Source organism: Bos javanicus, chromosome X (assembly GCF_032452875.1).
Source record: "Bos javanicus breed banteng chromosome X, ARS-OSU_banteng_1.0, whole genome shotgun sequence".
Classification (NCBI taxonomy): domain Eukaryota; kingdom Metazoa; phylum Chordata; class Mammalia; order Artiodactyla; family Bovidae; genus Bos; species Bos javanicus.
The window spans coordinates 39,378,808-39,450,101 of NC_083897.1; the positions used below are offsets into that span (position 1 = coordinate 39,378,808).

The 71,294-nt window shown below is 43.2% G+C and overlaps 1 protein-coding gene across 1 annotated transcript; it reads right to left on the reverse strand.

Annotated features, from left to right (window-relative positions):
* Positions 1 to 16,589: 16,589 nt before the first annotated feature.
* Positions 16,590 to 47,035, reverse strand: PRDM7 (PR/SET domain 7). The gene is made up of 8 exons (XM_061408358.1): positions 46,810 to 47,035; positions 44,607 to 44,714; positions 31,627 to 31,676; positions 20,476 to 20,632; positions 19,536 to 19,637; positions 19,051 to 19,322; positions 18,061 to 18,128; positions 16,590 to 16,937 (listed from the first exon to the last, which is right to left on the reverse strand). Exons 2-8 carry the CDS (start codon positions 44,686 to 44,688, stop codon positions 16,673 to 16,675), a joined length of 996 nt encoding a protein of 331 aa, XP_061264342.1. The 5' UTR covers positions 44,689 to 44,714; positions 46,810 to 47,035; the 3' UTR covers positions 16,590 to 16,672.
* Between the last annotated feature and the right edge of the window lie 24,259 nt (positions 47,036 to 71,294).

A 71,294-nucleotide genomic window follows, 5' to 3' on the forward strand; every position in this document is an offset into this window, starting at 1 on the left:
AAAACAAAACAAAGCAGGCGTTTTCACTGGGTTTTCTTACTGTCAGACTTTCTCTCTGTGTCTTCAGTATGCTGATGTGTCCTGTGTCTCCAGGGGAAAGACATTGTGGACTGCAGTCCCCAACTTTACTTGTCCTTGGAAATGTCTTTTAGTAGACTATCTCTGGGGACTAGTGTTTCTCAGAACAAGCTTTGTGGACTAATGAGCTCTAATCCTTCATTTGTCGATGCATTTCAGACACCTCTCTAAACAGAAAGGCATGATTTAATCAATAGCTCGTAGTGTACTTGGTCTGTCAGCATCTGTGGGTTACAGAGGCCAGCAGGTGATAGCTAGAAGTCTGGACAGATACTGGGCACTCGCTGGCTCTCTAGAAAAGAACCACTCTGTGGGGAACATTCATGACTTTGCCAGAGGGACACCCTCCTCCAGCCAACACTGAACTGTGTTTTTAAATCAAAGGAAAAGAAGAAAAAAATCCACATGTGTGTGAGACTCCATGTTCACCAGCTTAAGTCCACTGGGGCCTGTGCATTAGTGGGTAGCGTGGAGTTTGTGTCTCTTGCCCAGGTTTGAAACTGAGTGCGGTTAAGGGGCCTTGGTTGTTTATGCAGCCCTGGCTCTACGCCAGAGCTGGCTCTGCGAGTGTGTTAGAGATGAGCTCGCTGTGTCCCCATCACGCATGGCCTGGCCTTCTGGGGAGAACGGGTGCTGTGGGACTGTCAGGTGTCGGGTCAGGCCTTGTCCTGGAGTCAACCTATGGCCCCTGTGTCTGTCGCTTCCTGGTTTTCCTGTCCTGCAGAGATGGTGAGGGGAAGAGACCACCAGTGTTTTCCGGGTTTGAAACCTCATCTCAGAGGCAGGACAACTCTGGGCATAGTAATCAAGCCTTCGTCAGCTGGTCCCGTAGGCCTTCTCTTCCAGTTTAGTGCCCTTGGTGGGTGAGGGCCAGGAGTCCTGTGATTGAAGACCCCAAGGGGTGGGTGTGGGATAACAGTGACCCAGGGCCTCTGCCTCCTGGTTTGGGGGCCCAACCCCCACCCCCAGCTGTTCAGCCCAACCAGGGCCTGTGGGCATTCCAGGCTACTCAGGGAAAGTCTGTGATAAATGGGTTGTTGCTCCTGGTCAGCTCTGACTTGGAGGCTGGAGAGACTGCCGTCTGCCCTGAGTGTGTGTGGAGGTGGCAACTGGGGGAGGATGGGAGGAGGGAATTATTTGATCTGGGATCCTGTCCAGTGAGTGATGAGACATCTCGCTGCATCAACTCGGTTTTGTGTATCTTTACCTTCAGTTGTTAAGTCATGTTGCTGGAAGAGGCAGTGTCGAGACCAGCTCGACAAGCAGGGTTTCCGAAAGCATGATATGGCGAGAGAATGAGAAATGGGACACAAGAATTTAGAGAAAAGTGAAGATCAGGGACCAACATCGCTCCAAGGTGAAGGTGCCAAAACTGAATCCAAGCCAGCTTTATTATACTTTCAGCTGTGAAAGAAATAATAAGCGGGGAGTTAAACTATAACTAATGTGGCCTTCAAGGCCCAAGAACAAAATGATCATTAACCATTGAGTAATTAGGAAACAGTAATCAGTATCCATGCATGATACTGGATGCTTGGGGCTGGTGCACTGGGATGACCCAGAGGGATGGTATGGGGAGGGAGGAGGGAGGGGGATTCAGGATGGGGAACACGTGTACACCTGTGGTGGATTCATGTTGATGTATAGCAAAACCAATACAATATTGTAAAGTAATTAACCTCCAATTAAAATAAATAAATTTATATTAAAAAATAACAAATCAGTAACTAAGACTAATATTCTTATATATAGATTTTCCACCACATAACGTAAAACATGTGACTCTGAGATGCCAGTTGAGAAACAGTCTGGGGTCAGTTTTCTGACCCCAGGATCATATCTTGTTTTCAAGATTATGAACTGTTCCCTCTGGACTTGTTCCAAGAGTCTCATGCCTTATAGCATCCAGTTTGTCAATAATTAGAAATTTCTTTCGCGGCCCTTGCTGGAGCTTGCTTTTCTTTTATTCTTCCTGTCTCCTACATCTCCCCCTTTTTGATTTTGCACGTGATGAGAAATGGTGAGAAATGCCAGTTGCTGTTGTTGGCTTCTTTGTCACTTGATTGTTCTCCAGACTACACAGAAACACAAATACATAATTAATGGCACTCCCATAACCAGAGCAATTCGGTATCCAAATGTCTTGATCTGTTTTAAGGGATTAAAAGAAGAAAGATTATCAGCAACAGTATCAAGAAAATATGATCCAGAAATTACATCAAGATATTTATTAAAAGCTTTTAATACATCTTGTTGTAGATTTTGAATATCTACAGAAATATTACCTTGGTTCAATAGGTGTTGTTTAACTTTATCCCAGTTGAATTGTGTCTTATTGTATTTGAAAGGCGTTACACAAAAGGAAGTATAGTTCCAATCACATCTTAGTCTCACCTGTTTTTGTAAACTGACTAATTGATCTCCTAAAAAAATAACTGATTGTTGAAGGTCGGCCACTTGGGAGGCCAACTTTCCATCAATTTTTTGTTGAGTGGTCCAAAGGACATCAGCATCTTTATGTCATTTTTGTACAAAATGAACTGTTTGTACAGATTTATGAAGAGCCATTCCAGCTATGGCTGCCGTAGTGGTAATAGCAATAATGTCTAAGATGGCAGCAATTAGTAATCCCAGAAAATGTTTAACATGTTTAAGATTTTTCAATATTTCTTCAGTAACATATAACGTAGGGCTTTCTTGCCAAGGTTGTTGTAAATCAACCAGAACCCATATGCCAGTTCTGGTTTTAAGAATGTAAATACTCTGCCAACTTTCATCAAAAGGAATGGTATTATTTAAACATGTATGAAATGAACAGTTAATACATGTTACTAATCCCAAATCAGAATCATATTTTGCTGGTCTGATCATAAAAACAAAAGGAATTCTTACACAAGTCTGAATAGTGTGGGTAGAGTTTTTTGTAAAATTAAAGGTAGCTTTTGGGTTATTTAAAATATATGCAGTATATTGTCCCTTCCAAGCAATTAGTTCTTTTAATGCCATGGGTATTTTCCATAATTCATCATGAATAGGATAATGATCTAGACGAGGCACAGGGGGAGCTAATCCTACCCTGTGCCATATGAGGGGTTGACTACCATAAGTACTAATTGTCTTTTCATTATATACCCATGGGGAAGACTTTTTAGATTCTATACATTTAGGGGTTCCTCAGGAAATGGCAACCCACTCCAGTGTTCTTGCCTGGAGAATCCCAGGGACAGGGAAGCCTGGTGGGCTGCCATCTCTGGGGTCGCACAGAGTCAGACACTACTGAAGCGACTTAGCAGCAGCAGCAGCAGCAGCAGGGTCCCAATTGATAATGGAGCCTTCTGCAATATTTAATAATAAGTGACCTTTTGATCCTTTACATAATTTCCATCTTAACCAATTTTCAATACCATGGCTAATTTCAGGAACACAATCAGGAAGGTCAGGTGGATTCATCATGCTGGAAGTTTCTTCTTTTTCTAAAAAAGTAAGGGCAGTTAACAGAAAGAGGGACATCTTATCCTCATTTGATTCTTTGACAACTGACAGCCACTTTTGATATCCTGTTTTAAGACATATACTTCCAAAACCAATACAAATAGGAGTGGCATCAGAGCCAATAGTATAATTTATTAACTGACTATCTTCTTCTTCCTTTACAATCTATTTTAATGTGTCCTAATTTTCCACATTGGTGACATTTCATATCTGTCTTTTTATTAGCCTTAGACAATGCTTGAGCCAGAAGTTGCATTTTATATGGTTCTGACTCAATATCCCGGCAAACTTTTAAGATATTCTTCTAGAGGGGCACCATGTCCTTTGAGAGGCTGAATCGCCTTTTTACATTCTGAGTTAGCATTGTCATAAGCAAGAACTTGTATCAGCATATCTCTCAAACCAGGTTGTGAGACTGTTTTATTTAAATTTTGATGTAGCCTGGCAATAAAATCTACATAAGGTCCCCCATTTGATTATTTAATTTGGGTAAATGAAATTGAGGCTTGTCTGGGTGGATTTAGTCTCTCCCAGGCTTTTAAACATATCATTCTCACTTGAGTGAGTAATTGATCATCAAATTGTAACTGAGCTTGAATGCCAAAATGTGCCCCACTACCCATTAATTGATCCAGTGTTATATCAACTGGTGGGTTGGCTGTCACATTTCGGTGAGCTTGTTGATTTGCCTCATCTTGCCACCAGGTCCTAAATTGTAAAAATTATGAGGTGGATAGGCAAGTTCTGGCTATCATTTCCCAATCATAAGAAATTAATTGTTCAGCTTGTGAAAGTCCCTGAATTAGTCCCATGGTATAAGGAGAATCAGTTCCATATTGGGTGCATGCCTGTTTTATCTCCTTTATGGTTTTAAATGCTATGGCATTATAATCATAATGTATTCTTCCTTGTGGAAATTGAGGATCTGGTGGGATTTGAGTTACAGCCACAGGGAGAACTAAAGCATCTTCATCCCCCTGCAACTGTGCCATATGAACTCCCTTTTGTAAAGGTGTCATTTTAATAGGCACAGTTATCTGTGGTTTAAAAGCAAATCCACCATCCCAAGGGGTTTCAGGATTGAAAGGAAGGGGCTTGACCAAAGGTGCAGTTGGTCGAGAGAGAAAGATCTGTTCTTGACTTCTATCATTCTTTTAGCTCTTATTTTTCAATTTTATTGATAGTTTCTCTTCCTCATCACCTATGTTATTATATAAATTCATTTCCTCCATTTGTTCTTGTATTTGTTCTACAGAATCCCCTGAATCCGAGGTTTTGGATTGCAGTGGTCCTAAAGCTGTGCTAATAAGATTCCCTACTGACCATACAGACAAAGGAATCTTTTCGCTGCATTGGGCGCAGGCAATGCATAACTTCTTGCCATTCCTCATGCCTCAAAGTCCCTTTATCTGGATCTAGCCAGTAGCAATATTTTTCAATGGCAGAAAACAATTCTTTAAAAGAAGAGTGAGAAATCTCAACCTCCGAACTTTTTTTTTTTTAATTTTATTTTATTTTTAAACTTTACAATATTGTATTGGTTCTGCCATATATTGAACTGAATCTGCCACAGGCATACATGTGTTCCCCATCCTGAACCCTCCTCCCTCTTCCCTCCCCATACCATCCCTCTGGGTCGTCCCAGTGCACCAGCCCCAAGCATCCAGTATCGTGCATTGAACCTGGACTGGCGACTCATTTCATATATGATATTATAACACCATACACAAAAATAAACTCAAAATGGATTAAAGATCTAAACGTAAGACCAGAAACTATAAAACTCAACCTCCGAACTTTTTAACAAAGTTTTTAACACTTGCATATAGTCACTATGCTTAGAAGGATTTTGCCCCGTTGTTAGCCTGATTGACAAATCCGCAGGGGTGTACTTACCAAGTACTTTCCTTGTCCACCGAGCTGGCCTGATTTCCCTGCATTCTCTGCCGCTAGGAGCTAGCCTCAGAGGCTGGATTCACTTTCGGATCCCCGTTGGGGTTGACAAGCAGGATTTCCAAAAGCACGATATGGCGAGAGAATGAGAAACGAGACACAAGAATTCAGAGAAAGGCGAAGGATTAGGGGACCAACACAGCTCCAAGGTGAAGGTGCCAAAACTGAATCCAAGCCAGCTTTATTATACTTTTAGCCATGAATGAAAGAATAAGTGGGGAGTTAAACTATAACAAAATAATCATTAACCATTGAGTAATTAGGAAACAGTAATCAATAACAAATCAGTAACTAAGACTAATATTCTTATCTATAGCTTTTCCACCAGATGCGTAAAACATGTGACTCTGAGACGCCAGTTGAGAAACAGTTTGGGGTCAGTTTTTCAACCCCAGGATCACATCTTGTTTTCAAGATTATGAACTGTTCCCTCTGGACTTGTTCCAAGACTCGTGCCTTATAGCATCCGGTTTGTCAATAATTAGAAATTTCTTTTGTGGTCCTTGCCGGGGCCTGCTTTTCTTTTATTCTTCCTGTCTCCTACAAGGCAGCTGAGCTCAGTGGTTGGGGACCTGAAGGGGCTTTGGATCCAGATAGAGTGGGGACAATTCCTGGTGCTCCCTCCCTAGCTAGGTGTCTAACCCAGGTGACCCCCGTGTGCCTGCCACCTGGCCTGCATGTAGGGAGCTTTCAGCAAAGGTGTGCTGAGCTGGCGAGCCCAGATGAGGGGGCAGCGGAAGGCTGGGCTTGCAGAGTAGGGCCTTGGGGGATGACAGTAGCTGTGGGAAGTGATGCCAGGCTGGCCAGTGACACAGCAGGTATGTCAGCTTTCCCACACATGTGTTCTCTTAGCAGTGGCACAGTTTTTAAAGCATGCACTAGAGTTGGGGTTTGGTCTTGTCCCTGGATCAAGATAGAGGAGTTCTGTGGGGGTGCTTGTTCCAGGGTGTGACCCTGGCTTGGCTGCTTGCCCTCTGGCCTGCTCCACATCTGTCACATGGTCAGCGCTTCCTGAGCCTGGGCTGCTTCCTGAGTGGAAGGATATGTGGCAAGCATGTGTGGTTGGGTCCTGCCTGGCTGGTGGTAGTGGGTACAGCAATGTAGCCTCAGAGCACCTTGCTCCAACATGGTCAGGGCATGGACAGCAGCTCTGTTCTCATTCCCTTCCTTCTTTTAGGATACAAATTCAGCTCCAGGTGGACCAAAGTCATGGGCACAGCCAGATGGAAAGCCAGCAGGCCATGAAGGTGGGAAGTGTGCCTGTGGCATTGAGGTAGGTCGTAGGAGGGATGGGTTCTTTTTCTGGACTGTCTCGGTTCAGTCCAGGCAGTCTTCAGCCTGAAGCTCTGCTCGCTGAGTGAGTCATTGCCTTTGCCCGGCATGAAGGCACTGATTTTGTGGACCACGTCAGCTCTCTGGTCTCGTTGAACATTATCACTAAAGACAGTCCCCAGGTGTGTGGAGGAGACCCCAGCACTGGCCCTGCACACCCTGGTTGACTGAGCTTCTAATGGAACAAGTTCTCACTCAATGAACACCCACCTCCTCCCTTGTGGGGCAAGGTGTCATGTGCAGGGCACTGGCTTGTGGCCTGGATTTGTAAATCAACAGCCCTGGTAGCTGAGCTGCTTGCTTTTGGACGGTGGCACCAGAACAGGCAGAGGTTATGTGGGGTTTATTGCCATGGTACCCTGCTTGCCACAGGGAGACACTCAGATAAGTGCTGTGGTTCAGCCCAGGGATGACTGAGGGCATGTGGGAGGAGGAAGTGTCCAGAGCTGTAGGTCAATGCCGAGCAGCAAGCTGAGGTGGCTCCAAGGCAGGCCGGGGTACAGTGGCTGTGTGGTGTGGCCAGGGTGGGGTGGGGCCAGGGCACCCGGCTGCCTTGGGTCTGTGGGCCCAAGGTCAGCAGGTGTTTTTGTGAGGAACCAAACATCCAGATTTCTCTCTGAATTCTCCTGGTTTTCCAGTGTTTGGGGCATATTTCTAGCACAATGCGTAGACGGCACCAGGCAGTGCCCCGAGCTGGAAGGAGAGAGATGGAGGTGTGAGTGGCTAGACCACAGTTGCCCTTTCTTCCATGACCAGCATGGGCCACCATCTTTACCCTCAGCCCTGTCCTGGCATTGCTTCTGTCTTCTGCATCTCCCTGCTGGCCAAGGCCTTGCCAGACCTCACATGTCATGGTTGAGAGTAGACACCAGCTCCACATGCCAGCTGCCCTGCACACCTGGCTGCTCTGATGCCCTGACCATGGGCCCTTCTGAGTCGGGTTGCCTTGCAGATGAAGGCTCGCCTCTTCCTCCATCTCCAGTGGGGATGTCAGTCAGTCGGTGTGGTGGGGGACATGCAGCTCCAGCCTGGAGGGTGAGGTGGAGGGAACCAGACAAGCAGAGACGGGTGGGTGGGGAGACTGTGACAAGGCCTTTCAGACCTAAACAAGGTCCTTCCAGAAGCTTTATGGAGACTGTTCACTGGGCTGTTCACAGTGGTTCTTTGCCCTCTGTAACCTCTGTTTCTGTGAGGTGAAATTTTCTTAAGGAAATTCAATGTATTTGTTTTTAATTAACAGGAAAGACAGAGGTTATTTAAATTAAAGTTGGCACAGCCCTTATGGAGGGCATCCTGGCACTGCCTGTCAATACCAGCCTGATACCCTCTGACCTGGCAGTTCCACTGTGGGCCAGTTACCCTGAAAGTGAAAACTGTTACAGCTGTGTGACACAAGATGACTCACTGCCATGTTGTAATGGCAAAAGATTGGAAGCAGCCACTTGAAATGTCCAGCAAACAATGGTACTGTAATGAAATGTTTGGCTAGAAGGAGAAAATGCAGTTTTTTACTGATCTGGCAAGCTCTGCAGGACATATTCTTAAGCGAAAAAAGTGTAGAATAGTACATAGAGTATTTTACCATTTGTTCAATAAATTGGGACTAATGAAAATACATTTCTAGAAAATGTATGTGCGTTCAAAAAAAAAAATCTCTGGGGAGGCACATAAGAGGAAGGAAGTGAGGGACGAAATAGAAAGGTACATATTTTGTGAGGACATTTGATGCAGATTTGGGCTTTCCTGGTAACTCAGACAGTAAAAAATTCTGCCTGGAATGCAGGAGACCCCAGGCTGAATCCCTGGGTTGAGAAGATCCCCTAGAGAAGGAAATGGCAACCCACTCCAGTATTCTTCCCTGGAAAATCCCATGGACGGAGGAGCCTGGTGGGCTGTAGCCCATGGGGTCACAAAGAGTCCCACATGACTGAACAACCAACACTTTCACTTTTCCTTGATTTGGAAAGATGGGGCACCTGGGTGGGAGGAGTGCTTCTGTTGATTCTTCTTTCTACCTTTGAGACTTTTGATTTACTTATGGAAATAAAACTTGGTTTAGAAAATAATTCTAAACACAGTAAAATATCCTGTCAACATGTGGTAGCTTGTCTGGGAGGCAGAAGAACCCAGTAGCCCAAGAGGAAATAACAGATGTGTGCTGAATATGACCCCTCCTGATGGGGGTTACAGCCTGCCCCCCCTATATTGTCCTCAAATTTGCATAGTATCCATCCTACATTTAGATCTTTATCTTCTTTGAAGTTTACTTTTGTGTATGGTTTGAGGGATATTCTAATTTCACTCTCATTTTCATTGTTGATGCACGTCCATGCTCTCCTCCATGGTGGCTCTCACCTATTTTAATTTCCAGCAACGGAGGTGGAGGGTTTCCTTTTCTTCATGGCATGTGGTGGATTTAACATTCGTAGAGTGCTTGACAGTCACCATTCTGATTGGTGGTGTGAGGTGAGACTGAACGTGCTTCCCTAATATTTAGCAGTGTTGACATCTTTTCATGTGATTTTTTTTTTTAATGTGTGAGTTAAAGGTACCTGTTAAAATTGGCTTTGTGGTGGTCTACTCAGTTATGAATTCTTTTTTGATGACCCCTCAGGAGACTCCAGGAGATCAATTGTTGTTTATTAGAAACCCTTGAACCTTGTGAATATTGAATGCCCATCAACATGGCTTTCTGTTGATGGGCGGGCCTATGGCTCTCCCTGTTGTTTGACCTGAGACCAAATTATGGTGGAGGTAATGAAGACAATGGCGACCTCCTTCAAAAGATCCCATGCACGCACTGCTGCACTCAGTGCCCCTGACCCTTCAGCAGGCCACCCCCAACCCACACCTCTGTCAGAGGCTCCTGGACACTCACAGGCAAGCCTGGGTCAGTCTCTTTTGGGGACACTGCTCCTTTCTCCTATCTCCTGGTGCACACAAGGTTCTGTTTGTGCCCTCCAAGAGTCTGTTTCCCCAGTCCTGTGGCAGTTCTGTAATCAAATCCCACTGGCCTCCAAAGTCAAATTCCCTGGGGTTCTCACTCCTTTGCCAGATCCCCAGGTTGGGAAATCTGCTGTGGGTCCTAGAACTTTCTTAACAGCGCAAGCATTTTTTTTGGTGTAATGGTTCTGCAGTTTGTGGGTCATCTGCTTGGCATCTCTATGTTGGGTTAATGGTGACCTCCTCCAAGGGTCTTATGCCACACCCAGGACTGCTGCACCTAGAGCCCCTGCCACTGCAGCAGGCCACTGCTGACCTGCACCTCCACAGGAGATGCTCAAACACTCAGAGGCAAGTCTGGTCAGTCTCTGTAGGGTCTTGTGATTACACAAGGTTTTGTTTGAGCACCCTTGAGTTTCTCTGGCAGGTATAGGATTTGATTCTAAACACTATTTCGCCTTTCCTACCATCTTGCTGGAGCTTCTCCTTTGCACTTGGAAATGGGGTAGCTTTTTTTGGTGGGATCCAATATTCTCCTGTCAATGATTGTTCAGTAGTGAGTTATATTTTGGAGTTCTCATAGGAGAAGTTGAGCACATGTCCTTCTATTCTGGCATTTTGTCACTTTGGATTAAAGATTTACTAAGCATGGCCCCCCCTATCAGAACAAGACCCTGTTTTCCCCACAGTCAGTCTCTCCCATGAGGAAGCTTCCATAAGCCTCTTATCGTTATCAGTCAGAGGGATAGTGGTACTGTGGTCTGTGAGCTGACCTTGTTGGATGGACGTGGGGTGGTCTGTGTGCTGACTTGGCATGGATGGAGTTGGAGTGGTCTGTGTGCTGACCTGGCATGGTTTGAGTTGGGGTGTTCTTAGTGGTGACCTGGCATGGATGGAGTTTCAGTGGTCTGTGTACTGACCTGGCATGGATGGACGTTGAGTGGTCTGTGTGAAGATCTGGTATGAATGGAGGTCAGGTGTTGGTGTGCTGACCTGGCATGGATGGAGCTGGTGTGGTCTTAGTGGTGACCTGAGTGGAGTTGGACCAATGCCTTGTGAAGGTTTCCTGGTTGGGAGGATTTTTATTTATGTTCTGGTGGGTGGAGCTAGATCTTGTCTTTCTGAAGGGCAGTGGCTGGGTCCAGTAGTGTGGTTTGGGGTGTCTATGGGTTCAGTATGACTTTGGGCAGCCTGTTTACTGATGTGCAAGTTTGTGCCCCTATTTGGCTGAAGGATAGGTGAAGGGTTTTTGGCACTACAGCTTGCTGGCTTTCAGGTGTGGCTTAGTCTTAGTGTTGAGATGGAGGCCTTTGGGAGGGCACTTGCCTATTAATGTTCTGTGGGACCGGCAGTTTTCTAGTGATTGGAAGACCTAGAGTCATTAGCCTTCAGCCATTTCCTTCTCCAGGGGATCTTCCCCACCAAGTGATTGAAGTCAGGTCCCTTGCATTGCAGGCAGATTCTTTACTGTCTGAGCCCCCAGGGAAGCCCCTAGAGAATGCCTAACACCGATTAAATATTCAACAAATACATGTTAAGAATGAAGAGTATAGTCATGAATAGCAGGGATTGATTATCATGACGATTATTGTTCTTATTTCACAAGTCTTTGCTGTCAGATTATAGCAGGAATGCACATGGTAGGATGTAAGAACACAGTACACTTTCCAACTGTGTGTTCATCTGAAAGTTTCTACGGTTGATGACAGGTCCTCAATTACCTACTAAAGACAGTGACAGGATTTTGCATTGGTTTTTATTCTCTCTCTTTCTTTAACCTTCCTTCACTTTCTCATCTACTCGTTGTTGTTGAGTAGTGGCTAGGTCATGTCAGCCTCTTTGTGAACCTATGGACTGTGGCCCACCAGTCTCCTCTATCCATGAGATTTCCAAACCTCTCCTCCAAAAAAAAGCCAGGTTTGGGGAAAGAGCACATGGGCAGAGACCTCTGAGGACAGAGGGATGGAAAGGCCCACCAGGATGGGATGAGGGTCAGAAAGCTTCAGGTTTATGCGAGATCTGGGCAGGAACCACAGCTCCCAGGCCTGGCCATGGACACTGCCCAGCACCCCTTCTTCCTGCCATCTGTCTGCCCTGCCCCACATTTTCCAGGAGTGCTGGGGTCTAGACTGTGGTACTTGCTGAGCTCTAGACACAGCTATCTGCTTGCTGGTGTGTGGGAGGGGTGGAGTGCTCTTTAAGGCTGCTTGAAAGTGAAAGTGAAGTTTCTCAGTCATGTCTGACTCTTTGCGACCCCATGGACTGTAGCCCACCAGGCTCCTCCATCCATGGGATTCTCCAGGCAAGAATACTGGAGTGGGTTGCCAAGACTGGTTACAACTCTGGAAAGCAGGACTGAAAGGTGGGGGTTAATCTGGCTCCAAGAAGCTGAGGGACCTATATTGGTCCCAGGGCCAGAGGCCAGACCAGAACTGCTAAAGAAGGAGCCCAGAGGATTTCTTGAAAAACCTCTGAAACTGATTACTAGGAAGCAACACTGAAAAGACTACAAACAGAAACCTGATATAAACTGAAGTGTGAAACAAATGTAAGGAATTGTCACTGGTGTTTCATAGAAAGCTGGATTAAATGTGTTCCATAATCAGCACATTTATCATAGAACTTTCAGTTATATTTCCAACACACAGCATCACAACTTCATGGAAGGTATTTTTCATTTTCACAAAAATGAGGGGTGACAATTTGCTGGGAAGGAGGCTTGAGCTGGAATGCTCAGCACCAAGGCACGTGGTGGCTTAGTAGTATTTGTTCCCAAGTCCCTGGACGCCTGGATACCACTGGGGAGGCTGGTCCAAGCTGGAACAAAGCAGAAAGTAAACATTTAAAAAGGGTTCGATGCTGGGCACCATGCCAGGCTCTCTCGAACCCACCCCAGTCAAGCAGTGGGACCTAAGCCTGGTTAGGCTCCAGGGATTGGGTAGCAGCCCCAGTCAGGGAGTCTGGGGGGAATAAAACAAGCACTGGTTTTCTTTCCTTCTCTTTAATACCATGCCTCTGCTATGTTGCAGTATAGTCAATTTGCAGTGCTGTGACTATTGTCAGCATACAGCCGCCTGATTCAGGTATGATGAATCTATGGGAGATCTATACCCTTTGTTAGATTTTTTTCCCCTAGAAGTAAAGCAGATGGCTGAGTATCAGGTCCTCTGGATTATGTATATGAGATTCAGATTTTGTGTATACAGTGAAAGATTATTTGTGTGGATGCTCTCCTAGAGTTACACATGTAGGTTACAGATACAGATTTCTGTGTTTATGTAGAAGGAAGGAAGAAAGGGTCCCTGGAAGTTCACCGTGGGCATCCTGGAGGTTCAACAGAATGGAGGCCTCAGGACCTTGTCCTGGAGCTCAAGATGTAGGCGTGGGCCACCGCCCTTTCGAAGGAGGAGGTACAGTTCAGCGAGGTGCTGGCGGCCTCCAACCTGGACCTCTCAGTCCTGACACTCATGTCCTGCAAGCTGAAGGTAGGCCTTGAGGGCTGCAGGTAGGGCTCCGTCCCTGCAGTGCAGACCCTCATTCAGCCTCCGGGAGGGGCCGTCGTGGTTTCCTGGCCAGAGCACCCAGGCCAGTGTGCTCCGTGGTCTCCTGGCTCCAGTGTCTTCAAGGTCTCTCCAGCCCCTTCCTGGCCTTCCAGCCATCCTAGCCCAAGTCCACTCCCTGTTGCAGCTTGGCCTCTTAGCCAAGGCCACAGCTGCCATCTGCCTGGACACTAAGATGAGCTGGAAGAAGCCACAACAGGAGAGGAAGGTCTGTGGTGGCCTGTGTGGTGGGTGCTGGGAAGGCTTCCCTGGGAGGCACTTCTGGGTGCAGGCTGAGTGTCTGTTCCCTGGTGTTTCCGTGGTGGTGTGTGGCATTCCCCTGGGCTGGGCTGTCCCTGTCATTGGGCGCTGCCGGGACGGGACAGACGAGGCCTTGGTGCCCAGGGGCCAGAAGGCCAGACAACACCTGGCAGACACCCTGCCTGGAGCCGAGCCTCGTCTCTCTGCCCTCTGACCTGGGAGATGTCACAGAAAGAGTGGGCGATGTGGACAGGGGACTCTGTGTGGTCAGGCCTGGCTCTGGGGTCCTGGCCAATGGGGTGACCTGAGGCAGCCAGCCCCAAGGCTAGGTCCCCCTGGGGTCTGGGGATGGATACACACCGGGACCTCGCTCAGAAGCCTTCCCACGGCAGTGCCTCCTATGTGGATGTCCCTGCGGTGGAGTCAGGCCACACTTCCCCGACACCTTCCTCTCCTCAGTCATTCTGGAATCGAAGACCAGCACCATAAAGAATCTGCAGTACAAGCTGGCCCACGTCTTCAAGGTGCTGGGAGACCCCACCTCTCCCTCACCCAGGAGCTCCCTGGTCTTGAAGTCAGGGTGCTGACACAGTCTGAGGCCGTCTGTGTCTGCCCAGGGTCACTGGGCCTGCATGTGGCCTGGAGTGTTTGCTGCTACTGCCCAGTGCACATCCTGCCTGGTGTCCTGGGTGACCCTTGTTCTGGCAGCATGCTGCTAGCCTGTCCTCTGGGGCCATTGTCAGAGGCATGGGGATCTCTCTGGTCTCTTAGGTGAACATCCACGTCCTCCAAGCAGGGGCAGGTGGGACTCTGGCCCTTCTCAACCACTCACAGAGACTTCCTGTGCAGTGCTCTGACCTTGGTATTGTCTGTCCTTTACCAAGCATCCCCAGCACTCCAGCCAAGCCCATAGCTCTGTCAGAGCTTGGTCTGTGGGGACACAGATGCAGTGTGGCCTGCATACAGCAGACACCACCACACAAGTGTGACTCAAACAAGAGCCCTGGGTCTTGGAGCCCCAGGTTAAGGCAGTGCTGTCATGGGCCCTCTCTGGTGACCAAATCCCTCGGGCTTCCCTGCCCATCAGGCCCTCCCTGGTGCTCTGAGAACCCCCATATGTCCTGGCACAAAATTAGGGCCATGAACTGGGCGCATGTGCCTCTCAGGAGAACTTCCATAACTCACATCTGATTGTTGGGAGGGCTGAACCCCAGAGAAGGAGTGGGGCTGGGGCCCAGCCCCTGAGTTCTCCTGGAGCCCGGCCCTCACTCCTCCTTTCCTCTCAGCTCCAAGCACTTGACTGTGTTGGGGACAAGGGGTCCCTCTGAGCTTTCTTCCTGAGTCAGACCAGGCTTTCAGCATGTAACGTGCTCTGCTCTTGAAAGGCTTACCACCACATTGTGAAACGTGCCCTTTCAAAAACAGTGGGGGGACAGAGATCCTGCCTGCATGGGTCCTGCCAGCACTGTTACCCAGATCTCAGCTTTTCTCGGAAGGGGGAATGGAATAGATGATGACAGACATGGCAGAGATGGTGGTCCCCAGGAAGGCAGGGATGGTGAACCTGAGTAACAAATGCCCAAGGGGACCAGGAACTCTGAGTGCACCCCCTCTTCAACCTCCCCAGCCATAAATCAGGGACATTACCTGAGGTCCCACACATGAAGTGGTTGGGTAGCCCCCTGTGAAGTCCTTAGACTTGAACCAAGCTTCTTCTGGACAGTAGGGACGCCACTGGCTACCATCCAGCTAAGCTGGGTAGTGTCTGTCACCTACTCACCTGGACCCACACTCCTGAGGGTGGAGACTCACTGACTTCGATCCATTTGGCTTCAAAGGGTGGCTCTTTCCATGGGGTCTTTCTTTGATGGGTATTGTCTTGAGGACGCCAATCACCAAGGTGTGTCCTGCTTACTTTAATTATCCCCTGGTGAGTCATGTGCTCTAAAAAGCTTTATATGCCTGTTTATACCACTAACCGCTGGGCAAACACTCTCCTTAAGACAGGGACATTAAGAAGATGGGTGACTGCAGCCTTGTGGTCACTCTTACCTGTCACAGACCTCTCAGAGCCTGTCCATTGGGTGAATGCAGAATAATGGTTGCTTTGGTGTGTCATAGACCTCTCAGAGGCCATGTTCAGGGTGAATGCAGGCTCATTTATTTCATTGACTCTTAGTCCATTTAACATGCACTAGGAAGCCCTGGTTAAAAATACATCTCCAGCCAGACTCCTCACACCCTCACTTCCATGCATCTTCAGCCAGGCCACTCTCCCCTCATGTCTGGCAATGAACTGACCTCTGAGGGGACTCCCCACTGCTGTCTCTTCCCAAAAATGAACCGAATCATCATCTTGGCACAAAGAATATACTGCTTGCAGCTGAAAGCCGCATGGTTGTTCTGTGTCATCCAGGAAGACCCCTGGGGCCTGCACATGGACACAGGTGCTGAGGCTTTGGTGTTCTGTCCAGCCTCCTTCCTCTCCCTCTGTGTTTCCTCCCAGGACCACTGGCATCGCCTCTCTTCCCGGCCCAGGGGCTGCAATACTGGCTGCTCCCCTGCGTGAAATCCTTTCCCAGAGGTGTTATCTCTGCAGAGATTCTGCTACACCATCCTGCTCCACACCCCACCCCCTGCTCACTCTAATCTGAGGCACTTTTCCTGCACCAGTTTTGCTTAGAGCACCAGCCCCTGTCTAGTATGAATCCAGTGCTGCCCCAAGGCAGTGGTTCTGTCTGTTTCAGTGCATGGGGCCCTAACTGGCACAGAATATGAACTCACATGACAACAACCTGAAACAGTAACTGAATGCAAATCACTGTACACATGTCACTTAGAAATGTGGAGTAAATGAGGGAGAAACAGGTAAAGGTGAGAGTGCTGGTAGGTGCTAGAAAACTTGCTTTAAGCTTCTAAGACTTTCAGCAGAAGGTGATGGTACAGGTTTTTTGCATGAAGTATTGAAAATTAGAACTAACATTTTAATATAAATATTTTTCATAACAGTCATGAAATGAATCAAATTTTGAGGAATTTTAATTGTGACTTGACTGACTTTACATCAGATTGTACTATGGTTCAGAATCGGACCTGGGAAGCTCCCCAGAATGGGGTGGGGTGCTGGAAGAGGGGTGACCCTCTACTCCCCCGGCTGCAAACATGCTCTTCCCCCTGCTTTCACACTTGATGCCAAGTTTCTCGCCATACTCGTCCCCATACCAGACCAGCAGCTCACAGCCAGGCCTGACCACCTGGCAGGTTCTGTAGAAGATCTGCCCATGATACTGGAAGGCCACCAGGTTCTGCTCCTCATAGTGTCGGGCACAGTTCACATACCTGGGGTTGAGGCCAAGAAAGGGAAAGAAACCACAGGTGATGAGTCCCCTCTACTGTCAGACCATGCCCAGCTCCTTGCCTTCAGGCTGAGGCCACCATGGCTCCCACTGCCCCTCATGGGGACTGTCTGTTCACACCTTTGACCATGGCATGTGAATTCCTATTTCCAGATCCTATTTCTCATCCTCTTCCTAGCTGGAATGCTTTCCTCTCCTTACCTAATTAGCCATTGTACAGAGCCCAGTTCCAGACTTGTTTCCACCTGGACTGTCCGTAAGACTGGTAACCTCCAGCTCCTCTAAACTCTGAATTAAGTTCTCTTTCATTTCACAGGACTTGGTGCTCTTAGGCTAGCATGCATCCCTCAGCACTCACCCCAACCTGCCTTTTCTCCCGAGGCTTTTCTCCAATCTCCCCATGTGTATCCAGGGTCCTATTCACTTGCCAACCCCCTCCCATGGAAACTTGTAGAGTGCTCTGACATAGCTTGAGACACACCACAGTAATAGTTTATTCACTTTCTCTCTGCATTGATGAAAGGAGAGGCCCTCAGAGAGGGGGCATGCTCATGGCCATTCTGCCCCACATTCCTCCCCAGGCCTCAGGGCCCACTTCTCACTGGAACCGAGCCTAGGGAGGTTGTTGCCCACGTGGACTCAAGGTTTCCCATTTTAGGTTATCCTGGCACTGTGCAGTTATTCAAAAATAGAAAAATTAAGGTTACTATTTGTAAAATCAACTGGCTCATGTCTGTCTTCAACATCTTCTCCAAAAGGACATGGGTTGTGTGATCTGCTTCAGTAATGAAGTTCACTGTCTAAACTGGGGCATAAGGTGCTTGGTAAGTGTCAATTAAGTGAATTAAAGTGTCCCTGGTGAATCTAGACTCCTCAAGTTGTTTTCAAGTACCTCAGTTTTGTTGAGCATATAGACTTATATTTTGAGGGCACATGCTATATTTTTTTTCTTTTCTTTCTAACATATTTTGAAATGAAAGAGCATGATATGGAGGGAAAAGAGGAAAGAAGATGTAAAAGCTATTGAGGGAGACGGGTTGAGAAGGAAAGGGGTGTGGGCTTCAGGGAGGAGTGGAGTCTACAAACTGCAGACTCATTGCACTCACCTCATCCAGTTGGCCAAAGACGTGTCCTTTCCATCCACATACTCGTAGCTGTTTCTCCCTTTGGTGATCTGAATGTCAGAAAAGAGATACAAGCTTTCATCTTTATTTATTTTTTTGGTGGAAGTAATAGAATAAATTATTCCCTCTGCTGTCATTCTGCTCTTCAGCCTGCATGGATTCAGCTTCCAGTCAGACCACATAGTAAGCTCCTTAATCATAATTTTAAGTCTGAGTCTATTGGCACATTGAAGGCAAGGGCTCCACAAGGAAGGAGTCACTTCTGTATGCCTGTACTGCTGTCTCTCACCTCTCCTCTGATCTTTAGCTAGAAGTCCTGTGTGCCTGTACCACTGTCTCCCACATTCCACTGATCTTTATATAGAAGTCCTGTGTTCATGTAGTCCAGTAGTCATGTATGGATGTGAGTTGGACTATACAGAAAGATGAGTACTGAAGAATCCATGCTTTTGAACTGTGGTGTTGGAGAAGACTCTTGAGAATCCCTTGGACTGCAAGGAGATCCAACCAGTCCATCCTAAAGGTGATCAGTCCTGGGTGTTCATTGGAAAGACTGATGTTGAAGCTGAAACTCCAATACTTTGGCCACCTAATGCGAAGAGCTGACTCATTTGAAAAGACCCTGATGCTGGGAAAGATTGAGGGCAGGAGGAGAAGGGGACTACAGAGGATGAGATTGTTGGATTACATCACTGACTCAACAGACATGGGTTTGGGTAGATTTTGGCAGTTGGTGATGGACAGGGAGGGCTGGTGTGCTGCGGATCATGGGGTCGCAGAGTCAGACACGACTAGCGGTTGAACTGAACTGAATCTGTGTTCATGCCCAGTGCACACAGTACACAGGGCTGACTGTGTCATTGCCGACCATGTCATCACCATCTGCATCCTTTAATGTAGATATGAAGTACCCCTCCCAACACACACAAGCGATTAGTGGCCAGAGGACATAGAAAGAGGGTTATTTCTCACCAGCCAGGAGTATCCACTGTTGATGGCCTCTTTATCATCTGTGATTTGGCCCTCGTAGGGGCCAAAGTGCAGGCCCAGAGGCAGATGAGACGCCTCGTTCCACACTCCAAGCCCAGCCTCAGGGATGCCTGACAGTTTGATACTTAACCCAGGGGGCAAAGTGAGGACTGAGCGGTTGGCATGCCCCTTTTCCACTGCAGAGTCCTTTACAAAGGTTGGGGGCCCGTGGGCATCACAGCTGTCAATGAAGAAGTTCTGACACTCCTGACAATCTGGAGGTGAGAGCAACAGGGATGAGGGGAGGTATAGTGATGTTGGTGGTCGTAAAGACCTTCAGAAAGAACTGGGGAACTCATGGCATTTGGCCTTGATCCTGTACCCCAAGACATAGAGGAAGGGGATGATAGGAGAACCAAATGGTGAAGTGAAGTTATTGGATCAAGGCCTCATAACCCCTTCATGAATGGGCCAGCGGGGTCACTCACAGAGGTAGTCATCATCCTGGGGCTCGCTGACCTCTTGGTACACATGGCCCTTTCTTTCTCGCAGACTGTACCTCTTCATGTCAGTCTCCTTTCTTCTGAGTTCTAAGATGGAGAACAGAAGCTAAGCAAGGATGGTGGGGTCTGGAGAGTTAGTCACTGTTTTATCAGAAAAAAACAGTGATCTGTGAGATCTCATACTTGTCAGCTATACACTTTGTCAAAACTTTTTCTTTCCATTTATTTTTCAAACTTTTACTTTTGTATTTTATTGTTTTCATGTTACATTATTTATTTATTGGCCACACTGCATGGCCTGTGGGATCTTAGTTCCATGACTAGGAATGGAACCCACACTTCCTGAAGTGGAAGCATGGAGTCTTAACCACTTAACCACTAGAAAGTCCCTTCTCTATACTTTGTTTGTTCTGCCTTTATCTAGTAGTTCAGGATACTGAGATTCCACAGATGCCCAGTTCAGTGTTATCTTCCTGCACTTCCTGTTAGTAGGTTTTACTTCCCAACCTTCTTACTTAGGAAATGGTTCACTGACACATCTATTCAGAAAATAAATGTTAAGGGCACATGACATATAAGGCATTGAGCAGAGGTCTGGGCATAAACACTAATAAAGCATGGTCCCTATTATCACAGCTGGATTTATTGAACCACTTGTATGTGTCAGCAGTATTGCATTTAATGTAATGCTTTCAAACACTGTATGAGTTATGTATCCTTATCTTCACTTTACAGATGAACAATCAGGACCTCAGAAAATGTATAAGATTTTCCTCAGGTCCCAGTGCTAACTTCATGTCTCAGATCAGTCCACCTTAAACCCATGTCTACCCAAAGTCCACACCACACACCTACGCCATACTTTTTACCTTTTCTACAGGAATTAGAGGAACCAATTAGAGCAAATCTCCAAGTTTTCTCTTACCGACTTTTTGTCTGGAGTGCTGTTCAAGGGTCCTTGTTTCTCGGGGAGGGTTCGCTGGTTTCTGAGCCCACTTGGAGCCACTTGTATTCAGCAATTTTGCTGCTCCTTGCAATTTCTTCAAACTGGACACCTTACTTAATGGTCCCCTGGACTTTCCCTTAGATGTGAGTAAAAGAGAATATGTATTTCTTTAGTTCTTTAGGACTGTATGAAGTGTTTTCACATGCATGACTTTAGTTAATACTTTTAAAATTATTGGAAATACCTGATGGAGGGGAAGTCTGAACACTGGAATGTAAAACAAGGACCTAAGTGGGTAATGAATCAAAACTATAATTCATATCTTAAGGTTATTCCCCTTCAATATTCTGCATAAAGGTAAGAGCAAGGCAGGGAGAATAGTTGGAGGTCAGGGAAAGAAGAGGGTAAGGGCTCATAAGGAAATCCGTGGTTTTTCTATTAATTAGTGGATGTTTGATGGTTGAGGAAGGATGAAAAATTACAGAGGGGACAAAACACATCTGGAAAGTATGGTGACAAAGCAGTGAGATTGAGAAGAGAAAAACGACTGGCAGAAGGACATTTAGACAATAAAGAAAATGAGCTGAACGTTGCAGGTTGCTATGTCCTACAATGTTCGAATTAAAGTAGCTGGACTCATCAATTCTGCTTGAAGAAGGCTGTACGACTAGCTGGTTCTCCTCAATTTCCTGATGCATAAATAGGTATACATTCTAATTCTCAATGTTACAGTGGACATGAAATTTAATAATATTCAACAAATCGTTGTGTGAGCTATTTAATACAGTATGAATGTCAGCATACACCCTTGCCATCAATATATTCCCTCAACTGCCTTTATAATTGAAGTCTAGCTCACAAATACTATCTTCAGCATTCCTTGAATTCTTATTCCTAGATGAAAACTTAAATGTGGAGTCACTCATTCACAAAACATTCAGGAGGCCCTCAGGGGCTTTGAGCTGAGCCTGGACTTCTGAGAATTAAGGGGTATGGGCTAGGCTCTCAAAGCTGACAACACAGGGGCAGGCTAAACAAATGATTCCATACAGGATAGTTGCCTAATCAGAGCTCAGAGGAAGGGCTTGTTACTTCCTCCTACAAGAATAAGCATTTGAAATCATGTGCAGATGATGAGTTTCTACTCAAAAGCAAGTAACCTATGTGAAGTCCTTCAGTTACCTTTTTTTTTTTTTTTTGGCCACTGACTTAGCAGTTCATTTATCACTGTTATTTTTTTTTCTTTACAATATTGTATTGGTTTTGACATACATTGACGTGAATCTGCCACGGGTGTAGATATGGTCCCAAACCTGAACACCCCCCTCCCACCTCCCTCCCCATCACATCTCTCTGGGTCATACCAGTGCACCAGTCCCGGCACCGTCTCATGCATCAAACCTGGATTGATGATTCGTTTCACATATGATAATATACATGTTTCAATGCCATTCTCCCACCCTCGCCCTCTCCCACAGAGTCCAAAAGACTGTTCTATACATCTGTGTCTCTTTTGCTGTCTTGCATACAGGGTTATTGTTAACATCTTTCTAAATTCCATATATATGTGTTATTATACTGTATTGGTGTTTTTCGTTCTGGCTTACTTCACTCTGTATAATAGGCTCCACTTTCATCCACCTCATTAGAACTGATTCAAATGTATTCTTTTTAATGGCTGAGTAATACTCCATTGTGTATATGTACCACGGCTTTCTTGTCCATTCATCTGGTGATGGACATCTAGGTTGCTTCCATGTCCTGGCTATAATAAACAGTGCTGCAATGAACATTGGGGTACATGTGTCTCTTTCAATTCTGGTTTCCTCGGTGTGTATGCCCAGCGGTGGGATAGCTGGGTCATATGGCAGTTCTGTTTCTAGTTTTTTAAGGAATCTCCACACTGTTCTCCATAGGGGCTGTACTAGTTTGCATTCCCACCAACAGTGTAAGAGGGTTCCCTTTTCTCCACACCCTCTCTAGCATTTATTGCTTGTAGACTTTTGGATAGCAGCCAATCTGACTGGCAATAATGGTACCACAAGGTGGTCTTAATTTGCATTTCTCTGATAATGAGTGATGTTGAGCATCTTTTCATGTGTTTGTTAGCCATCTGTATGTCTTCTTTGGAGAAATTTTTATTTTGTTCTTTGCCCATTTTTTGATTGAGTCATTTATTTTTCTGGAATTGAGCTGCAGGAGTTGCTTGCATATTTGGGAGATTAATTCTTTGTCAGTTGCTTCATTTGCTATTATTTTCTCCCATCCTGAAGGTTGTCTTTTCACTTTGCTTATAGTTTCCTTTGTTGAGCAGAGTTTTCAATTTTAACTAGGTCCCATTTGTTTATTTTTGCTTTTATTTCCAATATTCTGGGAGGTGGGTCACAGAGGATCCTGCTGTGATGTATGTCGGAGAGTATTTTGCCTATGTTCTCCTCTAGGAGTTTTATAGTTTCTGGTCTTACATTTAGATCTTTAATCCATTTTGAGTTTATTTTTGTGTATGGTGTTAGAAAGTGTTCTAGTTTCATTCTTTTACAAGTGGTTGACCAGTTTTCCCAGCACCACTTGTTAAAGAGATTGTCTTTAATCCATTGTATATTCTTGCCTCCTTTGTCAAAGATAAGGTGTCCATATGTGCATGTATTTATCTCTGGGCTTTCTATTTTGTTCCATTGATCAATATTTCTGTCTTTGTGCCAGTACTTCCTCAAGACTCAAGACTTCCTCCAGGGAGCATCTGTACAGCCCTCTGTCCGTCAGAAACTCAGCCATATACCAGAACCCCAAGGACGGCCCTTCTAGCTCCTTCTCCCATCTGATGGCTCCTCCTCTGGCCTCCAGTTCCCGGCAAAAAAAAAAAAAAAGATGACTGTGGTTTTGTAGTAGAGCCTGAAGTCAGGCAGGTTGATTCCTCCAGTTCCCTTTCTCAATTTTGCTTTGGCTGTTCGAGGTTCTTTGTATTTCCATACAAATTGTGAAATTATTCGTTCTAGCTCTGTGAAAAATACCGTTGGTAGCTTGATAGGGATTGCATTGAACCTATAGATTGCTTTGGGTAGTATACTCATTTTCACTATACTGATCCGTCCAATCCATTAACAAGGTATATTTCTCCATCTACTTGTGTACTCTTTGACTCATTTCACTAGTGTTTTATAGTTTTCTATATATAGGTCTTTAGTTTCTTTAGGTAGATATATTCCTAAGTATTTTATTCTTTTCATTGCAATGGTGAATGGAATTGTTTCCTTACTTTCTGTTTCTATTTTCTCATTGCTAGTGTAAACAAAGGTAAGGGACTTCTGTGTGTTGATTTTATATCCTGCAACTTTACTATAGTCATTGATTAGCTCTATTAATTTTCTGGTGGAGTCTTTAGGGTTTCCTATGTAGAGGATCATGTCATCTGCAAACAGTCAGAGTTTTACTTCTTCTTTTCCAATCTGGATTCCTTTTATTTCCTTTTCTGCTTTGATTGTTGTGGCCAAAACTTCCAAAACTCTTTTGAGTAGTAATGGTGAAAGTGGGCACCCTTGTCTTGTTCCTGACTTTAGGGGAAATGCTTTCAATTTTTCACCATTGAGGATAATGTTTGCTGTGGGTTTGTCATATAAAGCTTTTATTATGTTGAGGTATGTTCCTTCTCTTCCTGATTTCTGGAGGGTTTTTTTTTTAATCATAAATGGATGTTGAATTTTGTCAAAGGCTTTCTCTGCATCTATTGAGATAAACATATGGTTTTTATTTGTCAGTTTGTTAATGTGATATATTACCTTGATTGATTTGTGGGTATTGAAGAATCCTTGCATCCCTGGGATAAAGCCCACTTGGTCATGATGTATGATATTTTTAATGTGTTGTTGGATTCTGTTTGGTAGAATTTTGTTAAGGACTTTTCCATCTATGTTCATCAGTGATATTGGCTTGTAGTTTTCTTTTTTTGTGGCATCTCTGTCTAGTTTGGGTATTAGGGTGGTGGTGAGCTCATAGAGTGAGTTTGAAAGTTTACCATTCTCTGCAATTTTCTGGAAGAGTTTGAGTAGGATAGGTGTTAGCTCTTCTCTAAATATTTTGGTAGAATTCAGCTGTGAAGCCATCTGGTCCTGGGCTTTTGTTTGCTGGAAGATTTCTGATTACTGTTTCAATTTCCATGCTTGTGATGGGTATGTTAAGATTTTCTATTTCTTCCTGGTTCAGTTTTGGGAAGTTCTACTTTTCTAAGCATTTGTCCATTTCTTCCAAGTTGTCCATTTTATTGGCATATAGTTGCCAATAAATATTAGTCTCCTATGATCCTTTGTATTTCTGTGTTGTCTGTTGTGATCTCTCCATTTTCATTTCTAATTTTATGGATTTGATTTTTCTCCCTTTGTTTCTTGATGAGTCTGGCTAACGGTCTGTCAATTTTATTTATCTTCTCAAAGAACCAGCTTTTGGCTTTGTTGATTTTTGCTATGGTCTCTTTTGTTTCTTTTGCATTTATTTCTGCCCTAATTTTTAAGATTTCTTTCCTTCTACTAACCCTGGGGTTCTTCATTTCTTCCTTTTCTAGTTGCTTTAGGTGCAGAGTTAGGTTGTTTATTTGACTTTTTTCTTGTTTCTTGAGGTATGCCCATATTGCTATGAACCTTCCCCTTAGCACTGCTTTTACAGTGTCCCACAGGTTTTGGGTTGTTATGTTTTCACTTTAATTCATTTCTATGCATGTTTTGATTTCTTCTGTGATTTGCTGGTTATTCAGCAGCGTGTTGTTTAGCCTCCATATGTTGGAATTTTTTAATCGTTTTTCTCCTGTAATTGAGATCTAATCTTACTGCGCTGTGGTAAGAAAAGATGGTTGGAATGATTTCAGGCTTTTTAAATTTACTAAGGCTAGATTTATGGCCCAGGATGTGATCCATCTTCGAGAAGATTCCATGTACACTTAAGAAAAAGGTGAAATTCATTGGGAGTGAAATGTCCTATAGATATCAATTAGGTCTAACTGGTCCATTGTCTCATTTAAAGTTTGTGTTTCCTTGTTAATTTTCTGTTTAGTTGATCTATCCATAGGTGTGAGTGGGGTATTAAAAGTCTCCCACTATTATTGTGTTATTGTTAATTCCCCCTTTTATACTTGTTAGCATTTGTCTTACATATTGCAGTGCTCCTATGTTGGGTGCATATATATTTATAATTGTTATATCTTCTTCTTGGATTGATCCTTTGATCATTATGTAGTGTCCTTCTTTGTGTCTCTTCACAGCCTTTGTTTTAAAGTCTGTTTTATCTGATATGAGTATTGCTACTCCTGTTTCTTTTGATCTCTATTTGCCTGGGATATATTATTCCAGCCCTTCACTTTCAGCCTATATGTGTCCCTTGTTTCGAGGTGGGTCTCTCGCTGACAACATATATAGGGGTATTGTTTCTGTATCCATTCAGCCAAAGTCTTTGTCTTTTGGTTGGGGCATTCAACCCATTTACATTGAAGGTAATTATTGATAAGTATGATCCCATTGCCATTTACTTTATTGTTTTGGGTTTGAGTTTATACACCCTTTTTGTGTTTCCTGTTTGGAGAAGATCCTTTAGCATTTGTTGAAGAGCTGGTTTGGTGGTGCTGAATTCTCTCAGCTTTTGCTTGTCTGTAAAGCTTTTGATTTGTCCTTCATATTTGAATGACATCCTTGCTGGGTACAGTAATCTGGGTCGTAGGTTATTTTCTCTCATCACTTTAAGTATGTCCTGCCATTCCCTCCTGGCCTGAAGAGTTTCTGTTGAAAGATCAGCTGTTATCCTTATGGGAATCCCCTTGTGTGTTATTTGTTGTTTTTCCGTTGCTGCTTTTAATATTTGTTCTTTGTGTTTGATCTTTGTTAATTTGATTAATATGTGTCTTGGAGTGTTTTGCCTTGGGTTTATCCTGTTTGGGACTCTCTGGGTTTCTTGGACTCGGGTGACTATTTCCTTCCCCATTTTAGGGAAGTTTTCAACTATTATCTCCTCAAATATTTTCTCATAGTCTTTCTTTTTATCTTCTTCTTCTGGAACTTCTGTGATTCGAATGTTGGGGTGTTTAACATTATCCCAGAGGTCTCTGAGGTTGTCCTCATTTCTTTTAATTGGTTTTTCTTTTTTCCTCTCTGATTAACTTATTTCTACCATTCTATCTTCTACCTCACTTATCCTATCTTCTGCCTCCATTATTCTACTGTTGGTTCTCTCCAGAGTGTTTTTGGTCTCACTTATTGCATTATACATTATATACTGACTCTTTTTTATTTCTCCTAGGTCCTTGTTAAACCTTTCTTGCATCTTCTCAAATCTTTCCTCCAGGCTATTTATCTGCAACTCCATTTTATTTTCAAGATTTTGGATCATTTTCACTATCATTATTTGGAATTCTTTATCAGGTAGATTCCCTATATCTTCCTCTTTTGCTTGGTTTGGTGGGCATTTATCCTGTTCCTTTACCTGCTTGGCATTTCTATGCCTTTTCATCCTGTTTGTATTGTTGTGTTTGGGCTGGCCTTTCCCTATTCTGGCAGTTTGTGGTTCCTCTTTATTGTGGTGGTTCCTTGCTGTTGGTGGGGTTGAATGGTAGGCTTGTCAATGTTTCCTGGCTAGGGAAGCTTTTGTCGGTATTCTGGTGGGTGGAGCTGGATTTCTTCTCTCTGGAGTGCAATGAAGTGTCCAGTAATGAGTTTTGAGCTGTCAGTGGGTTTGTTGTGACTTTGGACAGCCTGTATATTGAAGTTGAGGGCTATGCTCCTGTGTTGCTGGAGAATTTGCATGGTATGTCTTGCTCTGGAACTTCTTAGCCCTTGGGTGGTGCTTGGTTTCAGTGTTGGTATGGAGGCATTTGAGGAGCTCCTATCAATTAATGTTCCCCGAAGTCAGGAGTTCTCTGGTGTTCTTAGGATTTGGACTTAAGCCTCCTGTCTCTGGTTTTCAGTCTTATTCTTACAGTAGCCTCAATTCTCCATCTATACTACACTGATGATAAAACATCTAGGTTAAAGACGAAAAGTTTCTCCACAGTGCAAAACACTGAGAGAGGTACACAGGGTTACATGGAGAAGAGAAGAGGGAAGAGGGAGATACAGGTGAACAGGAGGAGAAGGGGGGGGAATCAAAAGGGGAGAGAGTGAGCTAGCCAGTAATCTCCTTATGTGCTCTCCACAGTCTGGATCCCTCAGAGATGTTCACAGTGTTACAAAGAGAAGAGAAGATGGAGGAAGTATACAGAGGTAGCCAGCAGGATAAAAGGGGGAATCAAAAGGAGAGAGACAGATCTAGCCAGTAATCAGTTTCCAAAGTGTTCTTCACAGCTCAGAATACACAAAGAGATTCACAGAGTTGGGTAGAGAAGAGAAAGGGGAGGGAGGAATTAGAGGCAACCTGGTGGAGAAAAAGGAGAGTCCAAAGAGGGAGAGAGCATTCAAGCCAGTAATCTTGCTCCCAAGTAAAAACAGGTACTGAAAATTGTGTTCTTTAGTTACAAAATTGATAACAAATACCAAAAAGCAAAGATTAAAAATCTAGTGTAGAGGTTAGATTCTCAAAAAAAAATATATATATATATATATATACACCTGAAGTTTGCTTTTAAAATAGTTTTTTTTTTTTTTGCAAAGTAATAGTAGGTTATAAAAATGAAAATTAAAGGAGTAATAGAGGTCTTAAATATTAAAAAAAATTTAAAAATGGATAGTAGTAAAAATATATCTAGGACTTTCTCCACTGTTGTTGTGGACAGTGTGTGGTCAGTTCATTTTCAGATAGTTCCTTGATCTGGCTTGTACTTCACAAGATCTATAGGACCCTTCCTACGTTCAGTTCAGTTCAGTCGCTCAGTCGTGTCTGACTCTTTGCGACCCCATGAATTGCAGCATGCCAGACCTCCCTGTCCATCACCAACTCCCGGAGTTCACTCAGACTTATGTCCATTGAGTCGGTGATGCCATCCAGCCATCTCAACCTCTGTCGTCCCCATTCTCCTCCTGCCCCCAATCCCTCCCAGCATCAGAGGGATTTTTCAATAAGTCAACTTTTCCAATAAGTCAACTCTTCTCACGAGGTGGCCAAAGTACTGGAGTTTCAACTTTAGCATCATTCCTTCCAAAGAACACCCAGGACTGATCTCCTTTAGAATGGACTTGTTGGATCTCCTTGCAGTCTAAGGGACTCTCAAGAGTCTTCTCCAACACCACAGTTCAAAAGCATCAGTTCTTTGGTGCTCAGCTTTCTTCACAGTCCAACTCTCACATCCATACATGACTACTGGAAAAACCATAGCCTTGACTAGATGGACCTTTGTTCGCAAAGCAATGTCTCTGCTTTTGAAGATGTTATCTAGGTTGGTCATAACTTTCCTTCCAAGGAGTAAGTGTCTTTTAATTTCATGGCTGCAGTCACCATCTGCAGTGATTTTGGAGCCCCCCAAAATAAAGTCTGACACTGTTTCCACTGTTTCCCCATCTATTTGCCATGAAGTGATGGGACCAGATGCCATGATTTTAGTTTTCTGAATGCTGAGCTTTAAGCCAACTTTTTCACTCTCCTCTTTCACTTTCATCAAGAGGCTTTTAGTTCCTCTTCACTTTCTGCCATAAGGGTGGTGCTATCTGCATATCTGAGGTTGTTGACATTTCTCCTGGCAATCTTGATTCCAGCTTGTGCTTCTTCCAGCCCAGCGTTTTTCATGATATACTCTGCATATAAGTTAAATAAGCAGGGTGACAATATACAGCCTTGATGTACTTCTTTTCCTATTTGGAACGAGTCTGTTGTTTCATGTCCAGTTCTAACTGTTGCTTCCTGACCTGTATATAGGTTTCTCAAGAGGCAGGTCAGGTGGTCTGGTATTCCCATCTCTTGTAGTTGGTGCTAACTACAGGGTTTTAATCTATTGCACCTGTTACTTCCAAGGAGGTTCCCTATGTTTCAGCTTCTTCTGTTTGCTGGTCTCTTCAGTGTCTAATTTCCGCCCTGACACAAGGGGTTGGTGGTGATCACTTTTTTAGGCTCATTTGTTCAGTCATGCTGTGGGGATGGAGGAACACTGCCAACAAATATCACTGGAGTGTGCTTGCAGTGGCTCGGCCACACTGGGTTTGCCCATGCTCATGGCGTGTGTGCTTTCCCTGTATACACTGCTTAGGCTCTGGGTTGCTTTGCTGGGAACTGTCTGAGGCAGGCCCTAAGTTGTATGCACTTCTCAGGTCTAAACCACTCAGGTTCAGGTTCTTGGGTACTCCACAGAGGCACAGACTTGATTGGGCCTGTGTTTTGTGCTCTTCCCAGGTCTGGGCAGCTCAGGTGAGCAGGTGCTTGGTAGGCGCGGTTGCCCCCAGGTGGGGGCTGCAACTTATTGCCTCCCCCATCCCAGCTGCTTGGTTTTCTGGGTGTACAACGGGCATGCCTTCCAGGTGTGCTGTGCATCTCTTCTGGGGCACTGATCTCTGCCTGCAACCCTCCCGGCAGATGTTGACCGACCAGAATCCCAAGAAGTCTTGGTTAGCAACAAAGCCTGCTTGCAGTTTGGTAGAGGATGCCTCTCTGGGGCCGCTATTGACCTTTTCTGGCTCTGGCTGCCCCCGCCTGCCTGTCTCCAAGGGGGGATGGGCTGGTCCGCAGCCGGCTACCTCTGCTCAGTCCTTTGTTCTGTGAGCGGGCCTGGTTGTGTCTTAGGTTAGGGCTTTTCGTGGGATAGCTATCCCACAGTCTGGGTTGCTATCTCAGGTTAGTTCCCTCAGATTGCCTTTGGGGCATTCAGGCCTGGTCCTTACCCTAAGCAATGCAGCCTATACCTCCCTGTCTGGCCCCCGTTTGGTAGTGGCGGGTGCAAGTGTCTGCACTGCTTCTCGGCTGAGAGTTGTCGTTAGGCACATAATCTGTGGGTTTTAATTATTTATTTATTTTTCCTCCTTATGTTGCCCTCTGAGGTTCCAAGGCTTGCCACTGACTCGCCAGTGAGAGTGTTTCCTGGTGTTTGGAAACTTCTCTCTTTTTAAGACTCCCTTCCCAGGATGGATCTCTGTCCCTACCTCTTTTGTCTCTCTTTTTATCTTTTATATTTTTTCCTACCTCCTTTTGAAGACAATGGGCTGCCTTTCTGGGTGCCTGCATTCAGAAGTTGTTTTGTGGAATTTACTCAGCATTCAAATGTTCTTTCGATGTATTTGTGGGGGAGAAAGTGGTCTCCCTGTCCTATTCCTCCACCATCTTAGGACTGCATCCTACAGTTATTTTCTTATTGTTTTTGAGTCTTAAACCTGAGGTTTGTCATGGCTGCGAGTTGCTTCCTCTTATTAGAGTGGGAGGCTCTGAGGTAGGGATCATGTCGCTTTCTTCATCTTGGACTGTCCATTCTACAAACTGCTCAACATATCCTTAAGCTTCTTCATCTTGGACCATACACTCTACAAACTGTCCAACATGTCCTTAAGCGTCTTCATTTTGGACCGTCCACTCTACAAACTGCCCAACATGTCCTAAGGCTTCCCTTAGTCAGATGTCTTAGCATATCCCTCACTCAGTTCGGTTCAGTCGCTCAGTTGTGTCCGACTCTTTGCGACCCCATGAACCGCAGCACGCCAGGTCTCCCTGTCCATCACCAACTCCCAGAGTCCACCCTCACTAACACAGCACAAAAGAACTGAGTTTTAAAACATCTCTCAGGTGAATGATATAAAGATGTATGAATTAGATGTATGAATAAACTTTATTGACCTATGAATGTTTTAACCAGTTTGTAAGGGGTTTAGAGAAGGTGCTTTGGATTAGATTGCGTTACCATTGATACGTAATCAAACATTTTTTTAAACCTCAGTTCCTTGATCTATAATGATGATAGCTATATACCTACTTATAGGTACTGTAGGATTATTTTAAGGTTTAAGTAAGTTTATTCACATAAAAGGCTTAAAGTCTATAATATTGTGAAAATAATGTAACAAATAGAACAGCCTACTATTGTTGCTGTTCTTACTAACTATAAAGATGGTGATGATATCAGGCATTGTGCTAAAGTTTCAGGACAGGAAGGCAGCAGTCTCCAGGATCTCTGTTTTTTCCTATTCTCACCTGTGACTGGATCCATGAAGAGGATTTTTTTGTCAATAGGATTTAGGAAATACTCACCTTTTGGTGTTTTCTGTGCTCCATTCTGAAGGCCTTCCTAGAAGGTTTACCTAGAAAATGATGAGAAACAGTGTTTTGGTGGGTAAATATTTCCAATCTCTGGGCATTCTAATTAAGGACAAAGAATTCTGAGCCAGAGAGTGACAAGAACAAGGAATAGCAAAGGAGGAATGGAAACTGATTTCTGTATCATCAACTCCTATGCTTCCACTGGGATCATTACATAATTTTCTTAAAATTAAAAAAAGAAACTTCATTTGTGCTTCATCTGAGGTCCATAAAGTATATAATAAATTTACTAGCCTTTCATGACAAAAATATTCAACAAAGTAGAAATAGACAGAAGTGACTGCAATATAATAAAGGTCAATGTGAAAAGTCTGTCTCTAACATCATAGTCACCAGTGAAAAGCTGAAAACTTCTAAGATCAAGGGAAAAAGGCAAGGATGCCCATTCTCAACATTTCTATTCAATATAATATTAGAAGTCCTCGACAGGGCATTAGATTAGAAAAGGAAACCAAAAACTTCCATTTGGAAAGAAAGAAGTAAAATTATGTCTGTTCACAGACGACATGATTTTAAAAAATCTTTAAAATTCTACACACACAAAAAAACCTGCACAGAAAGTTGCACAGTACAGAATCAACATTCAAATACCTTTCCATGCATGAACAATCAACATTCCAGAAAGGGAAATTAAAAAAAAATCCTATTTATATTTTTAAAGCTGTAGTCAAGAGCTAATTTGAATTAAAAAAAATTTTTTATTTATTTATTTGTGCCAGGTCTTTGTTGTGGCATGTAGGATCTTGTTCCCTGCTATGGGACTGACCCCAAGTTCTCTGCATTGGGAGTGTAGAGTCTTAGCAAGTGGACCCCCAGAGAAGTCCCGATAATCTTATTTATAATAGTATCAAAAAGAATGAAATAATTGGGAGTAAACTTAAGGAGATGAAAGAATTATACATTGAAAATTACAAAGTATTGCTGAAAGGAATCTGACACAACTAAATAGAAAGGCATCTCACATTTATGGATTTGGAGACTTAATATTATTAAGCTGTTCATACTACCCAAAGCAATTTAAAGATTCAGTGTCCTATTAAAATCCCAATGGAATTTTTTTCAGATATAGAAAGTCCATCCTACAGTTAATACGGAATCTCAGAGGACCCCAAATAGACAAAATAATCTTAGAAAGAACAGAAAAACTGGAGGTCTCTGATTTCAGAACATATTACAAAGGTACAGGAACCAAAAAGCGTAGTTTCAGCATAAAGTGCGTGCTTAGTCACTCAATTGTGTTGACTCTTTCCGACCTTTTGGACTGTAGCCCACAAGGCTCCTCTGTCTAGGGGATTTCTCAGGCAAGAATACTGGAGGGGATTGCCATTTCCTTCTCCAGGGGATCTTCTTAACTCATGGATTGAACCTGCATCTCCTGTGTCTCCTGCATTGAAGCAGATTCTTCACCTGCTGAGCCACTGAGGAAGCCCACTGGCATAAAGACAGAGGTACCAATCAATGGAACAGAATAGACAGCCACAAGTAAACGCTTGGATACATGGTCTAATGATCTTTATCAAGGGTGTCAAGACAACAGGGAAAGTTTAATCCCTATAACAAATGGCCCTGGAGAAACAAAATATCCATATGCAAAATAATGAAGATCTTACATCACAAAGAAAAATCAACTCAGAATGGATTAAAGATCTAAATATAAGACTTGATAAGGGGGAGGAGCCAAGATGGCGGAGGAGTAGGACGGGGAGAACACTTTCTCCCCCACAAATTCATCAAAAGAGCATTTAAACGTCGAGTAAATTCCACAAAACAACTTCTGAATGCCGGCAGAGGACATCAGGCACCCAGAAAAGCAACCCAACTCTTCGAAAGGAGGTAGGAAAAAATATTAAAAACAAAAAAAAAGAGACAAAAGAGGGAGGGACGGAGTTCCGTCCCGGGAAGGGAATCTTAAAAAGAGAGAAGTTTCCAAACATCAGGAAACCTTCTCACTGCCGAATCTGTGCCGAGCTTTGGAAGCACAGAGGGCAACATAACAGGGAGAAAAAAATAAATAAACAATTTAAAACTCGCAGATTGCGAGCCCTACGGTAACTCCCCCAGCAGAGAAGCAGCGCAGACGCCTGCATCCGCCATTAGCGAATCGGGGCTGGGCAGGGAGGCGCGGCGTGGGCTGCATCGCTGAGAGTAAGAATCTGGCCTGAATACCCTGAGCGCTATCTGAGCGAAATAATTTGGGCTAGCAAACCAGACTGTGGGATACCTACCACGCGAAAAGCCAGCCCTAACCTAAGACCGCCAGGCCCGCGCACGGAACAAAGGACTGAACAGAGATAGCCGGCTGCAGATCTTCCCCCTCCGGTGACAGGCAGCCAGAGCCGGAAGGGGGCAATCGCAGCCCCAGAGAGACATTATCTATAAAATTGTAAGCAGGCTTCTTTGCTAACTAAAACTTCTTGGGGGTCTGGACGGTCAACATCTGCCTGAGAAGGTGCGCCGGTTTTACATCCAGATAACCGAGTGGCGGGGAGGCGATAAGTCGCAGCATTGGCGCTCGCCTGGGAAGAGCAAATTGGCGCTCGGACCTGGGAAGAGTACAAAACGCAGGCCCAACTGAGTCTGCGCCTCTGAGGACTACCCGAGTGCCTGAACCTGAGCGGCTTGGACCTGGGAGGTGCATGCAGCCCAGGGCCAGCCTCGGATTGTTCCCGGCGGAACAACCTAGAGTCCGAGCAGTGTGGACAGGGAGGCTACACGCGCCGTGAGCGGGGGCAGACCCAGGGTGGCTGAGGCACTGCGAGCCCACGCCAGTGTTATTTGTTTGCACCCTCCCTCCCTCCCTCCCCACAGCGCGACTGAACAAGTAAGCCTAAAAAAAAAAAAAAAAAAAAGTGTCCTCCACCGTGCCCTTTGAGTCAGGGCGGAAACCAGATACTGAAGAGACTAGCAAACAGAAGAAGATATAACAGAGGGAAACGCCTTGGAAGCTACAGGCAATAGATCAAAACCCTGTGGTTACTACGGACTACATAGGAAGGGGCCTATAGATCTTGAGAAATATAAATTTGACCAAGGAACTAGCCAAAAATGAACTGAACCCACAACACCCACAAAAAAAGAAACAAAAAAGTCCTAGATATATTTTTATTATTTTTACGATCATTCTTTCTTTTTTTTTTTTTTAAAAAAAAAATTTTTTAAGTCCTCTATTGTTCCTTTAATTTTCACTTTTATAACCTATTACTTTGCAAAAAAAAAAAAAAAAGACCCTATTTTTTTCTTCTTCAGCAAACTTCATATATATATATTTTATAATTTTTTGACCTTGTTTTTTTTGTTGTTGGTTTTTGTTTTTTTCTTCTTTTCTTTAACATTGTATTTTTGAAATTCCAAACTCTACTCTAGATTTTTAATTTTCGCTTTTTGGTATATGTTATCAATTTTGTACCTATAGTTTTTTTTTATATAATTTCTGTGATTTTTTTTTTCTTCTTCTTCTCTGTTTCTTTCTCTTCTTCTTTTATATAACATTGTATATCTGAAATTCCAAACTTTACTCTAAATTTTCAATTTATGCTTTTTGGTATTTGATATCAATTTTGTACCTGTATTTTCTTTATAATTTTTGTGACATTGTTCGTATTTGTTTGTTTGTTTTCTCTCTTTATTTTTCTTCTTCTTTTTTTTTTTTTTTTAACATTGTATTTTTGAAATTCCAAACTCTACTCTAGATTTTTAATTTTTGCTTTCTGGTATTAGTTATCAATTTTGTACCTGTACTTTCTTTATAATTTTCACGACCTTGTTTGTTTTTGTTTGTTCATTTTTTCTCTCTTTCTTTTCCTTCTTCTTTTCTTTAACATCGTATTTTTGAAATTCCAAACTATACTCTAGATTTTTAATTTTCGCTCTCTGGTATTAGTTATCAATTTTGTACCTGTACTTTCTTTATAATTTTTGCAACCTTGTTTGTTTTTGTTTGTTCGTTCTTTCTCTCTTTCTTTTCCTTCTTCTTTTCTTTAACATCGTATTTTTGAAATTCCAAACTCTACTCTAGATTTTTAATTTTTGCTTTTATGTATTTGTTACCAATTTTGTACCTTTAAGGACCCAATCTTCAGGACCCATTTTTCACTAGGGAGTGAGATTACTGGCTTGACTGCTCTCTCTCCCTTTGGACCCTCCTTTTTCTCCACCAGGTCGCCTGTGTCTCCTCCCTAACCTCTCTCTACTCTACCCAACTCTGTGAATTTCTGAGTGTTCCAGACGGTGGAGAACACTTAGGGAACTGATTACTGGCTGGATCTGTCTCCCTCCTTTTCATTCCCCCCTTTTATCCTTCTGGCCACCTTTGTTACCTTCCTCCTTCTTCTCTTCTCTGTATAACCCCGTGAACATCTCTGAGTGGTCCAGTTGTGGAGTGCACATAAGGAAGTGACTACTGGCTAGCCCACTCTCTCCACTATTGATTCACCTCATCTCATTTGGGTCACCTCTAACTCCCTCCTCCCTCTTCTCTTCTCCATGTAACCCTGTGAACCTCTCTGAGTGACCCTCACTGTAGAGAAACTTATCATCTTTAATGTAGATGTTTTATCAATGGTGCTGTATAGAAGGAGAAGTTTTGAAACTACTGTAAAAATAAGACCGATAACCGGAAGCAGGAGACTTAAGTCCAAACCCTGACTCCAGGGAACTCCTGACTCCAAGGAACATTCATTCACAGGAGCTCATCAAATGCCTCCATACCGACACTGAAACCAAGCACCACACAAGAGCCAATAAGTTCCAGGGCAAGACATACCAAGCAAATTCTCCAGCAACAAAGGAACACAGTCCTGAGCTTCAAGATACAGGCTGCCCAAAGTCACCCCAAAACTATAGACATCTCATAACTCATTACTGGACATTTCATTGCACTCCAGAGAGAAGAAATACAGCTCCACCCACCAGAACACCGACACAAGCTTCCCTAACCAGGAAACCTTGACAAGCCACCTGTACAAACCCACACACAGTGAGGAAACGCCATAATAAAGAGAACTCCACAAACTGCCAAAATACAGAAAGGACACCCCAAACTCAGCAATTTAAACAAGATGAAGAGACAGAGGAATACTCAGCAGATAAAGGAACAGGATAAATGCCCACCAAACCAAACAAAAGAGGAAGAGATAGGGAATCTACCTGATAAAGAATTCCGAATAATGATAGTGAAATTGATCCAAAATCTTGAAACTAAAATGGAATCACAGATAAATAGCCTGGAGACAAGGATTGAGAAGATGCAAGAAAGGTTTAACAAGGACCTAGAAGAAATAAAAAAGAGTCAATATATAATGAATAATGCAATAAGTGAAATTAAAAACACTCTGGAGGCAACAAATAGTAGAATAACAGAGGCAGAAGACAGGATTAGTGAATTAGAAGATAGAATGGTAGAAATAAATGAATCAGAGAGGATAAAAGAAAAACGAATTAAAAGAAATGAGGACAATCTCAGAGACCTCCAGGACAATATTAAACGCTACAACATTCGAATCATAGGGGTTCCAGAAGAAGAAGACAAAAAGAAAGACCATGAGAAAATACTTGAGGAGATAATAGTGGAAAACTTCCCTAAAATGGGGAAGGAAATAATCACCCAAGTCCAAGAAACCCAGAGAGTACCAAACAGGATAAACCCAAGGAGAAACACCCCAAGACACATATTAATCAAATTAACAAAGATCAAACACAAAGAGCAAATATTAAAAGCAGCAAGGGAAAAACAACAAATAACACACAAGGGAATTCCCATAAGGATAACAGCTGATCTTTCAATAGAAACTCTTCAAGCCAGGAGGGAATGGCAAGACATACTTAAAATGATGAAAGAAAATAACCTACAGCCCAGATTATTGTACCCAGCAAGGATCTCATTCAAGTATGAAGGAGAAATCAAAAGCTTTTCAGACAAGCAAAAGCTGAGAGAATTCTGCACCACCAAACCAGCTCTCCAACAAATACTAAAGGATATTCTCTAGACAGGAAACACAAAAACGGTGTATAAACTCGAACCCAAAACAATAAAGTAAATGGCAACGGGAACATACTTATCAGTAATTACCTTAAATGTAAATGGGTTGAATGCCCCAACCAAAAGACAAAGACTGGCTGAATGGATACAAAAACAAGACCCCTACATATGTTGTCTACAAGAGACCCACCTCAAAACAGGGGACACATACAGACTGAAAGTGAAGGGCTGGAAAAAGATTTTCCATGCAAATAGGGACCAAAAGAAAGCAGGAGTAGCAATACTCATATCAGATAAAATAGACTTTAAAACAAAGGTGGTGAAAAGAGACAAAGAAGGTCACTACATAATGATCAAAGGATCAATCCAAGAAGAAGATATAACAATTATAAACATATATGCACCCAACACGGGAGCACCACAGTACGTAAGACAAATGCTAACAAGTATGAAAGGAGAAATTAACAATAACACAATAATAGTGGGAGACTTTAATACCCCACTTACACCTATGGATAGATCAACTAAACAGAAAATTAACAAGGAAACACAAACTTTAAACGATACAATAGACCAGTTAGACCTAATTGATATCTATAGGTCATTTCATCCCAAAACAATGAATTTCACCTTTTTCTCAAGCGCACATGGAACCTTCTCCAGGATAGATCACATCCTGGGCCATAAAGCTAGCCTTGGTAAATTCAAAAAAATAGAAATCATTCCAAGCATTTTTTCTGACCACAATGCAGTAAGATTAGATCTCAATTACAGGAGAAAAACGATTAAAAATTCCAACATATGGAGGCTGAACAACACGCTGCTGAATAACCAACAAATCACAGAAGAAATCAAAAAAGAAATCAAAATTTGCATAGAAACGAATGAAAATGAAAACACAACAACCCAAAACCTGTGGGACACGGTAAAAGCAGTCCTAAGGGGAAAGTTCATAGCAATACAGGCACACCTCAAGAAACAAGAAAAAAGTCAAATAAATAACCTAACTCTACACCTAAAGCAACTAGAAAAGGAAGAAATGAAGAACCCCAGGGTTAGTAGAAGGAAAGAAATCTTAAAAATTAGAGCAGAAATAAATGCAAAAGAAACAAAAGAGACCATAGCAAAAATCAACAAAACCAAAAGCTGGTTCTTTGAAAGGATAAATAAAATTGACAAACCATTAGCCAGACTCATCAAGAAACAAAGGGAGAAAAATCAAATCAACAAAATTAGAAACGAAAATGGAGAGATCACAACAGACAACACAGAAATACAAAGGATCATAAGAGACTACTATCAACAATTATATGCCAATAAAATGGACAACGTGGAAGAAATGGACAAATTCTTAGAAAAGTACAACTTTCCAAAACTGGACCAGGAAGAAATAGAAAATCTTAACAGACCCATCACAAGCATGGAAATTGAAACTGTAATCAAAAATCTTCCAGCAAACAAAAGCCCCGGTCCAGACGGCTTCACAGCTGAATTCTACCAAAAATTTAGAGAAGAGCTAACACCTATCCTGCTCAAACTCTTCCAGAAAATTGCAGAGGAAGGTAAACTTCCAAACTCATTCTATGAGGCCACCATCACCCTAATACCAAAACCTGACAAAGATCCCACAAAAAAAGAAAACTACAGGCCAATATCACTGATGAACATAGATGCAAAAATCCTTAACAAAATTCTAGCAATCAGAATCCAACAACACATTAAAAAGATCATACACCATGATCAAGTGGGCTTTATCCCAGGGATGCAAGGATTCTTCAATATCCGCAAATCAATCAATGTAATACACCACATTAACAAATTGAAAAATAAAAACCATATGATTATCTCAATAGATGCAGAGAAAGCCTTTGACAAAATTCAACATCCATTTATGATAAAAACTCTCCAGAAAGCAGGAATAGAAGGAACATACCTCAACATAATAAAAGCTATATATGACAAACCCACTGCAAACATTATCCTCAATGGTGAAAAATTGAAAGCATTTCCTCTAAAGTCAGGAACAAGACAAGGGTGCCCACTTTCACCATTACTATTCAACATAGTTTTGGAAGTTTTGGCCACAGCAATCAGAGCAGAAAAAGAAATAAAAGGAATCCAAATTGGAAAAGAAGAAGTAAAACTCTCACTATTTGCAGATGACATGATCCTCTACATAGAAGACCCTAAAGAGTCCACCAGAAAATTACTAGAAATAATCAATGACTACAGTAAAGTTGCAGGATATAAAATCAACACACAGAAATCCCTTGCATTCCTATACACTAATAATGAGAAAACAGAAAGAGAAATTAAGGAAACAATTCCATTCACCATTGCAACGGAAAGAATAAAATACTTAGGAATATATCTACCTAAAGAAACTAAAGACCTATATATAGAAAACTATAAAACACTGGTGAAAGAAATCAAAGAGGACACTAATAGATGGAGAAATATACCATGTTCATGGATTGGAAGAATCAATATAGTGAAAATGAGTATACTACCCAAAGCAATTTATAGATTCAACGCAATCCCTATCAAGCTACCAACAGTATTCTTCACAGAGCTAGAACAAATAATTTCACAATTTGTATGGAAATACAAAAAACCTCGAATAGCCAAAGCGATCTTGAGAAAGAAGAATGGAACTGGAGGAATCAACCTACCTGACTTCAGGCTCTACTACAAAGCCACAGTTATCAAGACAGTATGGTACTGGCACAAAGACAGAAATATTGATCAATGGAATAAAATAGAAAGCCCAGAGATAAATCCACGCACATATGGACACCTTATCTTCGACAAAGGAGGCAAGAATATACAATGGATTAAAGACAATCTCTTTAACAAGTGGTGCTGGGAAATCTGGTCAACCACTTGTAAAAGAATGAAACTGGACCACTTTCTAACACCATACACAAAAATAAACTCAAAATGGATTAAAGATCTAAACGTAAGACCAGAAACTATAAAACTCCTAGAGGAGAACATAGGCAAAACACTCTCCGACATACATCACAGCAGGATCCTCTATGACCCACCTCCCAGAATATTGGAAATAAAAGCAAAAATAAACAAATGGGACCTAATTAACCTTAAAAGCTTCTGCACATCAAAGGAAACTATTAGCAAGGTGAAAAGACAGCCTTCAGAATGGGAGAAAATAATAGCAAATGAAGCAACCGACAAACAACTAATCTCAAAAATATACAAGCAACTCCTACAGCTCAACTCCAGAAAAATAAACGACCCAATCAAAAAATGGGCCAAAGAACTAAATAGACATTTCTCCAAAAAAGACATACAGATGGCTAACAAACACATGAAAAGATGCTCAACATCACTCATTATCAGAGAAATGCAAATCAAAACCACTATGAGGTACCATTTCACACCAGTCAGAATGGCTGCGATCCAAAAGTCTACAAATAATAAATGCTGGAGAGGGTGTGGAGAAAAGGGAACCCTCTTACACTGTTGGTGGGAATGCAAACTAGTACAGCCACTATGGAGAACAGTGTGGAGATTCCTTAAAAAACTGGAAATAGAACTGCCTTATGACCCAGCAATCCCACTGCTGGGCATACACACTGAGGAAACCAGAAGGGAAAGAGACACGTGTACTCCAATGTTCATCGCAGCACTGTTTATAATAGCCAAGACGTGGAAGCAACCTAGATGTCCATCAGCAGATGAATGGATAAGAAAGCTGTGGTACATATACACAATGGAGTATTACTCAGCCATTAAAAAGAATACATTTGAATCAGTTCTAATGAGGTGGATGAAACTGGAGCCTATTATACAGAGTGAAGTAAGCCAGAAGGAAAAACATAAATACAGTATACTAACGCATATATATGGAATTTAGAAAGATGGTAACAATAACCCGGTGTACGAGACAGCAAAAGAGACACTGATGTATAGAACAGTCTTATGGACTCTGTGGGAGAGGGAGAGGGTGGGAAGATGTGGGAGAATGGCAATGAAACATGTAAAATATCATGTAGGAAACGAGTTGCCAGTTCAGGTTCGATGCATGATGCTGGATGCTTGGGGCTGGTGCACTGGGACGGCCCAGAGGGATGGTATGGGGAGGGAGGAGGGAGGAGGGTTCGGGATGGGGAACACATGTATACCTGTGGCGGATTCATTTTGATATTTGGCAAAACTAATACAATTATGTAAAGTTTAAAAATAAAATAAAATTGGAAAAAAAAAAAAAAGACTTGATAAGACTCTTAGAAGAAAACAAGGGTGAAGCTTCATGACATGAACCAGGAATGATTTCTTAGATATGATACCAAGTGCGCAAGTATTAGTAAAAGGTAAAAATAGACAAATGAGATTATGTTAATCTTAAAACCTCTGTGCAACAAAGGACACAAAGTGAAATGGATGAATAGAGTGAAACAAAGGAACAGAGTGAAAGACAAACTACAGGATGGTAGAAAATATTGTAAAATACGTATCTAATAAGGGGTTCATAAGTATACACCAATATGAAGGCTACTTATAAGCCAGGAAGAGAACCTGATTGACCATGATGGCACCCTGATATCACACTTCCATGCTCCAGCATTGGAAGAAAACAAACTTCTGTGGTTTAAGCCATGCAGTCTGTTTCATTATGGCAGCCTGAGCTGATGAACATGGTGGGAGAAGGCATTGAATAGACATTTCTCCAAAGAACATCCACAAATGCCAATAAACATATGAAAAGATGCTCAATATTACTAATCAATAGGGAAATACAAATTAAACCACAATGGAAATTATCTCATACCTTCTGTGATGGCCAATATGAATAAGAGGACAATAGCAAGTTTGGTAAGTATATGGAGAAATTAGAACACTTATACACTATTGTTGGAAATGTAAAATGTTGCAACCTTTACAGAAAACAGTATGGAGTTTCCTCAGAAAATTAGAACTGCTGTATGATCTAGTAATCCAACTACAGAGTATATTTCCATAAAAAATTGAAAGCGAGATCTTGAATAAATCTTGTGCACATCTATGGTCATTGCAGCATTATTCCCAGTTGGCAAGATGTGGAAGCAATCTAAATGTTCATTGGTGGATAAACAGATAAAGATTATATATATCATATATATTATATACCCATGCACACAATGGGATGTTTTGAAGCCTTAAAAAAAGTATTTTATCATATGTGACCTCAGGGATAAGCCTTGATGATATTATGCTAAGTGAAATGAACCAATTAAAAAAAAGGCAAATATTGCATGATTCCACTTCTGTGAGGTACATAAATTAATCAAATCCATGGAAACAGAAAATACAATTGTGGTTGCCAAGGACTATGAGGAGAAAGAATTGGAGAATTGTTGCTCAGTATTTATAAAGCTTCAGTCATGCAAGATGAAAAAGTTCTACAGATTTGCTGTAGAGCAATGTGTACATAGTCAGCAATAGTGTACCATACACTCAGAAATTAAGAAGGTAAATAAAGATGTGTAGAGGTATGGTGAGAGAAGGCAATGGCACCCCACTCCAGTACTTTTGCCTGAAAAATCCCAAGGATGGAGGAGCGTGGTAGGCTGCAGTTCATATGGTTGCTAAGATTCGGACGTGACTGAGCGACTTCACTTTCACTTTTCATTTTCATGCATTGGAGAAGGAAATGGCAACCCACTCCAGTGTTTTTGCCTGGAGAATCCTAGGGACCTGGGAGCCTGGGGGGCTGCCGTCTATGGGGTTGCACAGAGTCAGACATGACTGAAGCAACTTAGCGGCAGCAGCAGAGGTATGGTGAACCATGGGGTATGTATTCCCTATGAAGAATCTCTCTTCATGTCAAAACCTTTGGTTTTCATTTCTCTTACACTAGTTTTCATAACCTAAGGGAACAGATGGTCTTCCCTGGTGGCAGAGTGGATGAGAATCTGCCTGCCGATGCAGAGGACACAGGTTTAGTCACTGGTCCAGGAAGATTTCATTTTCTGCAGGGCAACTAAGCCTGTGTGTCACAAACGACTGAGCCTGCATGTGCTCTGCCACGAGAAGTCAGTCACTGCAACCAGAGAAAGCCCCTGCACAGCAGCAAAGACCCAGTGCACCCAAAATTAAATAAATAATTTTTAAAAATCTGGGAGAACAGAAATCCATTGATGGAGAATCCTAGAATTATCAAAATTGTTTTCTCCAGTCTAGGCAGATTACCTCTTGTAAACTCTCTGAGCAGCAGAAGAGGAAGTGAGCTGCTCACTTTTATTTTATAGTGAGTGTACTTAATTTTTTATTTACCTGAGGCTGTTTCTGGTCAGTGAAATGTGGGAAAGATAAGGGAGAATATACAGTTATCTCAAACCCTTTCCCAGATTCAAAACAAAGAATTTGTTTCACCTTAGGGTAAGAAGAAGAAGGAAATGGCAACCCACTCCAGTGTTCTTGCCTGGAGAATCCCAGGGACAGAGGAGCCTGGTGGGCTTCAGTCTATGGGGTCGCACAGAGTCGGACACGACTGACGCGACTTAGCAGTAGCAGCAGGGTAAGAAGATCATGTGGTGTTAGTTTTTTACACACAAATAATGTATCTTGACATAATATGTTAATCATTTGCTCTTCTAAGAGATTTACTCCAATAACCGAATTATTATGAGATTACTATTAGAAATCTCTTTGATGAATTTATAGCCTAAGGTATCTTTAATTGCCTTTCATTAAGAATGTTTAGCAAAAATAATTCTTTTTAAAAAGAATCATAAATTTTAAAGAAAAAGCTTTTGAGAATTACACTGGAAAACCTATACATTCATCTTCATTCAGGCTTATGTCAATATTCAGCCACAACCACTTCAGAATGCTGAAAATTATGTTTTCTTTGCTAATGGCTGAGATGCAGTTGAGACCTTAGCCCAGGCTGGTTTTGGGAAGACACCTCTACATTCTCCTGGCCCCTCACCTTGATGCTGTGGTGTCCATTCTTCATCAGAATCCTCAGTATCATCTCCCTGGGGTTTGATGACCTGCCTGCGGTGATGCATGAAAGCTGGTTGAGTGGCTCTTAAACCTGGAAAGAAGCAAAATATATGTTCTAAGAAGGAAGCACAAAGCACAAAAGCAATGGAAAGTATCACAAAGTCAGGGAAATCAGTAGGATGGGCTGGGAGAATGTAGAACAAGGCAAGAGGTGAGCTCTGCACTGCCAGGGTCAATCCCACTTTGGTAAAACAATAAAAATTTCCTCCAGGTTAGTCTCCACACAAAAGGGAACTGTGAGCAGATGAAGCCACCTGAGAGACAGCCAAGGAAACACTGAGGCTGAAGACCTGTTTCATGTTTCCCAGGCTCACAGGCACCCAGCAGTTCCTGTTACCTATAGCAATCAGCACTTCATAGTTCCTTTTCACATTCCTATATCCAGTTTTTTCCCATTCTCCCATCTCTGCCCATTCTTCCTTGGAGAAGTATATGGAAATGTCTTTGAAAGGATCTTTGGCCTAAGGAAAATAATAGATTTCATCAGGGTCTTACTAATATAAGTCAGACCTTAGAGCTGACGTCTCCTCCACCTTTTGTGCAGGGACTAGCCTGAAGCTACTGGATGGTCTCTGTGAGACAGGAACAAAGACTTTCCTTCCCGCCTGTGTGCTACTTAACTGAAAAAACATTGAGCATTTTCCTAACTCTCGCTGGACACAGAGCAGTTGATGATGCTAGTGTCCTGTTTTGTTCTGCTTCACACCACTGTCTCAGACAGGACCAGGCATTCCCATCCTGTGTACACTCACAGAGAAGTTCACTCAGCTGCCCAGTCAAGCAGTCTGTTGTCCTTTAGGGACCGGGGCTGTGTCCTTCCTATAGAGCTGGCTTAGAGCCCAGCTTTGCCAACTCTGCCTCTCACCGTGAGCTTCCACTCTGTTCTCCCAGCGTCTCCCTTAGTTCTCTCCTCTGGAGACCTGTTTTGGCTCATGGCCATGGGAATGCCTCAATGCCAAGGTGCCTATGGAAGGAGAAGATGCTGAGATAGCCCAGACCACTGTCCAGAGCCTGGTCTGTCTTTCTTGGGTGGAGTGTCTAGGGCAGGAAGGTGTAGGGAAAGTCAGAGTGAGGGTGTTGGTGGGGTGGACAGATCCTGTCCAGCTATGACAGGCCACCCTAATGTGAACTAGATATGGTTTGTTTGGTTCCCCTACAATTCAGCCCCTCTGAGGAAAGGCACTGGGAGGGATGTGTCTGTGGGTGACATAGGGAATCTTGAGGAGACCTGGAAGCCCCTAACTGCTGGCCTGGGGTCAGGCTGAAATCAGGGCTCTGTTCCAGTGCAGGAGAGAGAATATTTCTCCAAGAAGGGTTTTGAGGATCTCCCCCTGGGGACTGAAAAATCTGGGCCAACATGGGTTCTATGTATAAGGGAAAAGTTGTTCAGCTTGAGGAGGAGATCTGGGACACAGGGGCTGAAGGAACTGGGATCCTCAGACAGAGGGGACTGGGGATCTTTTAGCTGATGTCAAATGCACAGGGTGAGAGAACTTGGGATCTTTGAGGCTGAGAAAATTGGAGGTTTCTTATTAAGGGGCTTTAAGTTTTTGACAGGCAGGACAGTGGGGGTCTTGAGGACGAAGAGTTTTAAGAGCTCCCAGGCTGAGGTATTCAGGGTCTCTGAGATTAAGGAAATTTGGTCTCTCTGTGGGTGCTATTTTCAGGGTGCCTCAAGCTGACAGGTGGAGAAGGCAATAGCACCCCATTCCAGTACTCTTGCCTGGAAAATCCCATGGACGGAGGAGCTTGGTAGGCTCCAGTCCATGGGGTCGCTAAAGTTGGACACGACTGAGCGACTGCACTTTCACTTTTCACTTGCATGCATTGGAGAAGGAAATGGCAACCCACTCCAGTATTCTTGCCTGGAGAATCCCAGGGACAGAGGAGCCTGGTGGGCTGCCGTCTATGGGGTTGCACAGAGTCAGATACGACTGAAGCAACTTAGCAGCAGCAGCAGCAGGCTGAAGGGAACTGGGGTTACTCTAGGTATTTGAGAGTTGCAGCACTAGGGTATTCAGTGTTTCTACCAGTGAAGGGACTTGGAGTCCCTGAAGCTGATGAATTGCAAGCTCTCAGGTTAGGACCCAGGTTCCTCAAAGCTGATGGGATTTGGGGCCTCTCACCCTGGAATTAGAAGCCGTCACTCTGAGGGTTTACGAAGGTTGCACAGCGTGCGTTCCGTTCAGTCTCCTCGCTGTTCTGCGGCACTTCCGACCCCGGCCCGTATCGCGATAACAGCTTAGCGGTTAATCCTCCCGCGCTGAGGCAAAATGAAGGGGGCGCAGCCGTCTTGTACGGTTCCAGGCACAAGCGACCAATCAGTGCCGCAAGTGAGGCAGTCCAGCCAATAGGCACTGGGAGGGTGCAGAGAGCGAAGGAGGCCCCACCCAAACACTGGGGAAATGGCTTCTCGGGGGCGTGTCAGTCAAGAAGCCTCCAGTGCGCAGGCACATCTTGGCCGATTTCTTTCCTTGTTTTCAGGCATGACCTTTTAGGCCTGGGTCTTCCAGTGGGCGTGTTGTCTTCAGGCTGGATGTTTCCTTCCAGTGCCCTCAACTGTAATCACGACTCCACCAGACTGTAGTCATGCTCCCGGATTTTCTCCTAGGCCTATGTAATACCTGGTCAAATCTAGTTTGGGGAAGCACTCTATGTGGTGCTGCAGCTGCTAAGTCGTTTCAGTCGTGTCCAACTCTGTGCGACCCCGTAGACGGCAGCCCACCAGGCTCCTCCATCCCTGGGATTTTCCAGGCAGGAACACTGTAGCGGGTTGCCATTTCCTTCTCCAATGCATGAAAGTGAAAAGTGAAAGTGAAGTCGCTCAGTCGTGTCTGACTCTTAGCGACCCCATGGACCACAGCCCACCAGGCTCCCCGTCCATGGGATTTTCCAGGCAAGAGTACTGGAGTGGGTCGCCATTGCCTTCTCCCTCTATGTGGTGCTGCTGCTGCTGCTAAGTCGCTTCAGTCGTGTCCGACTCTGTGCGACCCCATAGACGGCAGCCCACCAGGCTCCTCTGTCCCTGGGATTCTCCAGGCAAGAATACTGGAGGGGGTTGCCATTTCCTTCTCCAATGCATGAAAGTGAAAAGTGAAAATGAAGTCGCTCAGTCGTGTCCAATTCTTAGCGACTCCATGGACTGCAGCCTACCAGGCTCCTCCGTCCATGGAATTTTCCAGGCAAGAGTACTGGAGTGGTGCCATTGCTTCTATGTGGTGAGTACTGCATTATTCAGGGGAAAACTGTGTAATTAACTAAATTCTGATGAGACACAAGATAAACAACATATGGTCAAACATTTAAATGCAACACATGGAATAAGAAAGTTAGAAAAACTTGGAGGATTTTTAATCTCAAAGTAGAAGTAGCATTTATGAGTAGTCTGTATATTTAATGTAGGTATCAAAAGCCTTCAAAAATCAGGTATAAATAAAAACTCAAAGCCTTGCAAGTGTTTTCTGTAAAACGAGGCATTGAAGTGGAGGACAATGGATCCACAGAGATGAGTTTGCTTGACCCCTACTGGCATCTCAAGATAAAATAAGGACACTGTTTCTGGCCCTTGCCTAGATTGCTCACAGAACAAAAAGGTGATTTCCATGTATTGGAAGCAAGAGGACTGACTGTAGAATTAGTATCAAGTGGTGGTTGGGAGTCTGGATGGAGAAATGTTACCAGAAAAGTGAATTCATCTCATGGTGGTGTTGAGCCAGAAGATACAACCCAGCCAAAGCTCATGGGAAGGAAAAGTGTATTACTTGCAGGACTATGGAGAACACCATGCAGCTTTCTGGAGCACTGTCTGTCTAAAGCGCAAAGGTGGGGAAGCTTTAATCTATGGGAACAGGCATGTTGAGGCTTCCATGGTGGCTCAGACCGTAAACAATCTGCCCACAGCAGAAGACCCAGGTTCAATCCCTAGGTGGGGAAGATCCCCACAGGAGGGCATGGCAAAGCACTCCAGTATTCTTGCCTGGAGAGTCCCATGGACAGAGGAGCCTGGTGGTCCATGGTGTTGCAAAGAGTCAGACACGAGTGAGTGACTAACAGTTTACCTTTACAGGCATGTTTATTAAGGGTCTTGGGCTGTGCGAGACTCCAAGCTTCAGTTGATTGAAGTCCTGAGAGTCAGAACCAGTCACCATCAGCATCCCTTATGTTCCAGCTGGTCTGGTGTAGATATAGATATCTATTCTTCTTAATATTCTTTTCCCTTATCAGTTCAGTTCTGTCGCTCAGTCGTGTGTGACTTTTTGTGATCCCAAGGACCGCAGTACGCCAGGCTCCCGATCCATCACTAACTACCAGAGCTTGCTCAACTTGTGTCCATAGAGATGGTAATCCAATCCAATCCATCATCTTATGTCATCCCCTTCTCCTCCCACCTTCAATCTCTCCCAGCATCGGGGTCTTTGCCAATGAGTCAGTTCTTTGCATCAGGTGGCCAAAGTATTGGAGCTTCAGCTTCAATATCAGTCCTTCTAATGAATCTTCAGGACTGATTTCCTTTAGGATGGACTGGTTGGATCTCCTTGCAGTCCAAGGGACTCTCAAGAGTCTTCTCCAACACCAAAGTTCAAAGGGATCAATTCTTGGGCACTCAGCTTTCTTTGTAGTCCAACTCTCACTTCCATACATGACTACTGGAAAAACCATAGCTTTGACTAGATGGAACTTTGTCGGCAAGGTAATGTCTCTGCTTTTGAATATGCTCTCTAGGTTGCTTAGAGCTTTTTTTCCAAGGAGCAAGCGTCTTTGAATGTTATGGCTGCAGTCACATTTCCAGGGATTTTGGAGCCCAAGAAAATAAAGTCTCTCACTGTTTCCATTGTTTCCCTATTTGCCATGAAGTGATGGAAACAAATGCCGTAATCTTTGTTTTCTGAATGTTGAGTTTTAAGTCAGCCTTTTGACTCTCCTCTTTCACTTTAGTCAAGAGGCTCTTTCATTCTGCTTCACTTTCTGTCATAAGGATGGTGTCATCTGCATATCTGAGTTTATTGATATTTCTCTTGGCAATCTTGATTCCAGCTTGTGCTTCATGCAGTCCAGCATTTTGCATGATGTACTCCACACCTAATTAAACATGGTGACAATATACAACCTTGACATATGCTTTTCCTAATTTAGAACCAGTCCGTTGTTCCATGTCTGGTTCTAACTGTTGCTTCTTGACCTTCATACAGATTTTGCAGGAGGCAGGTAAGGTGGTCTGGTATTCCCATCTTTTGGGAATTTTCCAACAGTTTGTTGTGATCCACACAGTCAAAGGCTTTGGCCTAGTCAATAAATCAGAAGTAGATGTTTTTCTGGACTCTCTTACTTTTTCTATGATCCAGTGGATGTTGGAAATGTGATCTAAGGTCCTTTCCCTTTGCTAAATCCAGCTTGAACATCTAGAAGTTCTTGGTTCACGTATGTTGAAACCTCACTTGGAGAATTTTGAGCATTAGTTTGCTAACATGTTAGATGAGGACAATTGTGCAATAGTTTGAACATTCTTTGGCAGTTCCTTTCTTTGGGAATGAAATGAAAACTGACCTTTTCCAGTCCTGTGGCCACTGCTGAGGTTTCAAAATTTGCTGGCATATTAAGGGCAGCACTTAACAGCATTATTTTTTAGGACTTGAAATAGCTCAGTTGGAATTCCATCACCTCCACTAGCTTTGTTCATAGTGATGCTTCCTAAGGACCATTTGATATCGCTTTCCTGAATGTCTGGCTCTAGATGACTAATAACACCATCGTGGTTCTCTGGGTCATTAAGGTCTCTTTTGTATAGTTCTTCTGTGTAATCCTGCCACCTCTTCTTAATATCTACTGCTTCAGAAATGGCCCATAGCATTTATTTCCTTTTCTGTGCCCATCTTTGCATGAAATGTTCCCTTGGTATCTCTAATTTTCTTAAATAGATCTCTATTCTTTCCCGTTCTGTTGTTTTCCTCTTTCTTTTTACATTGTTCACCTAAGACGTTTTCTTATATCTCCTTGCTATTGTATGAAACTCTACATTCAGATGGGTGTGTCTTTTTCCTTTTCTCCTTTGCCTTTAGCTTCTCTTCTTTTCTCAACTATTTGTGAGGCCTCCTCAGACAACACCTTTGCCTTTCTGCATTTCATTTTGGTGGATGATTTTGACCATGGCCTCCTGTACAATGTTAGGAACCTCCGTCCATAGTTCTTCAGACACTCTGTTGACCAGATCTAATCCCTTGAATCTATTTGTCCCTTCCACTGTATAATCATAAGGGATTTGATTTAGGTCATACCTGAGTGGCCTAGGGGGTTTTCCCTACTTTCATCAATTGAAGTCTGAATTTTGCAATAAGGATGTCATGATATGAGCCACAGTCAGCTCCCGGTCTTGTTTTTGCTGACTCTACAGAGCTTCTCCATCTTTGACTGCAAAGAACATAATCAGTCTGATTTTGATATTGACCATCTTGTGATGTCCACGTGTAGGGTCTTCTCTTGGGTTGTTGGAAGATGGAGTTTGCTATGACCAGTGCGTTTTCTTTGCACAACTCTTTTAACCTTTGCTCTGCTTAATCTTCAGAGAAGGCAGTGACACCCCACTCCAGTACTCTTGCCTGGAAAATCCCATGGACGGAGGAGCCTGGTAGGCTGAAGTCCATGGGGTCGCTAAGAGTCAGGCACGACTGAGTGACTTCACTTTCACTTTTCACTTTCATGCATTGGAGAAGGAAATGGCAACCCACTCCAGTGTTCTTGCCTGGAGAATCCCAGGGACAGAGGAGCCTGGTGGGCTGCCATCTATGGGGTCGCACAGAGTCAGACATGACTGAAATGACTTAGCAGCAGCAGCAGCTTAATTTTGTACTCCAAGGTGAAATGTGCCTGTTACTCCAGGTATCTCTTGGCTTCCTACTTAAAAAAATAATTTATTTATTTTAATTACAGGATGATGACTTTACAATATTGTGGTGGTTTTTCCCATACATTGACATGAGTCAGCCACTGGTGTACATGTGTCCCCCTGTCCCAAACCACCCTCCCACTTCCCTCCCCATCCCATCCCTCTGGGTTGTCCCAGTACACCAGCTTTGAGTGCCCTGTTTCATGCATCGAACTTGGACTGGTTGTCTATTTCATATATGATAATATACATGTTTCAATGCTATTCTGTCCTATCATCCCACCCTCCCCTGCTCCCACAGAGTCCAAAAGTCTGTTCTTTACATCTGTGTCTCTTTTGCTCTTGTGTTTAGGGTCAGTGTTACCATCTTTCTAAATTCCATATATATGCGTTAATATTCTGTATTGGTGTTTTTCTTTCTGACTTACTTCACTCTGAATAACAGGCTCCAGTTTCTTCCACCTCATTTGAACTGGCTCAAATGTGTTCTTTTAAATAGCTGAGTGATATTCCATTGTGTATATATACTACAACTTTTGTAACCATTCATCTGTCTATGGACATCTAGGTTGATTTCATACCCTAGCTACTGTAAGGATTGCTGCAATGAACACTGTGGTATGGGCGTCTCTTTCAATTCTGGTTTCCTTGGTGTGTTTGCCCAGCAGTTGGATTGCTTGGTTCTATGGCAGTTCTATTTCGAGTTTTTTAAGAAGTGTCCATGCTATTCTCCATAATGGCTGTACTAATTTGCATTCCCAGCAACAGTGTAAGAAGGTTCCCTTTTCTCCATACCATCTCCAGCATTTATTGTTTGTAGACTTTCAGATGAGAGCCATTCTGACTGGGGTGAGATGGTCCCTCAAAGTAGTTTTGATTTGCATGTCTCTGATAGTGAGTGATGTTGAGCATCTTTTCATGTGTTTATTAGCCATCTGTATGTCTTCTTTGGAGAAATGTCTGTTTAGTTCTTTGGCCCATTTTTTGATTGGGTCATTTATTTTTCGGGTATTGAGCTGCATGTGCTGTTTGTATGTTTTGGAGATTGATTCTTTGTCAGTTGTTTCGGTTGCTATTATTTTTCTCCCATTCTGAAGGCTGTCTTTTCACCTTGCTCATAGTTTCCTTCGTTGTGCAAAAACATTTACATTTAATTAGGTCCTGTGTGTTTATTTTTGCTTTTATTTCCATTACTCTGAGAAGTGGGCAATAGAGGATCTTGCTGTGATTTATGTCAGAGAGTATTCTGCCTATGTTTTCTTCTGGGAGTTTTACAGTTTCTGGTCTTACATGTAGATCTTTAATCCATTTTGAGTTTACTTTTGTGTGTGGTCTTAGAAAGTGTTCTGATTTCATTCTTTTACAGGCAGTTGACCAGTTTTCTCAGCACCACTTGTTAAAGAGATTGTCTTTTCTCCATTGTATATTTTTGCCTACTTTGTCACAGGTAAGGTGTCCATAGGTGCAGGGATTCTTCTCTGAGCTCTCTATTTTGTTTTGTTGATCTATATTTCTATCCTTGTGCCAGTGCCATACTGTCTTGATGACTGTAGCTTTGTAGTATAGTCTGGTTGACTTCCTACTTTTGCATTGCAGTCCCCTATAATGAAAAGCACATCTTTTTTTGGTATTAGTTTTAGAAGGTCTTGTAGGTCCTCATAGAACCATTCAACTTCAGCTTCTTTGGAATTAGTGGTTGGGGCATAGACTTGGATTACTGTGGTGTCAAATGGTTTGCCTTGGAGACGAACAGAAATCATTCTGTCCTTCTTGAGATTGCACGCAAGTACTGCATTTTTTACTCTTGTTGACTATGAGGGCTACTGCATGTCTTCTAAGGGATTCTTGCCCACAGTAGTAGATGCAATGATCATCTGAGTTAAATTTGCCCATTCCAGTCCATTTTAGTTCACTGATTCTTAAAATGTCAGTGTTCACTCTTGCCATTTCCTATTTGACCACATCCAATTTACCACGATCATAGAACTAACATTATAGGTTGCTATGGAATATTGTTCTTTTTGGCATCAGATTTTACTTCCATCACCAGTCACATCCACAACTGGGCACTGTTTTCACTTTTGCTCTGTCTCTTCATTCTTTCCCGAGTTATTTCTCCACTCTTCTCCAGTAGCATATTGGGCACCTACAGACCTGGGGAGTTCATCTCTCAGTGTCACATCTTTTTGCCTTTTCATACCATTAATGGGGTTCTCAAGGCAAGAATACTGAAGTGGTTTCCATTCCCTTCTCCAGTGGACCACATTTTGTCAGAACACTCCACCATGACCCGTTCATCTTCGGTGGCCATACACCGCATGGCTCATAGTTTCATTGAGTTAGATAAGGCTGTAGTCCATGGGATCAGTTTGGTTAGTTTTCTATGACTGTGATTTTCATTCTGTCTGCCCCCTTATGAATAAGGATCAGAGAGTTATGGAAGCTTCCTGATGGGAGACAATGACTGTAGGGGAAACTGAGCCTTGATCTGATTGGTGGGGCCATCCTCAGTAATCTTTAATCCAATTTTCTATAGATGCAGGAGACTGTGTTCCCTCCCTATTGTTTGGCCTGAGGCCAAAATGTTGACCCACGCTTCCACCAGACACTCCTGGATTCTCACAGCAGATTCTAACTCAGTCTCATGTGGGGACACTCCTCCTTTCTCCTGGCTCCTGCTGCACACAAGGTTTTTTTGTGCCCTCCAAGAGTCTGTTTCCCCAGTCCTGTGCAAGTTCTGTAATCTAATCCTTCTGGCTTCCAAAGTTTAATTCTGTGGAGGTTCTCAGTCCCTTTGCTAGATCCCCAGTTTGGGAAATCTGTTGTGGGTCCTAGAACTTTCTTAACAGTGTGAGAATTTCTTTGATATAATTGTTCTGCAGTTTGTGTGTTGTCTGCTCAGCAGCTCTGTGGTCGAGCTAATGGCAACATCCTCCAAGAGAGCTTATGCCACATGCTAAGTGCCCCAGGTCTGCTGCAGCCAGAGCCCCTTTCCATGTGGCAGGTCACTGCAGACCCGTGCTTCCGCAGAAGATACTCAAACATTCAAAGGAAGGTCTGGTAAGTCTCTGTGGTGCCTCAACATTATCCTGTTGATGGTTGTTTAGCAGTGAGTTGCAATTTTGGAGTTCTCGCAGGAGAAGATGAGTACACATCCTTTTACCCTGACATCTTTCCCCTTATAGGTTATTACAAAGTGTTCTGTGTAGATGCCTGTGCTATACAGTAGGTCATTGTTGAGTATTTATTTTACTTTCATTTTTTAAAGTGTTGATTTATCTTGTTTATTTCATTTATCTATTTTTGGCTGCACTGTCGTTGTTGCTGTGCCCAGGTTTTCTCTATTTTCAGAGAGTGGGGGCTACTCTTACTTGTGGTGTGAGGGCTTCTCATTGTGGTGTCTTCTCTCTTTGTGGAGCACAGGCTCCAGAGTATGCAGGCTTCTGTAGTTGCAACACATGGGCTCAGCAGTTGTGGCTCCGAGGCTTCGAGCACAGGCTCAGAACCCCTCACACTGCACAAAAGAGAAGCCCACAGTCTCCTCAACTAGAGGAAAGTCTGTGCAGCAACAAAGACCCAGTACAGGCAAAAATAGACAATAAATAAATAAACAGAATTATGAAATAACAACAGCAATAAAACTCCACAAAAAGCAGAGCTGGTATCAGGTAGCCCAGTAACTAGGTCTGTTTGTCTCTGGTTCATTGCACTGCTGCTTTCTTTCTGAAATGCAAAAAGAAGGAAACCTACAAGGGGCAGTCTACAAGGGTTGGAAATCTACAAGGGTTGGAAAACTACAAGGGTGGTAAAGGCAAGCACCAGGGTGTAAGTAGCATGAGGTCAAAGGAGAATAGGTGCAGGGTGTAGGTCAAGTAGAGTTAGGGGGCACAAAAGCAAACTTAGTTAAAGAGTACAGATTAGGAGCAGTAAGGAAAATCTAGGAGAGATTAAGCCTGCTCACTGTTATCTTTATCTTCTTTGCTCTCAGCAAAGAAAAGAAAATCATTTCTCTTTTTTCTTTTTCACTGCAGCCCTGGGCTTGTGGCCCCCTCCCTCCCATCTCTGCCTCCGCCTTTAAGAGGCTTCCCCTCTGTGTCCTCTTTCGTCTCTTCAAAGGACTCTGTCAGTTGGATTGAAGATCATCCTAACCCTACATGAGCTTATATGGATATCCTTAACTACATCTACAAAGAACCTTTGCCCAGATATGGCCTTGTTCTGGGAGGATGCATCTTTGTTTGGCCATCATTCACCCCATTCTCTCTGTATAAAATAACCCTCATTTTAGGAGATCATCACAGGCCCATATAGACGGGCATAGACAGCAGCCACACAGGTGGAGTCTGGAGAGAATGAGTTACTTGCAGTCCCCTGGAACGTATGAAGGCCTGGCTTCATCAGGTGAGGTGAATCACAGGGAGTAGAGGGGCATGGTCTTGTTCAGACTTCAAAAAGACCACTTTGCAGTGGGATGTGAGATGCACTGTGGGGGCAGGGAGCTTCGTCAGGGCCTGATGGAGGGGTTAGGCTTGGGCCAGGGCCTTGGCTATAGAGCGGACGTAGTGTGGGAGTTGGCCATGCACCCTGGAGGAGGAGCTGACAGTCATTGGGGCACAAGGAACTGGGAACCTGGGAGGCCTCCGTGTTCCTGAACCTGAAGAGGAAATGTTAAAATTTTACATCACCTCCTGCTCCTACTGCCTCTGTAACTCAGCTTGCTCCTTGCAAAGTCTGGATCACCTAGGTCACACAGTCTCAGAAAGTGGAGATTTACAATACTCGGAGCTGGAGCTTGTCTCCCTCACCCTTGTCCTGCCCCCTGCATACCTGCTTAATCATGCCTGTCCATGATAATGCACAGCCTGTGTCCCTGACACTCCCCTCACCTCTAGGGGAACTCCCCGCTCTGCTGGAGCACTTCCAGTGGCTGTGGGTGGCCACTGACAGGACTCTGGTCTCCTCAGGACCCACTGGGACTTCAGCTTAGGGACAGTGTGAAGTTCAGCTCAGGCTGACAGGAGATGGGTCACCACAGGACCCACGTGATTTCAGCTTTGGGACATTGTGGGGTTCAGTTCAGGCTGATGGAATATTGTCTCCTCAGGACCCACTGGGGCTTCAGCTTTGGGACATTGTGGGCTTCAGTTAAGGGAGATGGGAGTCTAGTCTTCTAAAGACCTGCTGGTGCTTCAGCTTTGGGACTTTGTGGGGTTCAGTTCAGGGAGATAGGCAGCCTGGTCTCCTCAGGACCTGCTTGGGTTTTGGCTTTTAAACATTGTGGGGTTCACTTCAGGCTGATAAGTCTCCTCAGGACTCATTTGTGTTTCAGCTTTGGGACTTTGTGGGGTTCAGTTCAGGCTGATGGGGTTCTAGCCACTGAGGACCTATTGGGGCTTTGGCTTTGGGACATTGTGGGGTTCAATTCAATCTGACGGGAGCCTGGTCTCCTCAGGACCCACTGGTGTTTCAGTCTTGATACATTTTGAGGTTCAATCCATGGTGATGGGAGTCTGGCCACTCAGGACCCATTATGGCTTTGGCTTTGGGACATTGTAGGGTTAGCTCAGGCTGATGGGAGTCTGGTCTCCTCAGGACCTGTTGGATTTTCAGCTTTGGGACTTTGTGGGGTTCAGTTCAAGCTTACAGGAGTCTGGTCTTTTCAGGACCCACTGGGATTTCCACTTTGGGACATTGTGGGGTTCAGTTCAGGGAGATGGGAGTCTGGTCACTGAGGACCCACTGGGGCTTTGACTTAGAAACATTGTGGTGTTCAGTTCAAGCTGATAGGAGCCTGGTCTTCTCAGGACCCACTGGGGTTTCAGCTTTGATACATTTTGGGGTTCAATCAAGGGTGATGGGAGTCTGGTCTCCTCAGGACCTGCTGGTGCTTCAGATTTAGGACTTTCTGGGGTTCAGTTCAGGCTGACAGAAGTCTTGTCTTTTCAGGACCCACTGGGGTTTCAGCTTTGGGACTTTGTGGGGTTCAGTTCAGCGAGATAGGAATCTGGCCATGGAGGACCCACTGGAGCTTTAGTGTTGTACATTGTGGGGTTCAGTTCAAGCTGATGGGAGTCCGGTCTTCTCATGATCCAGTGGGATTTCAGCTTTGATACATTTTGGAGTTCAGTCCAGGATGATGGGAGTCTGGCCCCTCAGGACCCATTATAGCTTTGGGACATTGTGGGCTTCAGTTCAGGCTGACAGGAGCTTGGGTTCCTCAGGACCTTCTGGGGCTTCATCTTTGGTACATTGTGGGGTTCCATCGAGTCTGAGAGGAGTCTGATTTCCTCAGGACCTGCAGGGAGGTACCGCTAAAGGAAAAGGTGAGGAAAATTGGGAAGAAACTTTCTGTGTGTGGCTGTTGCTGAGTGTCTGTCTTCAGAGGACCCAGGACTGTTAGGGCTTGATGTGGAAAGCTGTGTTTTTTCAGTCAGTTTTTGCCTGTGATATATAATGATTTCCAGTGTTGTTCCTTGGTGTGTGGTATCCATTTTCCCCAGCATAGTTTATTGAGGGGACTGCCCTTTCCTTGGTGTATGTTCTTGACTCCTTTCTTGTGAAGTAACTAACCACATGCCCTGCCTGTAGATTTATTTCTGAGCTCTCTGATCTCTGTGCCTGTCTCTGAGCCAGTTCCACACATCCTGTGGTGCCTTTAGGTGCGTAATGTGGATTGAAGTCAAGGAGGGAGATAACACCAACCTGTTCTCCTTTCTCAGGATCACTTGGGCTTTTCTGAGTCTTTTGTGACCACACACATGTTAAGATTGCTTTTGTTTATCTGAAAAATGTCACTGAAATGTTGATAGTGATCACATGAATGTGTACATTGCTTTGGTTAGAAGAGACATCTTAACGAAATTTTTACCCATTATCTTGGGATATATCTTTGTGTTGTTTAGTTGCATTGATCAGTGTCTTGCAGTTTTTAGCTTGTAGGTCTTTGAAGTCCTTGGTTGACTTCCTAGCTTTTCTGGGAGATGAAATTTTAAGTGGGATTATTTTCTTGATTTTATGAATTAAGTCTTTCAGAATAGATCTCCTTAATTTTACAAAGTCCACAATAATTTTATTTTATGGACTGACAGGCTGTGTGTTAAAACTCAAAAGCTCGTGATACACAGGACAAACCCAAGGCCATGTAGATTTTCTGTTTCAGTTTGGTCGCTCAGCTCCCAGAGCTTGCTCAAACTCATGTCCATCCAGTCAGTGATGCCATCCAATCATTTCATCCTCTGTCGTCCCCTTCTCCTCCCTCCTTCAGTCTTTGCCAGCATCAGAGTTTTTTCGAGTCTGTTCGTCACATCAGGTGACCAGAGTATTGGAGTTTCAGCTTCAGCATTGATCGTTCCAAAGAATCTTCAGGACTGATTTCCTTTAGGATGGATTGGTGGGATCTCCTTGCAGTCCAAAGGACTCTCAAATGTCTTCTCCAACAACACAGTTCAAAAGCATCAATTGGCCTAAGGCTTTGGCATAGTCAATAAAGCAGAAGTAGATGTTTTTCTGAAACTCGTTTGTCTTTTTGATGATCCAACAGAGATGCTGGCAATTTTGCCTTTCATTCCTCTGCCTTTTCTAAATCCAGCTTGAACATATGGACGTTCATGGCTCATGTACTGTTGAAGCCTGGCTTAGAGAATTTTGAGCATTACTTTGCTAGCATGTGAGATAAGTACAATTATGTGGTAGTTTAAACATTCTTTGGCATTGCCCTTCTTTGGGATTGGAATGAAAACTGACAACCTTTTCTAGTCCTGTGCCACAGCTGAGTTTTCCAAATTTGCTGGCATACAGAGTGCAGCACCTTAACAGCATCGTCTTTTAGGATTTGAAATAGCTCAACTGGAATTGCATCACCTCCACTAGCTTTGTTTGTAGTGATGCTTCCACAGGCCCCCTTGGCTTCACATTCCAGGATGTCTGGCTCTAGGTGAGTGATAATACCATCATGATTATCTGGGTCATGAAGATCTTTTTTGGTATAGTTCTCCTGTGTATTGTTGCCACCTCTTCTTATTATCTCCTGCTTCTTTTAGTTCTCTACCATTTCTGTCCTTTATTGTGCCCATCTTTGCATGAAATGTTCCCTTGGTATCTTTTATTTTCTTGAAGAGATCTCTGGTCTTTCCCATTCTATTGTTTTCCTCTATTTCTTTGCACTGATCCCTGAGGAAGGCTTTCTTATCTCTCCTTGCTATTCTTTGGAACTCTGCATTCAAATGGGTATTTTCTCCTTTCTCCTTTGCCTTTAACTTCTCTGCTTTCCTCAGATATTTGTAAGACCTCCTCAGACAACCATTTTACCTTTTTGCATTTCTTCTTCTTGTGGGTGGTCTTGATCACTGCCTCCTGTACAATGTCACAAATCTCCATTCATAGTTCTTCAGACACTCTGTCTATCAGATATAATCCCTTGAATCTATTTCTCACTTCCACTGGATAATCATAAGGGATTTGATGTAGGTCATACCTGAATGGTCTAGTGATTTTCTGTACTTTCTTCAATTTAAGTCTGAATTTTGCAATAAGGAGTTCATGATCTGGGCTCCAGTCAGCTCCCATTCTTGTTTTCCCTGACTGTATAGAGCTTCTCCATCTTTGGCTGCAAAGAATAAAATCAGTATGATTTTGGTATTGACCATCTGGTCATGTCCTTGTGTAGAGTCTTCTCTTCTGTTGTTGGAAGAGGGTGTTTGCTATGATCAGTGTGTTCTCTTGTCAAAACTCTGTTACCCTTTGTCCTGATTCATTTGGTGCTCCAAGGCCACATTTGCCTGGAGTAACACTCCAGGTATCTCTTGACTTTTACATTGCAAGACTGGTCCAAGAAATGGCCCAAGACTTTGCTTTAAATGCTGTCACCAATTAAGAATGAAAGGATCAAAATGAATCCACCACAGGTATACATGATTCATTTTGATATTTTGCAAAACTAATACAATTATGTAAAGTTTAAAAATAAAATAAAATTAAAAAAAAAAGAATGAAAGGAGAAGGTTAGGGAATGGAAGAAGCCATTTAAGGGAGATTATTAGGTGAAGCACAGTAAATAAGGGTATGGTGGTTTTGCAGAATAACATCCAGGTCCATTCCTTAGACAAGCTTTTCTTGATATTTAGTCATCATCCAATTCCTAGCCCAGAGAGGGACACACCCTTACAGATGGAGATATCATTAATAAATGTAAATTTGCTTCATAAAATGGCATTTCTACTTGGTTTTCCAAGATTCTCCTGGTGCTGCTGTTTTCTAAAATTAATCAGTTCAAAATAATCCTTTTGTCAAATGGGCATATTTTAGGTGTCCTGTTTTGTGCTCCCCTTGACATGTCTGTGTCCTAATTTACTTATGAATGCATCTGTGGAAGGACATCCTGATATCTTTAAGTTTTTAACTATTATGCATAGAGCTCTTGTACATTGCTTGAGGCGAGATTTTACTTCACAGTTTTGCAAAGCAGTTGTCTAAATACAAGAGGTACACTTCTTGGATCCTAAGATGAGACTATTTATATTTGGAGAAAAGTGCCAAGCTGTCCTCCAAAGTTGACTGTCCATGCATTCCACCAGCATCTTGAATGACTTCTTGTATGCTTGTTTACTCTCTCTTTATCTTCTTTGGCCAGCTGTATATTTCAATCTTTAACAAATTTTAAAGAGGTCGTTTGGTATAATTTGATTCAGATCCTTTTTCAGATATGTGTTTTGCAAATGGCACTAGTGATAAAGAACCTACTTGCAAATGCAGGAGACATAGAAGATGTGGGTTTAACCTCTGGGCTGGGTGGATCCCCTGGAGGAGGGTGTGGCAGTCCACTCCAGTATTCTTGTCTGGGGAATTCCATGGACAGAGGAGCCTGGCAGGCTACAGTCCATAGGGTCACAAAGAGTAGCACATGACTGAAGCAACTGAGCATGCATGCAGTATGTACTTTGTCTTTTGGTTTTATGAATAAGGTCTCCCATAGAGTAGACATTTTTAATTTTATAAAGTCAACATTATTTTTTCTTTTGTTGATACACTTTTTTATTAAAAGCTATTTTTTGTATTATTTTTAATTTTGGCTGCACTGTGTCTTTGTTGTGCACAGGCTTTGTCTAGTTGTAGTGGTGGGGCTACTCCTAGTTACAGTATGTGGTGTTCTCTTGGAAGTGGCCTCTCTTGCTGTGGAGAATGGGATTCTAGGCTCTTGGGCCCAGTAGAAAATATTTTAAAAATATTTTTCCTGATGCGTGAGCATAGGATATTTTTCTTTTCTGTTTTCAATTTCTTTATCGATGTCCTATAGTTTTCTTTTTTTAATATAAAATTGGAGGCTAATTACTTTACAATATTGTATTGGTTTTGCCATACATCAACATGAATCCACCACAGATGTACATGTGTTCCCCATCCGCATTCCATATATATGCGTTAGTATACTGTACTGGTGTTTTTCTTTCTGGCTTACTTCACTGTGTATAATAGGCTCCAGTTTCATCCACCTCATTAGAATTGATTCAAATGTATTCTTTTTAATGGCTGAGTAATACTCCATTGTGTATATGTACCACAGCTTTCTTATCCATTTGTCTGCTGATGGACATCTAGGTCGCTTCCATGTCCTGGCTATTATAAACAGTGCTGCGATGAACATTGGGGTACACATGTCTCTTTCAATTCTGGTTTCCTCAGTGTGTATGCTCAGCAGTGGGATTGCTGGGTCATATGGCAGTTCTATTTCCAGTTTTTTAAGGAATCTCCACACTGTTCTCCATAGTGGCTGTACTAGTTTGCATTCCCACCAACAGTGTAAGAGGGTTCCCTTTTCTCCACACCCTATCCAGCATTTATTGCTTGTAGACTTTTGGATAGCAGCCATTCTGACTGGCATGAAATGGTACCTCACTGTGTTTTGATTTGCATTTCTCTGATAATGAGTGATGTTGAGCATCTTTTCATGTGTTTGTTAGCCATCTGTATGTCTTTGGAGAAATGTCTGTTTAGGTCTTTGGCCCATTTTTTGATTGGGTCGATTATTTTTCTGGAATTGAGTTGCAGGTGTTGCTTTCATATTTTTGAGATTAATTCTTTGTCAGTTGCTTCATTTTCTATTATTTTCTCCCATTCTGAAGGTTGTCTTTTCACCTTGCTTAGAGTTTCCTTTGTTGTGTAGAAGCTTTTAATTTTAATTAGGTCCCATTTGTTTATTTTCAGCTGTGAAGCCGTCTGGACCTGGGCTTTTGTTTGATGGAAGATTTCTGATTACAGTTTCAATTTTTGTGCTTGTGATGGGTTTGTTAAGATTATCTATTTCTTCCTGTTTCAGTTTTGGAAAGTTGTACTTTTATAAGAATTTGTCCATTTCTTCCAAGTTTTCCATTTTATTGGCATATAATTGCTGATAGTAATCTCTTTATTTTTTATTTTTTTAAATTTTATTTTATTTTTAAACTTTACAATATTGTATTAGTTTTGCCAAATATTGAAATGGATCCGCCACAGGTATACCTGTGTTCCCCATCCTGAACCCTCCTCCCTCCTCCCTCCCCATACCCTCCCTCTGGGTCGTCCCAGTGCACCAGCCCCAAGCATCCAGTATTGTGTATCGAACCTGGACTGGCAACTCGTTTCATACATGATATTATACATGTTTCAATGCCATTCTCCCAAATCTTCCCACCCTCTCCCTCTCCAACAGAGTCCATAAGACTGTTCTATATATCAGTGTCTCTTTTGCTGTCTCGTACACAGGGTTATTGTTACCATCTTTCTAAATTCCATATATATGCATTAGTATACTGTATTGGTGTTTTTCTTTCTGGCTTACTTCACTGTGTATAATAGGCTCCAGTTTCATCCACCTCATTAGAACTGATTCCAATGTATTCTTCTTAATGGCTGAGTAATACTCCATTGTGTATATGTACCACAGCTTTGTTATCCATTCATCTGCTGATGGACATCTAGGTTGCTTCCATGTCCTGGCTATTATAAACAGTGCTGCGATGAACACTGGGGTACACGTGTCTCTTTCCCTTCTGGTTTCCTCAGTGTGTATGCCCAGTAGTGGGATTGCTGGATCATAAGGCAGTTCTATTTCCAGTTTTTTAAGGAATCTCCACACTGTTCTCCATAGTGGCTGTACTAGTTTGCATTCCCACCAACAGTGTAAGAGGGTTCCCTTTTCTTTGTATTTCTCTGTTGTCTGTTGTGATCTCTCCATTTTCATTTCTAATTTTATTGATTTGATTTTTCTCTTTGTTTCTTTTTTATTTTTTAAAATATAAATTTATTTATTTTAATTGGAGGTTAATTACTTTACAATATTGTATTGGTTTTGCCATACATCAACATGAATCTACCACAGGTATACACGTGTTCCCCATCCTGAACCCCCCTCCCTCCTCTCTCCCTGTACCATCCCTCTGGGTCGTCCCAGTGCACCAGCCCCAAGCATCCAGTATCATGCATTAAACGAATCGCCAGTCTCCCTTTGTTTCTTGATGAGTCTGGCTAATGGTTTGTCAATTTTATTTGTCCTCTCAAAGAACCAGCTTTTGGCTTTGTTGATTTTTGCTATGGTCTCTTTTGTTTCTTTTGCATTAAATAAATGCAAATTTATTATTTGGGGCAATTAAATAAATGCCCTAATTTTTAAGATTTCTTTCCTTCTACTAACCCTGGGGTTCTTAATTTCTTCCTTTTCTAGTTGCTTTAGGTGTAGAGTTAGGTTATTTATTTGACTTTTTTCTTGTTTCTTGAGGTATGCCTGTATTGCTATGAACCTTCACCTTAGCACTGTTTTTACAGTGTCCCAGAGGTTTTGGGTTGTTATGTTTTCATTTTCATTCGTTTCTATGCATATTTTGATTTCTTTTTTGATTTCTTCTGTGATTGTTGGTTATTCAGCAGCGTCTTGTTCAGCCTCCATATGTTGCAATTTTTAATAGTTTTTCCTCCTGTAATTGAGTTCTAATCTTGCTGCATGGTGGTCAGAAAAGATGCTTGGAATGATTTCAATTTTTTTGAATTTACCAAGGCTAGATTTATGGCCCAGGATGTGATATGTCCTGTAGAAGGTTCCGTGTGCACTTGAGAAAAAGGTGAAATTCATTGTTTTGGGGTGAAATGTCTTGTAGATGTAAATTAGGCCTAACTGATCTGTTGTATCTTTTAAAGTTTGTGCTTCCTTGTTAATTTTCTGTTTAGTTGATCCATCCATAGGTGTGAGTGGGGTATTAAAGTCTCCCACTATTATTGTGTTCTTGTTAATTTCCCCTTTCATACTTGTTAGCAATTGTCTTACATATTGCAGTGCTCCTATGTTCGGTGCATATATATTTATAATTGTTAAATCTTCTTCTTGGATTGATCCTTTGATCATTATGTAGTGCCCTTGTTTGTCTCTTTTCACAGCCTTTTGTTTTACAGTCTATTTTATCTGATATGAGTATTGCTACTCCTGCTTTCTTTTGGTCTCTATTTGCATGGAATATCTTTTTCCAGCCCTTCACTTTCTGTCTGTATGTGTCCCTTGCTTTGAGGTGGGTCTCTTGTAGATAATATATATAGGGGTCTTGTTTTTGTATCCATTCAGCCAGTCTTTGTCTTTCAGTTGGGGCATTCAACCCATTTACGTTTAAGGTAATTATTGATAAGTATGATCCCGTTGCCATTTACTTTACTGTTTTGGGTTCGAGTTTATGCACCTTTTTGTGTTTCCTGTCTAGAGAAGATTCTTTAGCATTTGTTGGAGAGCTGGTTTGGTGGTGCTGAGTTCTCTCAGCTTATGCTTGTCTTTACTTGTGTGTCTCTCTCTTGTGTGTGTCTCTGTGTGTCTCTCAGTGTGTGTGTCTCTCAGTGTGTGTGTCTCTCAGTGTGTGTGTCCCTCTCAGTTTGCATGTCTCTGTGTGTCTCTCCGTGTACTTTTGTCTCTCTCTCAGTGTGTCTCTCTCTCTGTGTTTCTGTGTCTCTCTCAGTGTGTGGGTGTGTGTCTTACTCTCCTTGTTTAAGTTTCTCTCCCTCAGTGTGTGTGTGTATATCTCACTCTCAGGAGTGTGTGTCTCTTCCTGGATGAGGGTGTCTCAGTGTGTGTGTCCCTCTCAGTTTGCATGTCTCTGTGTGTCTCTGTGTGTGTCTCTCTGTGTACTTTTGTCTCTCTTTCAGTGTGTGTCTCTCTTTCAGTGTTTGTGTGTCTCTCTCAGTGTGTGAGTGTGTGTCTCACTCTCCTTGTTTAAGTTTCTCTCCCTCAGTGTGTGTATGTGTCTAGCTCTCAGGAATGTGTCTCTTCATGGATGAGGGTGTCTCTCTGAGTGTGTGTGTCCCTCTCAGTTTGCATGTCTTTGTGTGTCTCTGTGTGTGACTCTCAGTGTGTTTTTGTCTCTCTCTCAGTGTGTGTGTCTCTCAGTGTGTGTGTTTCTCTGTATGCTGTGTGTTCACTCTTTCACAGTGTGTGTCTTTCTCAAGTGAGTCTCTTTCTCAGTGTGTGTGTGTGTGTTTGTCTGTCTCTCTCAGTGTGCATGGCAAACTCTCAGCGTGTGTGTGTCCCTTTCAGTGTGTGTGTCTCTGTGTGTGTGTCTCTGTGTGACTCTCACAGTGTCTCTGTTTGTGTGTCTCCCAGTGTGTCCCTCTCTCCATGTGTGTGTTTCTGTCTCATTGTGTGTCTGCCTCAGTGTAGTGTGTCTCGTTCGTAGTGTCTGTGTGTTGCTCAATGTGTGTGTCTCTCCCTCTAAGTTGTGTGTGTCTCTCTCTGTCAGTGTTTGTGTGTCTCTCTCAGTGTGTGAGTGTGTGTCTCGCTCTCCTTGTTTAAGTTTCTCTCCCTCAGTGTGTGTGTGTGTGTGTTTGTGTGTGTATATATATATCTATATATATATATCTATATCTATCTATCTATCTGTCTATCTATCTATCTATCTCGCTCTCAGGAGTGTGTATCTCTTCCTGGATGAGGGTGTCTCCCTCAGTGTGTATGTGCCTCTAGTCTGCTGTCTCTGTGTGTCTCTGCATGTGTCTCTCAATATTTGTGTGTCTCAGTGTGTTTGTTTCTCTCTCTCAGTGTGTGTGTCTCTCTCAGTCTGTGTGTCTCTCTCATTGTGAGTGTGTCTGGTTCTTAGAGTGTATGTGTGTGCGTCTCTCTCTGTATGTGTATGTCTCTCAGTGTGTGGGTCTCTCTCAGTCTGTGAATGTTTGTCTCGCTCTCTGTGTTTAAGTTTCTCTCCCTCAGTGTGTGTGTGTGTGTGTGTCTAGCTCTCAGGAGTGTGTGTCTGGATGAGTGTGTGTCTTGAGTGTGTGTCCTGGATGAGGGTGTCTCTCTCAGTGTGTGTGTCCCTCTCAGTTTGCATGTCTCTGTGTGTCTCTGTCTGTGTCTCTCCATGTACTTTTGTCTCTCTTTCAGTGTGTGTCTCTCTCTCAGTGTTTGTGTGTCTCTCTCTCAGTGTTTGTGTGTCTCTCTCAGTGTGTGAGTGTGTGTCTCTCTCTCCTTGTTTAAGTTTCTCTCCCTCAGTGTGTGTATGTGTCTAGCTCTCAGGAGTGTGTCTCTTCATGGATGAGAGTGTCTCTCTCAGTGTGTGTGTCCCTCTCAGTTTGCATGTCTCTGTGTGTCTCAGTGTGTTTTTGTCTCTCTCTCAGTGTGTGTGTTTCTCTGTATGCTGTGTGTCCAGTCTTTCTCAGTGTGTGTCTTTCAATGTGTGTGTCTTTCTCAGTGTGTGTGTGTATTTGTTTGTCTGTCTCTCTCAATGTGCGTGGGTAACTCTCAGTGTGTGTCTATTCCTTACAGTGTGTGTGTGTCTCTGTGTGACTCTCACAGTGTCACTGTTTGTGTGTCCCCCAGTGTGTCTCTCTCTCCATGTGTGTGTTTCTGTCTCATTGTGTGTCTGCCTCAGTGTAGTGGGTCTCTTTCTCAGTGTCTGTGTGTTGCTCAATGTGTATGTCTCTCCCTCTAAGCTGTGTGTGTGTCTCTCTCTCAGTGTTTGTGTGTCTCTCTCAGTGTGTGTATCCCTCTCAGTTTGCATGTCTCTGTGTGTGTCTCTCAGTGTGATTTTGTCTTTCTCTCAGTGTGTGTGTCACTCAGTGTGTTTTTTTCTCTCTCTCAGTGTGTGTGTCTCTCTCATTGTGAGTGTGTCTGGTTCTTAGAGTGTATGTGTGTGCGTCCCTCTCTGTATGTGTATGTCTCTCAGTGTGTGTGTCTCACAGTGTGTGTGTCTCTCAGTGAGTGTGTCCCTCTCAGTTTGCATGCCTCTGTGTGTCTTTGTATGAGTATCTCAGTGTGATTTTGTCTTTCTCTCAGTGTGTGTATCTCTCAGTGTGTTTGTATGTCGTGTGTTCACTCTTTCACAGTGTGTGACTTTCTCATGTGTGTGTCTTTCTCAGTGTTTGTGTGTGTTTGTCTGTCTCTCACAGTGTGCGTGGCTAACTCTCAGTGTGTGTGTGTCCTTTTCAGTATGTGTCTCTGTGTGTGTGTTTTTCACTGTGACTCTCACAGTGTCTCTGTTTGTGTGTCTCCCAGTGTGTCTCTCATTCCATGTGTGTGTTTCTGTCTCATTGTGTGTCTGCCTCAGTGTAGTGGTTCTCTTTTGTAATGTCTGTGTGTTGCTCAATGTGTGTGTCTCTCCCTCTAAGTTGTGTGTGTGTCTCTCTCTCAGTGTTTGTGTGTCTCTCTCAGTGTGTGAGTGTGTGTCCGCTCTCCTTGTTTAAGTTTATCTTCCTCTATGTGTATATGTCTCTAGCTCTCAGGAGTCGTGTCTCTTCATGGATGATGGTGTCTCTTTCAGTGTGTGTGTTCCTCTCAGTTTGCATGTCTCTGTGTGTCTCTGTGTGTGTCTCTCAGTGTTTTTATATCTCTCTCAGTGTGTGTGTCTCTCAGTGTGTGTTTCTCTGTATGTTGTGTGTTCACTCTTTCACAGTGTGTGTATTTCTCAAGTGAGTCTCTTTCTCAGTGTTTGTGTGTGTCTGTCTGTGTCTTTCAGTGTGCATGGCTAACTCTCAGTGTGTATGTGTACCTTTCAGTGTGTGTGTCTGTGTATGTGTGTTTCTCACTGTGACTCTCACAGTGTCTCTGTTTTTGTGTCTCCCAGTGTGTCTCTCTGTCCATGTGTGTGTCTCTGTCTCACTGTGTGTCTGCCTCAGTGTTGTGGGTCTCTTCTTAGTGTCTGTGTGTTGCTCAATGTGTGTGTCTCTCCCTCTAAGTTGTGTGTGTGTCTCTCTCTCAGTGTTTGTGTGTCTCTCTCAGTGTGTGAGTGTGTGTCTCGCTCTCCTTGTTTAAGTTTCTCTGCCTCCCTGTGTGTGTGTATATATATCTTGCTTTCAGGAGTGTGTGTCTCTTCCTTGATGAGTGTGTCTCCCTCAGTGTGTGTGTGCCTATAGTCTGCCTGTCTCTGTGTGTCTCTGTGTGTGTCTCTCAATATTTGTGTGTCTCAGTGTTTTTTTTTTTTCTCTCTCTCAGTGTGTGAGTCTCTCTCAGTCTGTATGTCTCTCTCAGTGTGAGTGTGTGTCTCGCACTCCTTGTTTAAGTTTCTCTCCCTCAGTGTGGGTATGTCTCTAGCTCTCAGGAGTGTGTGTCTCTTCATGGATGAGGGTGTTTCTCTCAGTGTGTGTGTTGCTCTCAGTTTGCATGTCTCTTTCTGTCTCTGTGTGTGTCTCTCAGTGTGTTTTAGTCTCTCTCTCAGTGTGTGTCTCTCAGTGTGTGTGTGTCTCTCAGTGTGTGTGTATCTCTCTCTGTATGTGTATCTCTCTATGTGTATGTCTCTCAGTGTATATGTCTCTCAGTGTGTGTCTCTTAGTGTGTGTGTCTCTGAGTTTGTGTGTCCATCTCAGGTTGCATGTCTCTGTGTGTCTGTGTGTGTGTCTCTCTGTGTGTTTTTGTCTCTCTCTCAGTGTGTGTGTCTCACACTGTGTGTGTTTCTCTGTATGTTGTATGTTCACTCTTTCACAGTGTGTGTCTTTCTCAAGTGAGTCTCTTTCTCAGTTTGTGTGTATGTCTGTCTGTCTCTCTCAGTGTGCATGGCTAACTCTCAGTGTGTGTGTCTCTTTCAGTGTGTGTGTCTCTGTGTGTGTGTTTCTCTCTGTGACTCTCACAGTGTCTCTGTTTGTGTGTCTCCCAGTGTTTCTCTTGACATGTGTGTTTCTGTCTCATTGTGTGTCTCCCTCAGTGTAGTGTGTCTCTTTCATAGTGTCTGTGTGTTGCTCAATGTGTCTGTCTCTCCCTCTAAGTTGTGTGTGTGTCTCTCTCTCTCAGTGTTTGTGTGTGTGTCTCAGTGTGTGAATGTGTGTCTCACTCTCTTTTTTTTAGTTTCTCTCCCTCAGTGTGTGTGTGTGTGTGTGTGTCTAGCTGTCAGGAGTGTGTGTCTCTTCCTGTATGAGTGTGTTTCTCTCAGTGTGTGTGTGTCCCTCTAGTCTGCCTGTCTGTGTGTGTCTCTCAGTGTTTTTTGTGTCTCAGTACGTGTGACTGTCTCAGTGTGTCTCTCTCATTGTGAGTGGGTCTGGTTCTTGGCGCGCGTGTGTGTGTCTCTCTCTGTATGTGTATGTCTCTCAGTGTGTGTGTCCCTCTTAGTTTTCATGTCTGTGTGTCTCTGTGTGTGTCTCTGTGTGTTTTTGTCTCTCTCTCAGTGTGTGTGTCTCTCTAAGGATGTGTATCTCTCACAGTGTCTTTCTCCTTCTCAGTGTGGGTGTCTCTCTCTCAGTGTGTGTGTCTCTCAGAGTGTGTGGGTCTCTAGATTTTGTGTTCACTCTTTCACAGTGTGTGTCTCTCTCAGTCTGATTGTGTCTGGTTCTCAGTAGTGTGTGTGTTTCCATGTTTTTGTGTATCTCTCTCTGCAAGGGTATGTCTCTCAGGGTGTGTGTCTCTCAATTGTGTGTCTCCATGTATCTGTGTGTGTGTCTCTAAGTGTTTTTTGTCTCTCTCTCAGTGGGTATGTCTCTCTAGTATGTGTGTGTGTCTCAGTGTGTGTGTGTCTCTCTTTGTATGTATATGTCTCTCAGTATGTGTGTCTCACACTGTATGTGTCACTCTTAGTTTGCATGTCTCTTTGTGTGTCTCAGTGTGTTTTTGTCTCTCTTTCAGTGTTTGTGTTTCTCTGTATGTTGTTGTCCAGTCTTTCTCAGTGTGTGTCTGTGTGTTTGTCTGTCTCTCTCAGTGTGCGTGGCTAACTCTCAGTGTGTGTGTGTCCCTTTCAGTGTGTGTGTCTCTGTGTGTGTGTGTCTCTGTGTGACTCTCACAGTGTCTCTGTTTGTGTGTCTCCCAGTGTGTCTCTCTCTCCATGTGTGTGCTTCTGTCTCATTGTGTGTCTGCCTCAGTGTAGTGGGTCTCTTTCATAGTGTCTGTATGTGTTGCTCAATGTGTGTGTCTCTCCCTCTAGGTTGTGTGTGTGTCTCTCTCTCAGTGTTTGTGTGTCTCTCTCAGTTTGTGAATGTTTATCTTGCTCTCCTTGTTTATATTTCTCTCCCTCAGTGTGTGTGTGTGTGTGTATAGCTCTCAGGAGTGTGTTTCTCTTCCTGGATGAGGGTTTCTCTCTCAGTGTGTGTGTCCTTTAAGTTTGAATGTCTCTGTGTGTCTCTGTTTGTGTCTCTCAATATGTGTGTCTCTGAGTGTGTTTTTCTCTCTCTTTCAGTGTGTGTCTCTCACTGTGTTTTTCTCTCTCAGTGTGTGTCTCTCTCAGTGTATCACTGTCATTGTGAGTGTATCTGGTTCTTAGTGTGTGTATGTCTCTATCTCTGTATGTGTATGTCTCTCAGTGTGTGTGTCCCTCTCAG

Coding starts and splice junctions, on each gene's coding strand:
- PRDM7 (XM_061408358.1), bottom strand. CDS start 44,688: ATGCATCACCGCAGGCAGGTCATCAAACCCCAGGGAGATGATACTGAG. Junction 19,638..20,475: donor GCACTCCAGACAAAAAGTCG/GTAAGAGAAAAC, acceptor TCTCCATCTTAG/AACTCAGAAGAAAGGAGACT. Junction 19,323..19,535: donor CCAGGATGATGACTACCTCT/GTGAGTGACCCC, acceptor TCTCACCTCCAG/ATTGTCAGGAGTGTCAGAAC.